Source organism: Callospermophilus lateralis, chromosome 6, assembly GCF_048772815.1.
Source record: "Callospermophilus lateralis isolate mCalLat2 chromosome 6, mCalLat2.hap1, whole genome shotgun sequence".
Lineage (NCBI taxonomy): Eukaryota > Metazoa > Chordata > Mammalia > Rodentia > Sciuridae > Callospermophilus > Callospermophilus lateralis.
Window position 1 is genome coordinate 120,811,383 of NC_135310.1, and position 72,089 is coordinate 120,883,471.

At 40.9% G+C, this 72,089-nt stretch overlaps 2 protein-coding genes across 2 annotated transcripts; one reads left to right on the forward strand and one right to left on the reverse strand.

Moving 5' to 3' along the window:
* Positions 1–23,405: 23,405 nt before the first annotated feature.
* On the reverse strand, positions 23,406–34,209 carry LOC143641801 (HLA class II histocompatibility antigen, DP beta 1 chain-like). Its single transcript, XM_077109604.1, has 6 exons — positions 34,038–34,209; positions 28,266–28,529; positions 24,773–25,054; positions 24,235–24,345; positions 23,925–23,948; positions 23,406–23,635 (listed from the first exon to the last, which is right to left on the reverse strand). Exons 1-5 carry the CDS (start codon positions 34,132–34,134, stop codon positions 23,932–23,934), a joined length of 771 nt encoding a protein of 256 aa, XP_076965719.1. The 5' UTR covers positions 34,135–34,209; the 3' UTR covers positions 23,406–23,635; positions 23,925–23,931.
* A 2,389-nt stretch (positions 34,210–36,598) lies between these two features.
* LOC143400716 (HLA class II histocompatibility antigen, DP alpha 1 chain) lies at positions 36,599–45,219 on the forward strand. The gene is made up of 5 exons (XM_076857722.1): positions 36,599–36,784; positions 41,694–41,939; positions 42,270–42,551; positions 42,743–42,893; positions 44,875–45,219. Exons 1-5 carry the CDS (start codon positions 36,685–36,687, stop codon positions 44,876–44,878), a joined length of 783 nt encoding a protein of 260 aa, XP_076713837.1. The 5' UTR covers positions 36,599–36,684; the 3' UTR covers positions 44,879–45,219.
* Positions 45,220–72,089: the final 26,870 nt, after the last annotated feature.

A 72,089-nucleotide genomic window follows, 5' to 3' on the forward strand; every position in this document is an offset into this window, starting at 1 on the left:
CCTTCATAAATTCTGATGTTGGGGCCAGCAAAAAGGTAAACTAGCCTTTGTGTTATGCTCCTCAGAGTTTTGTTATCTGTAACCCCTCTTTGTGAAAACTTCTGGGCTATAAAGCTGAGCTGCAAGAAAGCTGTGGTGCTATCTTGTTCCCTTGGTTTTTGTTGGGAGAGGAAGCCCGGCCGGTTGAAATAATAAGCTTGCTTTAATTTGACTTTAATTGGAGTCAGTGGTCTTTTCTTTACGTCCTGGTCTAACAATACTTTCCTATTGAAAATTATTAAATGATGGATATTCTGTGAACAGTTTCTATGTAAATGAAATTATTAACTGTATAAAACTTTTATCAAAGAAAAAAATGACATTCATAGACTATGAGGCCAGCTAGGCATGTTAAACAAAAAAGCAAGGTTTTCAGAGAAAAAAAGATGTTTCTATTTATTTATTTATTTTACAGTAGAATGCATTTGACACAACTTCTCATAGCTCTGCTATACATGGTGCAGTCACTCCAGTAGTGTAATGACACATGTACATAGGGTAATAATGTCTGTCTGATTCTACCATCCTTCCCACCCCCCCTGCCCCGCTCCTCTCTCTCATTCCCCTCTACACAAACCAAAGTTCCTTCATTCTTCCTTATCCCCTCCACTGTACTGTGGATCAGCATTCACTTATCAGAGAAAACATTCAGCTTTTGTTTTTTGGGGGTTGGCTTATTTCACTTAGTGTGTTATTCTCTAGTTCCACCCATTTACCTGAAAATGCCATAAATTAATTTTTCTTTAAGGCTGAGTAATATTCCATTGTGAATATGTACAACATTTTCTTTATCCATTCATCTGTTGAAGGGCATAAGATTGGTTCCATAGTTAAGCTATTGTGAATTGAGCTGTTGTAAACTAATGTGGCTGTGTCTCTGTATATGCTGATTTTAAGTTCTATGGGTATAAACTCAGAAGTGGGATAACTGGGTCAAAAGGTGGATCCATTCCAAGTTTTTTGAAGTATTTCCATACTGCTTTCCATAGTGGTTGCACCAATTCACCGTCCCACCAGCAATGTATGAGTGTGCGTTTTCTCCCATATCCTCTCCAACACTTATTGTTTGTATTCTTGATGATTGCCATTCTGACTAGAGTAAGATGAAATCTTAGAGTAGTTTTGATTTGCATTTCTCTAATTGCTAGAGATGATGACATTTTTTCTTATATTTGTTGATTGATTGTATTCAGAGAAAAAAATGTTTCTAACAAAACAATTAGGGGCAAGTATTGGAACATCTAGATGGATGAACTCAGTACACATCCTCAGGTGAAGTTGGAGTCTGGACTGTCGCATTCCTCATGACAAAAACACTCAGGGTCACTCCAGGGGAACTGGGCTGTGTGAAATAACCACACCAGAGACAGAGATACCTTTTTCTTTGGGGTCCTGGAACTGCTCCTCTGATCTTAAGAGTCCACAAAGAGAGCTATAGAGCACGTGCTGAACCCTTTTATTGAGGAGAACCTTTCAAATGAGGCAAGGGGTCAGGTTTTGGGGGCTGAGTCTAGCTTCTGATGTCTGCTGTCAGCAGGTTGACTGGCATCTAGGAAGCCCACACCCAAAGGCAGAGCAAGAGAAGGGGACACACAAAGTGTTTCCATGGAACATTCTATCCCAAACAGGGCAAAGGGATAGGATTACAAAGGAATAAGTGAGTGTAGCTCAATCCATGGGGCTACACGCCTACACCTGAAGATGTGTCCTCAACCTCTGGGACCGAGGCAATGTCCAGGTCACTACGAGATGTAATGATGGTCAAAGCCTCTCCACTCTACGAAGGAGAATGTGAGAATCATTCAGATTGGCTGCCCACAGTAGACTAGAGTTTTCTGGGATGTAATGGCTGATACCAAGAGTAAGAGCAAGATCTGAAGGAGAAAGATGAGCAGAGGAATGATAATCACCCCATGCATATGTCTCCACTTAAAGATGATAAAAAGAGAAGAACAAAAGGACAATACGTTTTTCCTGCCTTGGCATTTGGTAGTAAGTAAGATAAAAAAGAAAAGGGTATGGAGCAAAAGGACCTTGTATCTATGGGTTGCCTATCAGTTGGCTAAGAACCAGTAGTTTAAGTGCTTGCCAAAGAACATATTAACATAAGCAATAGATCCACAATAAGGAAGGTCCTGTGTATCTCCTCCCATACCCTGCTTTGTCCCTAGCTGAAGTCTTACATATTCAGACACAGATTTTTAAGAAAACTTTATACCACCTGGACAGTGACGTAAAGGAAAAATGGAAAACAATAGTAAAAATAATTCAAATGCTTGTCATTTGGGAACCTGTTATAGGCAGAGGAATAAATCTATGGTTTGACACTCGCTTCATGGTGTAGTTAAGTTACTGCTAGAGACATTTCATGGGCTTACTGGCACAGATAGATTTTTTTCTTTCTAGTACTGGGAATGAACCCATGGGCCCTTTGCCACTGAGCTATATAACCCAAGTCCTTTTTATGTTTTTGAGGTAGAGTCTCACTAAGTTGCTGAGGCTGATATCGAACTTGTGAGCCTCCTGCCTTGGCCTCTTGATTCACTAGGGTTATAGGCATGTGCTATTGTGCCTGGCGTGACATAGAGATGTAAATTTTGCCTGATTCTAGTACTAATGATCTTAGGACTCTCAATAGTGTCTTTCTTTTACTTATTGATAACCACTAGGCCTTGATGCCTCAACTTAAAGTCATTACAATCTATTATTATTACTGCCTTTATTAGACCAAATACTTGCTCGTTCTTTCTTCTCAACTTGAAATGGACCTGCTGAAGCACATCTACACAGGTTATTATTAATTTCTTACTTCAAATACTAACTTTGGTATTCCTAATTCACCACTACAATAGTGACATCAATGATAAACCAGTTAATGAATTTTCATTAATTCCAAGAATATCTAAGATTAATGACTATAATATAGTAATCAAAGAGAAATAAGATAATTCTTCTTCAGTCCCAGGTACATGGGCACATAACCTATAATTAACTATCTGTATGCTCCCACCAATGAGTAGCTGTGTTTTGCAGTTCAGAGTAGAGTGGGAGACATGACAGTCAGAACATATCCTCTGCTTATGTCCCCAGACCCTTGGAAGGGAGTGTAATACAAGCATTCTGCTCCTGGAATTGGTCTTGAAGAATTTCAGGTATTGACACTCAGACCTGAAATAAGAGATAATGAAGAAGGGATTAGTAGAAAAAACTGAGGTTCCAACTCAATGCCAAGTTATAAATCAAAACCAATACTATAGATTGACTTCCACTATGGAATAGTTTGAAAAAGATTACTGCTCCTTCCAAAGACTATAAGTAAAGACAGAGAAAGACAGCAAACACGTGATCGAGGGAGTCAGAGAACTCTCCAGGTAACCACAGCTCCAGGAGACAAGACCATGGTGAATTCTGATCCATTCTTTGTCCGTCCATGCCACAATGCTGTCTGTCTGCTAGAACCATCAGCATCTTGTTCTGTCCCAAAATGAAAAATTCCTTTAGCTCTTGCTCTCTTCCTTGCATAATCTTCTCTTGCTCTCTTCCTTGCATAATCCTGTCTCCTCAAGACACAAGACTGATTCATTCTCTCTTTCTCCCTCTCTCCCTTCCTCTCCAGTAGTATTTTAAGCACACATAGACCCAAAACTTCATCTCAGGTTATAATTATATTCTAGGCACCTAAAGAGAGTGTGCAATAATGATGTTTCATTAAACAACCTGTCAAAATTTGTTCATACTAGGAAAAATTTTCCTTGAGGTTCACAAAAAAATTTTAATTTCTTTTAAAATTATGAGAAAATTAACATAATACAGCCTTGATTATATTCTTCTTTATTCCAGTGTCATTATAAAACATTTTTTTGGGGTACTGGGGATTTAACCCAGGGCCTTGTTGTGCATATTAAGCATGTGCTCTACCACCAAGCTACAGCTTTCAACCCTGAAATACAATTTTTATTTTTACTTTTATAGAGGAGAAAATCCACAAAAGAAAGGTGCCTACAACATACAGTCACAATGTGGCTCTGGTCATTTGAGGTTTAATTTTTATATGGCAAAATCTAAACACTCATCTATTGGAGACTCTAGAATGTTTTTTAGTTATCTACTCCAAATGATTATATATTCTATTTCAAGTGTGGGACTTAAGCATAACATTTAATTGCTTTATATTTCCACTTCCCCTACTGAACAGTCAGATGGTTGACAGAAATAAGTTTGCCATATTTATTGCAGAAGCCTCAGATTTTGCAGTTATGTAACTACAGTGCACGTTTTAAAAGTGCAAGAGTTGGGTTATAGTATGGTAGGAGTGTACTACAGTAGGAATTTGTATGTTAACTGCTAGGAGAACACAGAAATGCATTGGTTATGAGTGTAGGGAAAAGTTTCTGAGAACAGGCAAAACTGAATTAATCCTTGAGCATGAGGAAAGAGTTGTAACCAGCATTCCACTGACTGTGCAAATGAACAGAGGAATTCTGCCTACCAAATGCAGGATCCAAGGGTGAGCTAGACTTGGTTCTTAGTCAGAAATTCATTCAGTGGTGGATATTCTGGAGGAAATCGCTAAGTATTTAATTGAAGTTAGTAGAAGATTAAAAAATGATGAGAAAGAGGAAATATAGAATACTTGAATCAGATAGCAGAGAGTCTAGCTAACCATCATTAACTTGGGGGAGTTGTTCTTCAGTACAAGAATAAAATAACAGGAGCTTGGTGAGTTTGAGCTAGCCACGAGCATGCTCCTGCTGGTCAGTGGGGATGAGACCAGGAGGGAGTGCTGGGCTGAGGTTTGGAGGTGGCCAGTGTAGATGTGAAGGAAGCCAAGGCCTGTCTCGGTTTTCCAGAGCAGTGGAAGAGAACAGAGGCTGATGACTTAGCCATAGGTGTGAACTTTAGGGCTTATGAAGGGGACAGATTTTAGTTCCTGCTGTGATATTTGGGCATAAGGGCGGGTTCGAAGGCCTGAGGGAGGTCAAATCCCCCTTCCACACTCTGTCCTTGGTCCTCCTCACTTCAGAGACTCTAGCCATCATGATTTTCTTCTCTCATGGGACAGATGGAAGGGGATAGGGGCAGAAGGAGGGAGGGATAATATCAAGGGAAAGAATGAGTAGAGGTTTGAAGAAGCTCCGTTCCTGTGAGGTTCTGGTAGACATTTCTCTCTATCCAATCAGATGTGGGTGAAAGGCAGCATCACTGTTCCCGGCAGACTAAGGCTCTGAGAAGGCCCATCTGCTAGGCTGTGTGTGAAGAGGTTGTGTTCAGGGTGCTTGGGATCTGCGCTTGAGTGTGAGGACAAGAGGAACCAGAGAGTTTCACAGCGTCAAGTGCAGAGGTGGGGCATGGGGAAATCCAGGCACAGACCCAGTGTTTCTCTGTGCATACCTGGGAAGTCCCTGGCTGGCTCCAAGGGGTCGAGTATGGCTAGACTCTAGAATCTGTTGACAGATGATGAGAATTGACAAGGAAGCTCATCTTAAGGCTTTTTTGTCAGTTTTTGTTAGTTATGAGATGGTGGAGGGTTAAAGAAACCACAGGAAGAGGAAGCAATTCTAAGCCTAACCTCTTTATAACTCCATCTCCCTCTAAATTTCCAGGTGGAGAGAGGGGAATGTTATGCATCTCCATAGTCATTGTTTTTTTTTTTTTTTTTTAATGCTGGAGATTGAACCCAGCATGTTGGGCGTAGTTCTTTGAATCACAGTCTCTGACTGTCCTGAGCCAGGAGCATGCCTGACCTGGGAACTTTCTGTACAAAGGTGCCACTTAAGACTGCCCAGTTGCTATGGTGCTGCCCTGCTTGAAGGAGGTTCTGTACTAGGCATGGCATTATAAGTCTTGATCCTGAGTTTAGGCACCAACTTCAGGACGTAGAGAATTATGAGCACCAAATGATAATTATAACTGGGCATCGTCCATCTGCCTGCTTGCTTTGAAGAAACTTTCTCACCAAAAGCCCTTTGGTGATGAAATCTATATAATAGACATGCTGAGCTGGCTCTGGGTCATTATACCTCCATCACAGGATAATGCCCCACCTGGCCTCAGCTTTCTTTCTATGTGTGTCTGTTTGTCTTTTCAAATCCCCCATCACCCCTCACCAGTTCTGATCCTTTGTCAGACATGGCAGACCAGAGAAGACTTTCATGGATCCCAGTTTGCACTCTTTCCCCAGAAACAGACAAATAACAGATATCTTTGAATAGAAGTATTCAAACAGTATGAAGCCACTAAATTTTACACCTAAAAAATCTTGTTCAAAACGATACACAATACTGCCAAATATCATTTTGGAATCAGAATCTATTTAGTCAATAACTCTCCTTTGATGTGTCTGTCAGGTATCCTTATTTTTTTTAAAGAGAGAGAGAGAGAGAGAGAGAGAGAGAGAGAGAGAGAGAAATTTTTTAATATTTATTTTTTAGTTCTCGGCGGACACAACATCTTTGTTTGTATGTGGTGCTGAGGATCAAACCCGGGCCGCACGCATGCCAGGCGAGTGCGCTACCTCTTGAGCCACATCCCCAGCACCAAGTATCCTTATTTTTAAAAAGGAAGAAAAGAAGTAGCTTGGCAAATTATTCTTGGAAACTGTGTGTCCCCTGTCCTTCTCTCCCAAGCAACAAAAACAAGTTTATTGCATAATCTACAAGACAAACACTTTTAGTTCGTCCCTGTTGGGTTAGCAGGGAGCTTGGCCCCTTTCCAGCCTGGTATAACTTCACAAGCACCTTGAGGCTCCTTAGGGTCAGGGCTTCTTCCCTCCTCTGCTGCCCCAGTCCACCCCTTCAGCGACTTCTCTCTCCCAACCACATGCTCACCTCTGTGCTTCAGGGTGGGACCTTTGTCCAGCTCATATCTGTGACTACACATGGTGTCCACAGTGCTCTGTATCAATTGCAGGAATCCTTTTGGATGTTCCGGTCCTGGGATGTGATCCATCCCAGCCCAGTTACAGCCTAAAACGACCCTCCAGTGCTGTCAAACTGGATGAACTCCTCTCTGTGTAAATATATTGCTCCAAGAAGTGAGGCGTCCCTTTTAGCACTAGCAATCGATCCCCCATTGTGGACAGTGAGGGGCTTTGGGCCTGAGCAGAGCCACCTGCCAGATGCCGGGTGGGCTGGATACTCCACATCAGCTGCATCCATTCTTTTCCCATCCTTTCCCCTTATTTTCTCCCCAGTCTCCATCCTCCTCCCAATAGTGTCCAATTATGCATTCAAAGTACCACTCAGCTTCTGTCCAGGGAGGGCTGTCCCACATGCCACTGTTGTGGGCCAAAACAAAACGCTGCTCACTCTGCTCTCTGGGTTGTGTCTGTCTTTATCTGTTCACCTCATGACTAGTCTCTTTGTGGCTCTCAATGAAAGAGCAAATCAACAGAATATTGTTAATAACTGTTGATGGATTTTGCTAACCTGCTCTTAAACCTTCCCTTTCCAAGATTTCAATATAAAATATGGATTATCCTTATGCTCAGACTGCCTGGAGGCTGGTGGGGGACCACCAGGGTCAGTTGCAGGAGTCTTTAAATTGCAAGTTTCTCAGGTGGCCTGGTGGCCCACTCCTGTAATCTCTGTGACTCAGGAGACTGAGGCAGGAAGGTGGCACATTTAAGGCCAGCCTCAGCAACATAGTGAGCCTCTGTTTCAAAAGAAAAAAGAAAAAGGGCCAGGGATATAGCCCAGTGGTTATGTAACCCTGGGTTCAACACCCTGTACATAAATAAATAAATAAAATTCCAGGTTTCTTCACACAACTTAAAATGTATTCTAAGAGAAAACAGCAGATGGAGTCTCTCACACAACCTCCCAGACCCCCGTGAAGTGCTGTGCCCAGTTCTGCAGGAGGAAGTCTCCTTAGACCTGACTTCAGCTTGTGGCAGCTTCTGCACAGGGTGAGCACGGAGCCTGAAGTCCTGGTGAAGCTCCTCTACCTGCTGCTCAGGAGCCTTCCTGGGTGAGAGCTGAGAGTCAAGGGGGCTCAAGGATCCTGCAGCAGAAGGGGAGGCTGCCAGGAGTCATCCATGACTCATATGTAAACTGAGTGATGTTGAAGCCATTAGGCAGGGAAGCCTGGTTTCAGGAACTCCCAGTTGGAATCCACTGGTGTGAAAATGCCCTAACCATGTGGTGCTCTGTCCTAGCTCTTGGCTCAAATTCAAGCTCAGGCTTCCAGAAATGGGTGTGTGTGGGAGACCAACCTTACACGTGACTGGGTTACACTCCCTGGCTGGGTGCTGAGGCGCTCAGTGGTAGAAATGTGGCAGAGCTTTCCCCACCCTTCTTGGGTTCAAGGGTCGGTGACTCGTGCATGGGTGTGTTTTGCTACAGCCCCAGGGTGAAGCTATGCTCACCTGTTCCTTTGTAATATTACCCCTTGCCCTGTTTAGGATAGAATTTTCCATGGAAGTGCCTTGTGTGTGTCCCCTTCTCTTACTGTGCCCTTGGGTGTGGCCTACCCAGGTGTCAGTCAACCTGCTGACAGTGGACATCATGAAGATACTCAGCCCCCTGAAACCTGATCCCTTGCCTCATTTAAATAGCTTCTCCTCAATAAAAGGGGTCAGCATGTGTGGTCTCTCTCTCTCTCTTTCTGTGGACCCTTAAGGTAGGAGGAGCTGTCACAGCGAACCCAAAAGAAAAAGGTATTTGTGTCTCTTGTGTGGTTATTTCGTGCAGCCCAGTTAGCCCAGTTTAACTGGAGTGACCCCTGAGCGTTTTAGTCGAGAGAACAGAAAACCGGCAGGCATGGTTTGCCAAAATGCCAGTCAACCTGTTTACTGCAAGTCGCCTGCCACACTGAGAAGCAAGCACCAAACAAGACTCCTGCCACAAAAACCTTATCCTTGCCTGGGATGTACTCCCCCTTAAATAAAGACTTTTTCAGTTTTTCAATTCCAGCTCTCATCAGGACTGGAAGACCCATCAGATGCTACACTTTTTACATCTAATCTCTGGTTCTGTCTTTATTTCTTACTAATTATTTCAGATTTTTTTTTTTTTTATTTTCCCAGGCAGCTTACACCTCCTGAGCAGGAACCTATCTTGTCTGGGTTCGGCTACCCTGTTAGGAGGCCATGGTGGGCTCTGGCCATTGCCCCTGCCCAGCAAAGATGGCCAGAGTTGATCTGGGAGATCTGGTCAGTTTCTTCATCCTTCTTTGATGCCCCAACTAGAAGCTCACAGCTGGTAGCCAAGGAGCTGGAGGGAGTGGAACTGGCCTTGGGAGCCACCCCCTCAGCCTCTGGGAACATCCTTTTCAGCTCCCACTTGTTATTTTGCCCTGTGCCCTAATTTTTCAACAGGTTGTCTGTCAAAGCACTACAAATCTGTTGTGTTAATGTCTGTTGGATGTTTCTTATTTCTGTTCTGTCCTTTGTGGTGCTAGGGATGGAATCTAGTTTGCATGCGAGGCAAGCCTTCTATCACTGAGCTACCCCCAGCCTGGATGTTTCCTTTAGCTGCAGTTTGCTCTGTGATTCAGCAGTCACCAAAGTTTTCTTGACAATTTTAGCTTCAGCCAGGCCCCTTGAAGCCAGCCCTCCTTTGCTCCTTTCCATTTTTGCTTTGTGGCAAGTTGAGGAAACCCCTGAGGAGTTGGAGGTGCAATGATGTGGCGTGTGTCAACCCATCTGATCCAAGTTGTCTGGCTCCATTTTTTGAGCAACAGTGAGCTCCTGGGCATCAACCCTGTGCAGAGAGTTCTGCCCCTGCTTCTCCCTCCCCACCAGTCTTCCTCACACACACTCAGTGCACTCTTCTTACTAATCTGAACCCGCCCCTTCTCCACCTCGCTTCCATCCTTTCTACTTCGTCCCATCACTCTGCCCATAATCACTCCACAGAGCCCTGAACCCTGATTCCCAGTGTGTTCATGTCAACTTCCACCACTGCCCCTTGCTCCCCACGAGTCTCCCATGCTCATCCTGCACCTCCTCTCCTCTCACACCCTCAGACTGGGCCCCATCCCACCAGCTGCTTCCCCAGTCCCCTCCTGTCTTCTGAGGCTCAGCTGGAGGTAGCACAGAGGGAAGAAAGTGGGGTTGGCTGTATGCGGGGAGACAGGGAGCATGGGGAGCTTAAAATGTATGTCACCATTCTATTTCATGAGTCTCAGGATGAACTGAAACTAGAAATTAGGAGGTGTTGTGAGGACTTGATACAGGAAGTAACAATATTAAAAGGGCCACAAGGGGGCCCCGTGAGGAAGCCATTTCCTGTTTCTCACTTCCTCTTTGGCCCTATCCTTCTCTGCTCTGAACAGGTTCTGGAAAGGAGGGACTATCTGTGAAAGGCTTTGTTGGCCTGTAATTACAGCTTGTCCTCATTGCCCCCTTTGCTCCTCTGGCCATCAGTTCATGGGATGAGGGTCCCTGCTGGTTCTGTAGATGTGGCCTCTACCTGGAGGGCTGACTCTGTGGTCTTGGGATCCTGAACGTCCTCACACTAACATAATTTCTTGTTTCAAATCTTTGTTGTTGAAACACAATCATCTTGATGACCTCTCTGAGAACCTTGTCCCTCCAGACCAGTGGGTACCATTGACCCAACAGATATCCACAGTGAATTCTCCCTGGGATTAGAGGGCCATGGATGGTGTTGGATCCCAAAGCCTTCCTCAGGGGCAGGCCAACACAGGAACACTCCATAGGCCATTCCTGTGAAGTGCGGGTTTCAAGAGCAGCATCTTTGTCCTTACCTGGGGTGTCTCTGCCCTGAGCCAAAGGGAGCTCAGAGTCACCAGCTCAGAGTGGCCATCAGGTGACTCCAGTTTATCATCCTTCTAGATCCTGAGAAGGTCCAACAGTATAGATCCAGTGTAGAACCTTCTAGATGCTGGGGAAGAACAGAGAGTGGAGGAAATGCAGAGTAGCTCCACTCAATAGCTCCACTCAATGTGAGGACAGGAGCTAGGAGAGTCTCTTATATTCTCTGGGTATGTCCAGATTTTGAAAAAGGAATGAAAAGCTGGTATCATCACCCACAAAGGAGAGAGTTGGTATGAGGCATGTGATACTTCAGGGTAAGATTCATCGGAGACCATATGAGGAAAGGCATCCTCATTTTGAGCTACTAGTCATGAGGCTTGTTTACTTCATGTTTCCCTTGCCCTGGAATAGGTCTTGAGGAATCTCATGCCCCCTTCAAGGTGATGGTCATTCCCTTTGCATAGACATGTTCTGGGATAGAGCAAGTCTTACCCAGTGTGTAACTGTCTAGGGGATTGCCCTCCCTACTCCAGAGCTATACGAGTTCATGGAAGTGCCTCTGCAGAGGTGCTGTAAGACCTTAGCATCTAAATGGACATGAAGTAAGTGTTCCTGGGATTAAACATCAGAAATGATATGGACCTCAGTATACAACCAGGAAAAAATGATTTGTTTTACTTGCTCTTTCTGGGCCACAGAGGTGCTGGGGATTGAGCCCAGGGTCTCACATGTGCTAGGCAAATGCTCTACCAGCGAGGTAACCTGCAGTTCATGTTTCTCTTAGTAACTCTGAGGGTGAAATGAGAGTCTGCTTATAAAAATGCCATAGAACCTCAGAGACACGAGAGTTTTTATTGTTAGGCCAATAATGTTATCAAAGATCATCCCTTTTGTGAATTCTTTGTGTTTTTGGAGTAACTTAAATAATAGCAAGTAATTCTCAACATATGAGTTTACAGGTGGTTCTAGAAATGAGGTAAATATTCTCCTCCCAGATCATAAAAACTAAGAGAAGAAATGACAAATCAAATGTAATTTCTAACAAAATTAAATTTCCAACTAATGTATTAAGTACTTAAAAACTTGATAACTTGAGTAAAAGTGTATAAATTACCTGACTTCGGTTTCTGTTAGGAACACGGATGCAGTATAGTAAAGAGGTCAGAACAGAGGTGTGGAGGGAGATCTCCTGTCTGGGAAGCTGCTTTTGGCTGCTTCTTGGCTTCCCAACTGTGGACAAGTTATTTCACCAGCTGCATCTTGGTTTCCTCTCCTGTAGAATAAAAGTTTTCATGCTGTGTATGTTGCAGGTTTGTTAGAAAAACTAATTGAGGTAATACTCAGTTTTTGTAAATCTCTGAAAGCAGAATCTTGCTCACAGGACCATCAGGAAATGTTAATTATTATAATGGAAGAATAGTTCAGAACACAAAAAAATCTCTTTATACAATGAAACACACCATCTAATTCCGTAATACAAGTTCTGTCATTTTAACATTAAATAGCAGAGAAGCTTACTACAGCTCCTCATCCCTTTGTACTAAAACAGAGTTATAAAAAAAAAAAAAAGATGTACCATTACATTTAATGTGAAATGATTGGAGAGAATGTTCTTAAATATAGGACCTTCTTTGTGTCACTGCCTTCTTGTATAAAGAAGAAAGAAAAAAAGACAAACAAAAATATAATAACTAAAAGTTTTCATCCCATTTATGTGTCTAGAAATAATCAAAATTTTTCTCCAAAATTATCAAAGGGGTGAAAGGGTAAACCATCAAATGAATTCTTATATGAAATTAGGAAGAAGCATTATCCATTTACACAAGTGAAAAATAGTCATTTATACAAATGAAAAGTAGCCAGGGACCCCCCCACGCCCTAGTTCCAAACAGCCCTGGGAGGGGGAGCTCCTGACGTCTCTGTTGTAGCTTCTTCCCTCATCCTAGACCCCACAGTAGGTCGGGGCTTTCTGGGCCATGTCAGGCCCGTGGTGGACACTGGGGGCAGCCCTCCACCTCCTCTCCCAGGGGTGCTAGAGCCTTCCTCAGCCAGCCACAGAGGCGCCCCCTGACTGTTCTGGTTGGTCATCTCGTCCCCTCCCTCTCCACAGGGGAAGGGGAACAAGCCCTGGCTCAGAAGCCCCCGCCCTGCGCCACCTCAGTTCTCCTCATTGTCTGGCTTACAGTGGCCACTGAGGTGCTCCTTGAACACTGAGGGAGCCAGAGCAGGGCCGGGACCCTGGGAGCCCATGCCACCCTCGTTAGCCCCAGTGGAACTGGTGCCACCAGCGCTGAGTGCTCAGGTGGGCGAGAGGGGTGGGGTGGGGCTCGGGGACAGTAGGGTCTGCAGGTGCTGTTCTCTCCTGTTTTCCTTTTCTTATTCCTTTTTGTGACTTTCTTTTTGATTTTCTCCCCTTATTTCTCCTCCTCCTCCTCTATCTGCCTCCTTTTCTCTCCCTCCAATTCTTTTCTTCTTCTTCTTTTTTTTTTGGGGGGGGGGACTATGGATTGGGCCCCTTAACCACTGAGCCACATCCAGCCCTTTTTCATATGTATTTAGAGACGGTGTCACTAAGTTGCTGAGGCTGGCTTTGAACCCTCCATCCTCCTGCCTCAGCCTCCTGAGCCCTGGGATCACAGGCTTCCTCTTATTCTAACAGCAGCGATATTTGTTTGGTACTGAACACCGCTGAGCACCAACTCTCACACCACTCTTCACATCACTTTTTTCAGGAAGGCATTTATGATCTCACTTTAGAAATGAAAAGAGATTCTGAGATTCCTAAGTGCCTCCTTCTCCCAATGTCGGGGTGCTGAGGGGAGGAGTCAGGGCCTCGTCCTCTGAGGAGCTCCTCTTTCTCACTGTTTAAAGCTAAATCTCTTGGAGCAGGAGTCACTTTCCCCATTTGACTGCCCAATGGGCTCCCCCTTTGTCTCCCCACATCCCTGCTGCTGCTCTCCTGTGGAGATCAGTGACCTTTGTCCAGCACCACCTCTAGGTGTCTTGTGTGCCACTGGTGATATTTGAGACGTGACCACTACTCTTTGCTGGAATTATCCTCCTTTCTTCCTCCTTTCCTCCCATTTGTTGATCCTTTACTTTCAGCTCTTGTTGAAGGTCCACCTTTCCCAGCATCCAGACCACACACTGGGACCATCCTCCTCTGACTTTGTACACTTTTCTTGGGGACCTAGTCTAAAATCACAACCTTGCTCACCCATGAAAACTCCTAGTCTACATCCCTAACAGTGTAACTTGAAACCCATCTACTTATTTCAACGTCCCCTAAAACCTCCTCTGTCCCTCAGAAATCCCACTCCAAGCAGAACATCCTATTTTTCTCTCAATCACTTACTTCCCAACCTTCATCGCCTTTTCAGCCACTGATGCCGCAACCCTCCTCCTGCGTTCCCCTTGTCCTTTACCAATGCCTGCAGATTTCCAGCTCAACCTGCCATTCCAACCCCCTGCTCTCTCCTTTCAGGGATTATGCTCCAGCCCCCACCTCAGCCCTCACCACTTCTCACCTCCTGGTCTTGCTTTCAACCCAGCCTTCCTGCTGCTGCACCACCCCACCAAAATCTGATCAACTGTCCTGCTTAAGGTCCTTCAGCAGTGTCCTGAGTCCTGTGGCATAAAATGCAGACACCTGCAATTAGCGCACAGAGCAGGTTACAGGGCAGCCCCCACCTCCCCTCAGCCCCAGCCCTGCTGAGGAGCTCCCTGTTCTCCTGCGATTTCACCCCTCTCCCTTCCTGAGCCCATTTCTGCTGCTGGAAATGCCCCTCTCTCTGCTTTGCCAGCCACAGGTAAAGGCCATCCCTGGGAAACCTCCCCCAAATCTTGTTGTGATTTTAATGCCCTCTTTTTGCTCCCTCGGGGCATCTTCTGTAAACCCAGAAGTGATCAAAGCTTAGACTAGTGATTTTTGTCTTTCTCATTATTGGAATTTCAAATAGTTTGAGGGACAACCTTAGTGCCTGGAGTGTGAAATTTCATTATATATATTTTAATTTTAATATTAATTTATTTTTTGCACCAGGATTGAACCCAGAGGGTATAACCACTGAGTCACATCCCCAGTCCCCTTTTTAGACAGCATTTCCTTAAATTGCTAAAGCTGGTCTTCAACTTGCAATCCTCCTGCCTCAGCCTCCCTAGACACATGGATTATAGACATGTGCTGCTGCACCAGGTCCCTTCCCCAGTGAATGAGTATTAACATTTAAATAGTACACTTCACTTAAAAAATGCTCAGACCTTTGTCAATTTATCAATATGCAGAAAATGAAATATTCTGAGGCAAATAAACTATACCTGTGTAGATCAATCAGAACTCCATGCTTTCTTCCTCTTTTCTGCAGGTGACTAATTCTCTATGGCCACTGAACTCAGGGCAGGACCCCTAAGCATTACTGTCACTAGTGTGTCTAAGGAGAGGGCTGCTCTCCATGGGCTGGGACTCAGAGGGGGAGTCCTTGGTAGAGACCGTGAACCCCACGGTGTTGTTTCACTGTAGTTTCTCTAAACACTGTCAACACCAAACCCCATCTTGTTATTGTTTTACTATAATAACAGTAGATTTTTCTTAACTTTTTGCTGCTCCTAATATATTAGCTAAAACTAAGATACTATCTTACAGGAGTTTCAAAGGCAATAAAAAATTATTTTTTGGTACCAGGGATTTAACTCAGGGACACCTAACCACTGAGCCACGTCCTGAGACCTTTTTAAAATTTTGTATTTTAGAGACAGGATCTCACTAAGTTTCTTATAGCCTCAGTAAATTGCTGAGGCAGATCTTGAACTTACAATCCCCTTTTCTGAGCCTCCTGAGTCGCTGGGATTATAGGCGGGCTCCACCGTACCTGGCTTCAAATGCAATAATTTTTATTTCCAATTGAAACTACACTTAAAAACAAATTAATCAAACTGATTTTGTTTATTATATTATTTTAAATTTACTATGTCTAAAATGAAAGTCTTGTGGATAAAATTATATAACTTACTGCTTTTATTTTAAAACTAAGAAAGTAAACCAAGTATGGTGGCACATGCCTGTAAGCCCAGCAACTTGGGAGACTGAGGCAGGAGGATTGCAGGTTCAAGGCCAGCCTGGGCAATTTAGGGAAACCCTCAGCAGTTTAGTGAGACCTGTCTCAAATTTAAAAGAGAGAGAGAGAGAGAGAGAGAGAGAGAGAGAGAGAGAGAGAGAGAGAGAGAGAATATGTCTATAGAGGTAGCTCAGTGATAAAAGTGCCCCTGCCTTCAATCACCAGTAGAAAATGAAATAAAACAAAGAAACAAACAAAAAAACTCTAAGAATGTAACTTGAGTAGTGCTAAGGGTTTGGAGATATTTTCATTCCTTTATTATTAAATACTTTTTTTCTGATTTCTATTCCATGCCTACAACCCCAGCCTGTGAAGTTGAGGCAGCCCAACATCCTCATCAACCACAGTGACAGGTTCTTCCTGGCTGCAGACACAGGAGAGGTAAAAGAATCTGTCCAAGGTCACACGAGTTCAAGGTGCAGAGCTTGGATTTGAACCAGGCACTGTGGCTCCAGAGATTGGGGTCTTACCCACATGTGGGTCATGTCACCTGCAGCCATTCTCTGTGTCCCTCACATTCTATGCAGCCTTGATTTTCTTCCATTCTCATATTGAGGTCCAGAATCTCTGTTCTGTGTTAAACATTTGCAGTAATAAAGGGCGAACCTATCTTTTTCATAATCTCTAAGGGGATATGTCTACTTTCCTTGTATATTTTTGGTTTATTATCTTAATCATAGGGTGAAAAAAACCAGTCACTTCTGTTAATTTATTGAGTTGAATTCAGCTGAAATGAATATGAATTTTCTTCTTTGGTTCACTGACAGGCTAATCACATTATGGATTTTCTGATGGTAAATCATCACTATTTTTAGAATAAACCTTATTTGATCAAAATGACTTGTTTTGAGCCTGGCACGGTGGCACACACCTGTAATCCCAGTGGCTTGGGAAGCTGAAGCAGGAGGAATGAGAGTTCAAAACCAGCCTCAGCAATTTACCAAGGCTCTAAGCAACTCAGAATAAATATACATAAATAAAATACAAATAAAATAAAATACAAAATAGAGCTGGGGATGTGGCTTGATAGTCCAGTCCCCCTGAGTTCAATTCCTGGTACCCCAAAACAAACCAAAACCAAAATCAAAACACACAAAAAAAAAACCTCCTTATTTTTGTAGTATCTGACAGATTCGGTGAGATGCATGAAACTATTCCATCAATTCTGTCTCTTGTAGTACTCTTAGTTGGCCCTGGAAATAAGGATGCACATGACCTGACATCCTTAACAAGACTCCTAAAGCACAAGAAGTAAAATGAAGAATCAACAAATAGGATGGATTAAAATTAAAAAGCTTCTTCTCAGCAAAGGAAACAATCAATAATGTGATGAGAGAGCCTACAGAATGGAAGAAAATCTTTCCCACACCATCTCAGAGCACTAATCTCCAGGATACGTAAAGAACTCAAAAAACTTAACACCAAAAAACCCAAATAACCCAATTAATAAATGGGCTAAGGAACTGAACAGACACTTCACAGAAGAAGAAATACAACTGATCAATAAATATACAAAAAATGTTCATCATCTCTAGAAATTAGAGAAATTCAAACCAAAACTAAGAAGAGCCAGGCACGGTGGCGCATGCCTGTAATCCTAGCTTGGGAGGCTGAAGCAGGAGGATCATGAGTTCAAAGCCAGCCTCAGCAATTTACCAAGGCCCTAAGCAACTCAGTGAGACCCTGTCTCTAAATAAAATACAAAATAGGGCTGGGGATGTGGCTCAGTGTTTGAGTGTCCCTGAGTTCAATCCCTGGTGCAAAAAATAAAAAGCCCCCCAAACCAAAAATAAACAAACAAAAAAAAAACTACTCTAGGATTTCATCTCACTCCAATCAGAATGGTAATTATCAAGAATACAAGCAATAAGAAGTGTTGACAAGAATGTGGGAAAAAATGTACACTCATACGGTGCTGATGGGGCTGCAAACTGGTGCAATCACTATGGAAAACAGTATGGAGATTCCTCAGAAAACTTGGAATGGATCCACCATTTGACCCAGTTATCCCACTTCTGAGCTTATACCCAAAGGACTTAAAATAGTACAGTGATGTAACCACATCAATGTTTACAGCAGCTCAATTCACAATAGCTAAACTATGGAACTAACCTAGATGCCCTTCAACAGATGAATGGATAAAGAAAATGTGGTACATTTTCACAATGGAATATTACTCAGCCTTAAAGAAGAATGAAATTATGGCATTTACAGGTGAATGGATGAAACTAGAAAATATCATGCTAAGTGAAATAAGCCAATCCCAAAACACCAAAGGCCAAATATGTTTTCTGATAAGTGGATACTGATCCATAGTGGGGTAGGGAGAAATGAAGGAACTTTGGATTGTGCAGAGGGGAGTGAGGGAAGGGGTGGGGCAGTGGGGATGGGAAGGACAGTAGAATGAGACAGACATTATTACCCTATGTACATGTATGATTACACTACTGCTGTGACTCAGCACCATGGTCTGCCAGCAGAATGAGAATTATGCTCCTTTTGTATACAGTGTGTCAAAATATATTCCACCATCATGTATGACTAATTAGAACACATTTTTAAAATTTAGGGAAAAAAAGAAATAAGGATGCATATGCTTTCTAATATGATCTGGAAGCTTTAGTCTTTTTTGTGTGTGTTTCAGGCTGCATGGGTAGGAGAGGCATGCTCTCTTCCTCAATGTGGTAGGACCCACCCACCTGGGATGTTATCAGGACAGGCGCCCAGGGCAAGGGGTGACACTGGGAAAAAGCACTTCAGTTTCTTTGATGTTTCTATTTAGTTTTCCATTTCTTCCTGTTGTTTTCATATTTATGTATTTCTAGAAATGTATCACTCTTTTTTTAACCATACGATTTATTTTTATTTTTATTTTTTAGTCTTACATGACAGCAGAATGTATTTTGACATATAATACATACATGGAATGTGCGAGAAATGTATCACTCTTAATTTTCAAATTTATAGGCATAAAGTTGGTCATAAATATTTTCATTTAAAGTATCTATATGTATAACCATTTTCCTTTTTTATTTTGGATCCCCTACATTTTCCACAGTAGGCTTTCTTGAAATCTGTTGACCTCATTAAACTTTGAATTGACTCAGAATTAGATTTTGTTTATCCTCTTGTTTTTCTATTTCATTGAATTTTGCTTTCCTCTTTATTAGTTGCATAACAAAGGGACACTTTTTAAAAACGTTTTAATCATTTAGGTCATTTGTTTTCACACTTTCCTAATAATTTTTTTTAAAAGATCATCTATTTGTAGTTCTATGTGCTATTTTCAACTAAATTATTTCATTTTTTTTCTCTTTATTTATTTAATAGTACTGGGGATTGAACCCAGGCACACTTAACCACTGAGCCATACTCCCAGGTGTCTTTTATATTTTATTTAGAGACAGGATCTTGCTACGTTGCTTAGGGCCTTGCTAAGTGGCTGAGGCTGGCCTCAGACTTGCAATCCTCCTGCCTCAGCCTCCTGAGCCAGTGGGATTACAGGAATGTGCCACTGTGCTCAGCTTGCTTATCTTTCTTTAAAGCTTAGAATTTCATTTTTTTTTTTTTTTTTTGGTGATTTTCTCTCTACCTATGTTTCTCTTACTTTCCAGATGTTTAATTACCAAGATGTCAGAATCTTTGTTTCTATCTTTCATGTCTCTTTTCTATTTTCTATTATGTAATCTTTCATACTACTCTAGGGTAAGTTCCTCAGTGTGATTTTTTATGTATTGTTTTTCAGTTGCAAAAGTCCCAGTTATTTCATCTATTATGTTCTTTATTCCAGCTATTATTTTGTTTTAATTAATTATACATGGCAGTAGAATGCAGTTTGATACACCATGTAATGGAGTATAATTTCTCATTCTTCTGGATATACATGATGGAGAATCCCACCAGCTATATAGTTATATATGTACATAGGGTAATAATGTCTGATTCATTCTACTATCTACTGCCACATCCCCTCCCCTCCCTTTACTTCACTCCCCTCTACATAATATAAAGTAACTCTATTGTACCTTAGTGTCCCCCCACCCCACACATTGTGAATTAGCATACACATATCAGAGAAAACATTCAGCCTTTGGCTTTTTGGAATTGGCTTATTTCATTTAGCATGATATTCTCCAGCTCTATCTATTTACCGACAAATGCCATAATTTCATTCTTATTTAAGGCTGAGTTATATTCCATCCTATGTATATATACCACATCTTTTTTTGCCATTCATCTGTTGAAGAACACCTAGTTAGTTAGGTATTCTGAGTTGAGCTGCTATAAACATTGAGGTGGCTCCGTCACTGTAATATGCTGATGTTAAGTCCTTTGGGTATCAACGGAGAAGTGGGATAGCTGGGTCAAACAGTGGTTCCATTCCAAGTTTTCTGAGGAATCTCCATTCCACTTTAAAATCCAGTTTTTCTGCTAGATTCATTGACTTTTGTTTTTGCTTCAAATTATCAATATCTTGCTTTACCTGTTTTTTTAACCCTTTTATTGTGAACTAGAGGACATTTTCATGAAACACATAAAACAATACAATGTACAGCCAATGGTTATAAAGGCAGACAGCCATGTAACTAGTACCTGTGACAGAAAATAGAGCATTGTTAGCATCTCTGAGCCCCTCAGGGCAGCAGGTAGTTTATAATCTTTTTAGGAACATAGGTTCCCTTTATCCATAAAGCCCAACAGAGCTCCTACTACATGGTAGGTCCTCCTGTAATGCGGGGAGCCACCCGTGAATTACTTGAGGATCTTCTCTTGGTATCGAGCCATGGAGATTTAGGCTTAACCTTGGGAACTGTCCCGGCTCCCCACGCACATTAGACTGCCCAAGACACATGACCTCTATCTCTGCTCCACTAGGAAGACCCCTCTCCTGGCTCCAGATTTGGGCGTAACCCACTGGGAACTGGACAGCCCACCTCCTACCTTATTTGGCAAAGGACATTCCATGGAAAACCTTTGATGTTCCCCGATGTAAATAAAGCAAGCATGGGCTCCATTCCATTTTGCTCTCTTTTAGTGTGGAAGCTACATCTATATGATCGGCCAGGGTATCCTGCCCCTGCTTTCTAAAAATATTTCCTGTGTCCTGTGGTTTTTCCGATGCTCTGTCTTTCTTAGCTTTTATTCTGCAGCATCCCATTCCACCAAGAGGCACTCCATTCCCACCACCTGTGCAAGACGTGGGTGGGAATGGAATATAGGTGGCAGGTCCTCACATGTATTATTTATGTAATATGCAGTTACTGAGTAATCGCTACTTTCAAGGATACCAACTCATTTGCAGCTGGATGTAGCCATGTGATAGGGGAACCCAGGAGGAGAAATGACATCTCCTTAGGGTATCCCTAACTCTCTGTGACCATCACCTGGGGCAGCAACATATGTCAGGCTAAGAAGACTACCTTCTTGTAAGGAGGGGCAGAACATGAGAGGTCAGGTGTTAGGTGTAAAGGGACAGAGGTATGACACTAACCTGGGAAACCTAACCCTGTCGTGTCTTTTGTGACAGAACAGGACATTGGCACTTCACCAGCATCAGCTCTGCTTTAAAACTCCAGTCCCCACTTTCTCTTGAATCTCTGTGTCCCTCAAAGCAGTCATGGGACTGATGTACCCAAGACCTGTCCTATTCCTGCCTATTTTTGATCCTACTCAGACTTAGCACCTAGCAAAGAGCCTGACACATACACTATATCCAGTAAATGTTGTTGGAATTTTGATAAAAGGTGGCCCCCACACTGGGTGGTCTTCACACCTGTCTCCTTGGGACTTCTCCCTACTCTGCGTCCTTCCACAGAAATCCCAGAGACCAACACATACCTGGTATGGACCTACCTGATGCCTGTTTTATGTAGCTGCAGAGCCTTCCCCATTTCCTGTATTCCAGTCCCCTAGAGGCACTTCTCCTGGACCTCTAACGAGCATGCAGAAACCACAGTGGGTCCACCCTGGTCCTGCCGTGGCCTGTGGCATGTGGTGCAGTGGATGAGGAATGGTTGGGGAAGATTCCAGTTGGGTATTTTGTAATATTCAGTGCCTGAAGGCTCCGCGGAGGAATCTACACATTCTGTGTCTAGGGATTTAATAGTGATCTTGATTTTAAGACTTCTCAAATTCTCATGGCCTGTTTCTGTGTTTGAATGGCAGGGTTATAATTATATTATTTTTTGCTACATAGACTTCTCATGTGGTGGCTCTGAATCTAGAAAGGAAAATGAAGAGATAGAGGGTCCTCATTTGTCTGCTGAACACTGTCCTCGTCCTCTCATTATGTGACAGCTGAAATTACTACACAACCCAAGGCAGCAGTTACTCCTGTATTAGTGATGCCCTAGTCCCCACCTTCAGCCCCAACCTCTCCTGGAAATGGGGGAGTCTGATCCCCAGATTCAGAGCACAGTGAGAGGAGACTGAGAGAAGATCTCTGTAGCTTGTAGGAACTGACCAGGGACAGGTGTCAAGAAGAATATGAACCCAGAAACTGCTTCTATGAAGCCAGGGACAGGGAGGTGACCACTTTGTGTGTCAAGAGCTGTAGAGCACTCAAGATGTGCATAGATGGGCTTGTGGCACACGCATGTAATCCCAGCAGCTTGGGAGGCTGAGGCAGGAGGATTGAAATTTGAGGCCAACCTCAGCAACTTATTGAGAGACCCTAAGCAACTCAGTGAGACCCTGTCTCAGAATAAAAAATAAAAAGGGCTAGGATGTAGCTCAGTGGTAAAGTGACGCTGGGTTCAACGCCTAGTACCCCATCCTCCTGCCCCACTCCCCAAAAAAGGAGTTTAGTTCAAACATGTCCTCCATCTAGACTTAAAGAGAACCTAATGTGAAATATGAAACTAAGAATAATTTTGTATTGTAAAAAGAAGTCCTGTGTCTGAAAAAGTGCTACATGTACTGATTTGTCTTTTAACAACTGGGATGTATTTCCCACTGTACAAATTATTAGGATTAGAGGTCTGGGTAGGTTGAGGAATACAAATTTCAAGGATAAGTCTGTATCTTCTACTTTTTGTACTCAAAATGTGAGCCATACTTGCTTAACCAGTATTTATTATGCATGCAATAAAAATGTTTAAAGTTTATTAATTATACTTATAATCCTTAATTTTTATTTTTATCTTATTTCTTAGCTGATAATGGTGAAACATGCACTTAATAAGATATATGTTGAATCGGTGACTATAGGTCACATAACCATATTCATGTTCAGAGTCACTGTCTGCTCACCAAAGAATAATTAGGAATCATGGTTCCAGACCTACGTAGATGAAAGGGGCAACACAATTATGGGGCAGCCCATAATATAAATATAGTAAATTCAAAAGAAGTCCATGTCCAGTCGGCTACCTTATGCAACAGTTAGTATATCCCTATTTTTATGTTTTCCTTTTTGCCTGTGTGTACATGACAATGAACTTCTCCATTATCTCTGTTCACCAAAACCTACACACAAACGCAATGGCAGAGATGACTCACTGCATATTCTTAAAAGAAAACAAACAACCATGTTGGATTTTGATTATTTATGGAGTTCAGGAGGAGGGAACTTGGTTGAAGCCTCAGGAAACTGCATTGAGTCAAAGAGCAGAACTATAGACTCTGGTTTCAGAGCAATTACTTGACAGCAACATCCTTTGGGAGGCTGGGAGTCTGCCCCAGAATCAGCCTCAGGGACTGAAGAAATGCAGAAAAATCCTTGTTCCAAGGTACAGAGAGTCTTCTGGTAAGATCAGGAGCCCTGTGGGGTGGAGAAAAAGTCATCCCAGGTTGGTGAGCCCTCTTCCTCTGAGCCCCAGGACAGAGAAGCTATGGCCTTATAAGATTGAGTCTTAGCCTGATAAAAACCCGTTTTCCTGAGCTTCCATCCCCAGTGGAGTAAAGGAAGGCCCTTTGCCCACGCTCACTCAAGGGCTGAGGCTGAGAGGGAAGTTCAGGCCTGCGACCTCTTCCCTGTGGTCAGTCACAATGCAAGGACAACACCTAATCCTTCTGCAACCCAGTCCCTCAAGAAAACAGAGGAGTGTTACCTGTTTGTCAAGGTCCTCGTTGAGCTGGAATGAAAGGAGGAAAGGGGATGCATTCAGCCATTAAAACCACCTCAGAATGAGAGAAACCCTTATCCCACCTTCCAGTGCCCTCACTACAGGGACCCCACATGAGCTTGAGCACCAGACCTTGTCATCTGGGCTTTCCTCCCTCCCTACAGGCCATCTTTGCTTTGATGATCTGATTTCAGTGGCTTCTAGAACTCTCCAGCACTGCTCTCCTGCTCAGTCCCTCATCATGCAGATGAGGAAGCCAGGAAGGCAAGCCTCGGTCTCCTCCTGGCTTTCTTACCTTTCTTGCTTCTCTTGTGCATGAAGACGCCCACTACAAGGAAGATGAGCCCCAGCACGAAGCCCCCGACCCCAGTCAGGGTCTTGTTCCGGGCAGAGTCAGACTGTGCCTCTGGAAGAACAGAATCCAGGATTAGTTTCAGGGCCTCCAGCTGCATCCCTTCCTGGGTCTTGTCTGAGATCCTGGAGGTGGAGCAGGAGGTCAGCAGGAGGACAGTGAGAGGGTCCACTGAGGAGGAGGAGGAGTACATTCAGAAAGAACACCCTCGTTCTGGACTTAGGGTGGTGAATTCAACAGGAGGACAGATGCTGTTTCTGGCAGCCGCCTTTCAACATAACAGAGACCAGGGTAAAAGGTTAAGCAAGGAGATCTTGACCCCAGGGACAGGTTAGTCTCCACTGCCTCTAGCTTATAACTACAAGTAGATGGAAATGTCCCAGTGTACACACACATAAGACAAGATGAGTGGACCCTGGAGCCAATTTGTTCCCTGCATCTCAGAATGTGGGGTCTAGAAGGTCACTTGAGGGTAACTCACTCCACTCCACAGTGACTGGGCTGTTCAGGCTGGGGTGCTCCACGTGGCAGGTGTAGACATCTCCCTGTTTGGGGGTCATCTCCAGCATCACCATGATCTGGAAGGTCCAGTCTCCATTTCGTATCAGTTCGGTGGCCACAACCCCAGCTGTTTCCTCCTGCCCATTCAGGAACCATCGGACTTTAATGTTGCCTGGGTAGAAATCTGTCACGTGGCAGACAAGCATGTTGTGATGCTGCAGGGTCCCCTTCTTGGTGGGAGACACATGAACTTTAGGCTGGACTAGGAGAAATAAAAGGAATGATATTTGAGATTATTATTTTTTAGATGTTTTCATTAGGGAAGTGGTTTTTATATATTTAAGATACAAATGTCATAATTGGGTTAGTGGATACCTGCTATATTAAAAAGATGGAGATAGGCCTTCAAAGGGAATATACATAATTATTAGTTATATGATAAAGAAAGATTGGCAAGGTTGGGGCAACACAAAAGCAGCACTTTGTGGCAATTTTAGTAGAAATTTAAATTATGAGTGATTGATTAAGTCTTTTGATAAACAATCCTTCTTCAGCTATGAAACTACCTGTCTTTTCAATGTTGTATCTTGATGAAATGGATGCAAAATTTAGTCAAATAACTTCATGAAGATATATAGGCAATGACATTCTCTCGGTCTGCCAATCTAAGTTTATATCCCAAACATTAAAAGTACAAGAAACAAATTTGACAATGACTTGTTTTTCAAATAGCCTATATATTTGATGCTCTCCCTTACCTACAAAACCTCAAGATCTTCAAATCTACAGTCTTATTTTCAAATGCAACATTCTGAGCCCCATCTATTTGGTTAGTAGGAATTTCAGTCTGTTCCCTAGTTTCTCTTCTGCAAAGTCTTTCTGGGTTGCCTGATGGAGCCCTCAAGTGCAGATGTCTATACCTCTGTATCTCTCTGATGTACCTTCCTCTCCTTGTTCTTCCCTCATCCATCTTTCTGCTGCTCCTGTGTCCATTTCCATACTGCTGTCTACTTCCTGTCACCTCCTGACACCTCCTGATAGTTACGACTCCTCAACATCTACCACCTTCAGAAGACTTCCTGCTCTCCAGAGGCCAGACAAGATCCATGTGCCTCTAGAGAAAGCCTGTTCAGGGAAATTTCCCACATCATAGCTTCTAGGTCCTAGTAACTTACTTCTTCTTTTTTTTTTTTTCCTAATTTCTACTCCAAGAAAAACAAATATGCTGAGGTGGAACAGGGTCAGGTAACAGCATGTTCTTGAGGTATCCCCAAACCTATTGTCTCCTTAAACAACTTGACTTCCTGTTTGGACTTCTCCAATACGGCCAGTCTTCTCCCTCATAGATGCTTTCTTCTCAGGGACATCTTTTATTTTGACCACTTTTATAAACTCATAGTTATCAGATGTTCGGCTCCTGTCTCAGTTGCAGTTTGTGAATTTGGTTAAATTTCTCTCCCTTAAGACTCTTGGGGCCTCATGCAAGTCAGTGGCTCTATCTGCATGACTATTTTAAGGCCCAGATCATTCCATAAAGAACTGAGCCTAGAATATACAACTGACATTTGGGGGCACTGAAGCAAGGTCTGTAAACCAATGGTCTTATTTCTTCTCCAGCTCAAAATACCTTTCATAAAGGCAAGATATTCCCATGTAGTCTAAGGCTGCTTTTTTCAATGCCCACAAAACACCTGTTTAGTTACTTCTAGAATTTTTGTTAGACGTTCACACTGCAAATTCCCAAACACTCATTCTCCCTTTCCTCTCTTTTTCTCTCCTTATAATTCATGCTCTATTACTTTTTTCCTAGACAATAACAATGTTTTCTTATTCTATCTTTCTGACTTCAGGAACTCCTCTTTCCAACCCATTGAACACTCTCTGAAAACGGAACTCTGGCCTTGACATTTCCTACCTGAGAAACAAACCAAAATCCTGAAGTTTAGGGTCTGACAACACTTACCTGGTTACATGAGAATTACTGGGGATCAATTAAAAATATAGTTTTCCTGATCTCATCACCTACAAAATGTGATTCTCTGGGCAGAGATTCTAGTGCCTTAAAGATCTGTGCTTTAAAGATCTTCAGGAGACTCTGCTGAGCAGAGCTAGTTAGGGACCCAGTGATCTAGGTGACTAAACCAAACTCCTCAGACTGACACCAGGGCTCTCTGTGAACTGACAATGAATTATGCCACAAAGAAGGTTGTGTCCCTACACACTAATGGTCAGGCCCTGTAATTATTGCCAATCCTATTTCTTGCCTCTGGACATTTTCTTACCTAATTACTTTGGCAACTTTTCTAAAGTCATGTCACTCTCATAATTCTTATCAATTGGTTCACATCCTTACTCTTGGCAGATAACATTGATTTCCACTTTCCAAAAAAGAGAGAGAGAGAGAGAGAGAGAGAGAGAGAGAGTTCAAAGGTGAGAGAGAGAGAGAGAGAGAGTTCAAAGGTGAGCCCTCCCACAGTCTCTCCCTTCTCCTACCCTTCATCCTTTCCCTCTTCTATATGACAAGTGTCCCTGTTTCTGTTGAAGGCTCACCCCTCACCCCTTCATGCTATTCCACAAGCCCCCGGCTCTTGAAAAGTCCTCAAAAAAGTTTTGGCTCCAGACACACCTCACCTGTCTTCTCACCTGTACACTCAGGTTTCCTGAAGGATCAGCACATTCAACGCAAACACTACTCAGTAACAGCCCTGGGAATCCTAGACAAATACCATCGCAGCCCCAAGGAGCTTCTGCTCCACGCTCAGCCTCACCCGGTCCTCTTACTTAGCCCACCTGGTTCAGTTCCTGCTCCCAAGCTGCAGACAATCTGCACTCCCTGGTTTCCAAGCCCGCCTTTCAACCTCTATCTACTTATCTTCTGAAGTCGTTGGTGTCACTGTTGACTGCTGTCACCCCCTCTACCTCAGCTTCTGTGGCATTTCTCTGCCTTGGTTCTTCTAACCCCACTCTTTACTTCTTGTTCTGCTTGTTTTTTTTCTCTGAGGCAACATCTCAAATGTCTGTGTTCCTGGGATCAGCCCTTTACTCTCTTCCCACTGGATTCTGCCTCCTTAGATGATCTCAAAAAAGCCCAGATCTCCCTTCCCAGCTGCAGACCCTCCTGTTCCTGTCCAGAGGAAATCCAGCGGCGGGCGGGCGTCCCTCAGCTCTCAATCCGCGGTCTCCCAGGGTGTCTCCCGGAGGTGGCCTCTCGGTTTCCATTTCCCACTTCCCGCGACAAGTTATCCTGTCGCCTCACTGCCCAGCTAGTGAGTGGCTCCGCCTGATGATCTCGGGGTTGGCTTCCCTCCATTCCACCTTCCTCGCTTCCCGTCCAGCATTTTGGGTCCTCGCCCTCGGGATTGGCCCTCCCGCACTCCCCCAGCCCCGCAGTCCCCTTCCCGCCCTGGGACCGCCCTGGCGGCGGCGGTGGCTGCTCTGGGCCCCGCGGCGCCCGACCCCGCCCTTGGTCTCACCTCGGCGCTGCACCGTGTAGCGCTCGATGACCTCGTAGTTGTGTCTGCAGAACGTGTCCACCGCGGCCCGCTTCTGCTCCAGGACGTCCTTCTGGCTGTTCAAGTTCTCGGCTTGCTGCCGCCCCAGCTCGGTCACCGCGCGGTACTCCCCCACGTCGCTGTCGAAGCGCAGGTACTCCCCCAGGTTGTAGACGTATCTCTCCACGTAGCGCTGCGTCCCGTGGGAGGCGTAGCAGTCCATCCGTCCCTGATGCAGATAATTCTCTGCCAGGAGCAGGACGGCGCTGAGTCCGGGCGCTGCGACTCCCACGGCCCCACGGCCCCACGGCCCAAGCGACCCCCTCTCTTGTCCCCGACCCGCCCTTCCGGACCGAGCACAGCAGCCGCCATGCTCCGCGACCCCCGCCCGCCGGCCCCTCGGCTTCGGGTCAGTCCTGACGCCAGGACCCTCGGGCCGCCCGCCAGGCCCCAGGGCCCAGAGCCGCCCGGAGACGCGGCGACCTTGTTCCTGGAGCCCCCGCTCCCGCTCTTCATGGCCACTGGTGCACGCGGGGTCAATATTTACCCACCAGGGTTGGGTTTTAAATACCATCTTTTTGTTTGTTTGTTTTTTCAATAACGAGCCCTGGATTTTAGGTCACGGAACGGATCCAGGCCCCCCTTTCCTCACTGTAACATGAGAGGATCTACTGAGTAACGGTGACCCTCTGCTGAGGGTGACCCAGTGACCTTTAGGAAGGAGAGGGCACTTTGGGAAGTCGTCAATTTTGCAGAGGCCGGGGGAGGGCGATATTTCACTTGGGGTCACAGGAGGAGCAGAATTTCACTACAGCACAAAGTCCCCTAGACAGAGAAACTGCAGGGGCAAGAGGAGCTGGAAAGAGAGTGGTGCTGCTGTCCCTATCCAGGCTTTGAGCCTGACCCTGCCATCCTGTAGAAAAACTTAGTTCAATGTCACCTCCTCCAGGAAGCCCTTCCTTCTTTCCTTCTCTTTTCTTCAGCGATGTGTTCTTTCCTCTGTGCCAGTATCTTGAATATAACTCAGTTTACTCTTGTTCTGCATGCTGGGAATGTAGATAGAAATTTCCTAAAATTTTCTTAAAGCTCAGGATAAAGAAAGCCCATCTATCCTAAAAACTTTTCATTTTTCAAAGATGACTATAGAAAGAGTGTTCTCACAGATGTGGAATGGATTTTAATCAATGAAAACCACAACACCCAGAGACCTTGAGGGTGGGCTCTATTGTTCCTGGACTCATAGATGATTTGTTTGTTTGTTTGTTTTTTGTATCAGAGATTGAACCCAGCAGTGCTTAACCACCACTGAGCCACATCCCCAGGCCTCTCTCTTTTTTGAGACAGGGACTTGCTAAGTTGCTGAGGCTGCTTTTGAACTTGTAATGCTCCTTTCTCTGCTCCAACTTGCTGGGATTACCAACATGAGCCACCACAGCCAGCTGATGATACAGTTTTTATGTAAAGAAACATGGTAGCCTTCCTCACACTGGACTTCTTAGAGAGCTACCTACATCGTTTGGTAAATGCAGTCTCCACAGAAGTAACAGTGATCTTTCATGTTTTCTTTTATTTATTTATTTATTTATTTAATTTTTTTCTGTTTGTCTCTTTGGGCCTGTTCTCATTGGCGGAAACAAGGTGGTGTGATTGTTTTGCATGTCTTTCCCATTCTGTATAGATTAACATCTCAAGGCAAATACTTACTGTTTTCTTTTTATATATCCTACATCTAACCTAGCTCTCAGTACATTTTTCCTTATCAGTAAATGTTTGAACCAACAAATGAAATGAATGATATGTCGGGGCCACAAGAGGGAGCTCTAAACCAGTATATTATGTATGTTTTAATGGGAGCAGCCTGTTACTTCATTAGAAAGGACATCAGAAGTTAAAATGCCAGATCCAATCAATCACACAGCTTCTGAGGCCAAATGTGGTGGGACTACAAAACCATTTTGAAATAGGATGCTCAGCTGTTTTTCACCTTGTCAGGGGGAGACTGAGAGGAACTGGGAGAGGTTAAAGTCAAAGACAGGAGCCCAAAGCCCTAGATGAATCTGTGCTGCCTGCTCTAGCCCCAGACACTGGGGAGGCTTCCTGAAGAAGAAAATAGGCCTGGAGTTTCCAGGAGCAAGATGGAGGTGATTGAGGGGCGATCTGATCATTCCTCCTGTCACACAGTGATGGCCAGAATGACTTTGGTCTTCTAGAGAATTCTGTCTTACCTCCACCTCAGAAACTACAGAGTTAAGGAAGAGAACAGAAAAGGGATAGGTGGGGTCTCAAGGGCCACCAATAGGCCATTAGTCCACAGTGGCTAAGGCAAGAGCCATGCTTGGCTTAGATATCCTGGCTAGCTCCTTCCTGGTCCCTTTTGTCTCATCTTCTGAGTCCCCTGGCCATTGCTCCTAATCCCCTCTAGTCCAGATTCTTTCTCCCTCTTCTAACCACTTGCCTGTCCCTATTCAGTTGCCCAGCTCTGAATGTGTATCTTGTAATTTTAATCTGTTTGTCCTTTTCCTCTCCTCATTTATCAACATGGGAATTTTTTCAGTCTAGAAAAAATAATTTAAAAACTTTTCTCTAGCAAAATTTAATGTCTCCCTTCCTTCTTTCCTTCCTATACTGGACATTGAACCCAGGGGAACTTTATCTTTGAGCTACATCCTCAGCTCTTTTTACTTTTTATTTTGAGACAGGGTCTCAATAAGTTGTTTAGGGCCTTGCTAAGTTGCTGAGGCTGGCCTTGAACTTGTGTCCTGCCTCAGCCTCCAGAGTTGCTGGGATTACAAGCATATGCCACCATGCCCAGCTCAGGCATTTAACTTTTAAAAAAATACAGTTATTCCTGCAAAGAAGACATAAGCGATGTAAGGGTTTTTAAATGGAATTTGAAAACTTCATTGTTTATGAGAAGCCATACACCATAGGTAGAATGCTTGTCAATTTAGTTACCCAGAGCACATTTTGAAAAAGCACTGACATAAATGAATTAATGACTTTTCCAGAACAGAATATACTAAAAAAAATATATATAATTGCAGGAGGATATAGTGGAGGCAATACAGTCAAAGAAAAAGAACACAATACAGGCATGAAAGATTTAAGTCCCTGTATTACTGTGTGATCTTGGGCAAGAAACAACCTTCTAAGTCTTCATTTATTTTCTTTCTTTTTCTTGTCTCTTTCTTTCATTACCTTCCCTCTTTTTCTTTATTTATTTTCTTGTTTCTGTTTTTATTTTTGTTTGCAATGCTGGGGATCAAACTCAGGGCACTGCACATGCTATAGGCAGATGCCCTACCACTGTGATACACCCCCAGCTCTAAATCTCCATTTTTTGAAATGTGAAATATACTAATAACATTACTTACTGTGAAGAATTGTTGTGCGAATGAAATAAGTTAACACATGAAAACCATGTAGCTTTGTGCTGGCACTGATCAATACATGTGCGTTCCTTTCCTTTACAATGGTGTTCTGCTTTAATCTAGTAAAATACTAAAGAAACCCACAGGAAGGAGGAACCAAGTAGCTCACTGGCTACTTGAAAGCCTCCAGGGGAGTTGCCTTGTGGACCAGACCTTCAAGTTGAAAAGGTTTTGTTGTTTAGTTGCTGACTGTTTTTTCTACCTCTCTTTTATCTTAGTGAGTTTTTTTTTTTTCTTTATACTGAGACACCATCAGGCTCTGTTGCTCAGGCTGCTCTCAAGTTCCCGATCTCCAATAATCCTCCCTCCTCATCCTCTCAAGTAGCTGGGACTGCAGGTGTGTGTCACTCTGCCTGACTTATCCTAGTGATTTTACTTGGAGGGGAAATGAAATAAAAATAAGTTTACAAAGACTTAAATCATAATAAGCTTCTGGGAAGGCCCAGCTGGTGGGACAGGGACTTGGGAGTGTGGCCCTGAAGCCCTGGGGTGTGGCCCTGAAGCCCTGGGGTGGTGGGTGTGCTGATGAGGAAGCCAACTGTGGAAAGCACATATTAAAGATCTGTCAGAGCCAAAAGTTTGTTGCCGACTGAGTCTGGTTCCTTAGAGCCCATCTGCTGTATCGGCTCTTGCTCATCATGGTGGTCTTGACCAGCCTTTTCTTCCCCCAGCCCCCTTAGCCAAAGCCTGCTCTCTCGTGCCTTTCTCTTCTGCCCTGTTTGAGGTGAAAGGTAAGGGGGATCATAGTTTGCCCTTCCCCTCTGCTTACACTCCCTCCAGGTTCTTGAAGTTATTATTATTATTTTTTAAAATATTTATTTTTGGTCAGACACAATATCTTTATTTATTTATTTATTTTTTAGTGGTGCTGAGGATGGAATCCAGGGCCTCGCATGGGCTAGGCGAGCGCTCTACCACTGAGCCAAAACCCTGGCCCTTTGCAGTTATTATTGATCATTTGTTTTGGGCAGGCTACTCTGGTAACCAACCCTCAATCTATTCCGCACATTTGTACATTCTCATCCAATCCTTCTACAAACATCGGTCCACTTTTCTCCTCTCTCCTCCTCCTCACACCATCACACTCACCGTCCACCCCACCTCTGTCATTCCTTTCACTCCTCCCCACTGTCCATCATCCCTCAGAACAACTCTTCCTATGAAGGCCAGCATAGTCTCCCTCACCTCCTGCCATCAATCAGTGTCGTCCTGACACACCTCCAGGCTCCTCTTTCCCCTCTTCCTTCCCAGGACTTTGAAGGCATGGTTGCCACAGCTGAGCTGTCTCGCTGTTGGCCCCAGCAACTCTCTGTGACTAACAAGGACACATTCTCCCTCCCTTGTCAGCAAGTGGACCTGGTGTGATAGGAGAGGGGCCCTGGGGACTGGACTCAGGACATTCAAATTGTTACCCCAGGAACATGAGGAAGTGAAATGAGGACAGTACATCCTAGGACAGGAGTGGAGGGGTCTGAAAGAAGGTGGCTTGGAGAAGGAAAGGTAGAAGTTAGTAGAAAACTGACAGCTATTTTATAGATCTTCCAGTTGTGGTGTTGGGTATGAATTGGGGCCACAGAGTTAAGAAGCATTCTGAGAGAATCAGTGGTTCTCAGAAGCCATAATACACTTTAGCCAGGGGAGCAGCATGAGAAGTCTCCCCTTGGCCTCTCCTTCCCTGGCTGTCTGGTAATCTACACTCAGCCCCTTTCTACAGACCTACACACCCTCCTCTCACTCTTCCTACAAATCTCAATTCTCTCTAATACTATAACCAAGCTCTGGGAAGATTGAAAGGATCACCTTTGACAAGAGTGCTGCTGGGGTAGAACCATCACCTGCCCTGTCCCCTTCCTCTCCATGTGGTCATCGCCGTCCAGGGGCCTGGGCTCCTGTCCCACTCTGGGAAGTGGAAGGGACTCTTCCTGAGCATGAAATTGTCAGGGTGACCTGAGTCCCCTCAAACCATGATAAAGATATGAGGAAATTAGGAGGTGGGCTTTGCTGACCATCTCTCTGGAAACATTGTCACCTAAAGTCATTCTGAACCTCTTGGCCCACTGTCCACAAGACACAAGCATACCACCACCTTGGCACCTTTCTCCTGTTCACTGTCCCTATGTCCCTGGAAGAGAGAACATGTTGGCTAGACAGTTACAAGGAGGTAACCAGCATTCTGTAGCTGGGAAGAAAGGACATGAGGATGTGGTAGTGCCCTATCCCTGCTGCCATATTTTTTTTTCCCCAAAGTCTGATTCCCTAGGGGAAAGGCCTCAGGAGTTGTTCCCTGAGCCAGGCCCTCCAGGAACAGCTGCTCTGCTCTTACCTGGAGTGGCCATACCCTGGACCACAGGGTTGAACAGCACCATCAGAGACACCATCAGAGCTGTTGCCCAGGAAGCCTCAGAGACCTGCAGGACCATCACGGAGCTAGAAAAGGCTGGTGAGCTGAAGAAAGTAGCAGTCAGGGAAAGAAGGACGGACCTGCTGAATGGAGCTCCTGGGTGAAATATCAGAAACCATGAACCAAAGTAGTCTCCTACGACCCTGGGATTGGACGGATTCTGAGAAAAGAACCAATGAGCAAGAAGCTTTGTGTGAGTCATCACTCACTAGGCAGATGGTTAGTGGAAATGGCCTGTAAGATGCACTTAAGATGATGGAGAAAGGAGAGTGATACTCACTTTAACCGAGTCATGAGGTTTGGGGAGATTATGTGTTTTCTTTGCTCTGAAGGCAACCTCAGATATTCTGTTGGCCCATTTATGGGGTTATCATTCCCCAACCCTGCCATCTCTTTCACATTCATAGGACAGAAGATGGAGTGAGTGTTTTCTTAGTGGCATGATTTATGGAGTAGTTAGAGTGCCCACCCTAGAACTCAAAATGTGCTGCTGAGTCCATCTGCATTGTCTGCTCAATAGGATGTTTAGGGTTACCATTGTCCATATTTTCTTTCTTCTTTTAGTTTGGAGAGGTACAGATGCTTCCACTGGAATGTCATCAGGGTCAGCAGGGCTCAGTCTCGAGCCCATACCCTGGGAGCATGTGCATAGCTGAGTTTCTACCAAGCAAGTATGAAACCTGAAGGACATTGCCTTTTTTGGACTTCAATTCTTTGTCTTCTTTGAGGAGATGATACAACCTGCCTTTATAGCAATGCTCTTAGGTTCAAGTGGTATGAATAGAGCTGACATTGCTTTGGAAAGCTAAAGTCTCTAGTGAATATAAATAGACCAGTAGATGAAGAATACAATGGAAAAAAATTTTCACAAACCCTACCTGCTCCAAAATATCAGATTCTCTTGTGTTTATTGTGAATAATTTTACAATCTTCAAAGATCATTACTCCCTACTTTACAAACTTATGAAGTGATTCTGTTGAACCCAGCCTCTAATAAAATGTCAAACTGATATTATTTTAAAATACAGATATTAATATATATATGTATATATATAAATGCTAGCATGTAAAATGCAAGAGAAGTAGATATAATATTATAATTATAAATAATATTTACATAAATTGCTATAAATAATTTAATTATTATGTCATATAATTATTAAGGAGTTTTTTTAGAAGGAGGATTCAGTATAGACTTGTGGAATAAAAAGTTCATATATTTTAATAAAAGTGTCTTGGTTGACCCCCTATTTGTCACTTATCTGCTTAGATGATTAGACAAATACTTAAATCCTCAATATTTCAGATAATTTATTTTTGGAATGAACACAAATAATGCAAGTTTGATGTGAGGATTAAATAAGATAGCTGTAAAAGACTAAAAATATTGTCTCCCTGTAATAAATCTGCTAATAGCTATTACTTATGCAAGGCAAGGATAACATAAAACAAGAAAAATATTGATATAATATGCTTCATTTTTCATTAAATATTAACTGTTTTGTAATTTTACCTAAAAATACCAAATAAATAAAATCTCTAAAATAAGACTAGGAAAGCAATTTCTTAAATATGGTAAAGAAAATATAAAACAAAAAATGAACAATACCTATAATAGGAAAGCATTAGAGAAATCCCTCTTAAAAACAAGATCAGCCTGTCATCCTATATACTTGGAAGGCTGAGGCAGGAGGGTTGCTTGGGCCCAGGAGTTAAGACAGGCTGGGCAACATGGCAGGCTCCTCCTGAAAGAAAAACAGAAATAAGGAAAAAAGCAAAGAAGATCAAAATAAGGATGCCCATTGTTGCCATGTGTAATGTTGGTTGGATATTCTTATAGGAAAAGGAAATAAAAATAGTAATTTAAAGATAAAAAAAGCATTTCAGGCTGTTTACACATCAGGAAAAAAAATAAAAGAAACATGGGTAATAATAGAAATATTAAAGATCAACTTCATTTGCATCAATCAAGACTTATAAATAGAAACTATAAAACTTCTACATAAAAATTAGAAGGAAAAATATCTCAGACAGATGAGTCTTTACAGAGTATGTTTACTGGATAATGTATTTATCCCCAAGGAACAGGAAAACATTTTTGTAAGCTTGATTGAAATAGCTTTAAAATCATTTAGGAAAAAAGTGAACAAAACATCTAAAGATAATCTGAATGTCTAGTGTGGGGTTTGGGTAGGAGAATGCAGGGAGACTAATCTTATTATACAACAACATAATATAAAACATTTGCCACTAGAAGAATGTATGACTTATTTTTTCAAGCCTAACTCTGACAACTCTGACTTGGCGGGCTCCCTTGGCCCTGCTGGCTCCTGGAAGTCCTCCACCTCCTCCTGAGCCCCTTGCAGTCTCTCTTTACCTGGCAACAGGGAGAGTCAATGATTGGTTAAGTCTCTGATTGGTTAAGCCCAGTCATGCTCATCCCTCTCCACCCTTTGGGGCTGTTTTCAGTCTATAGAAGCCCACAGTTTCAGAGATCTTGTCTGTCCTCTTCTGCCTCAGTTCCTCAGCACTTTCCTGTGCTCATTCTTGTCACCTGGGACCCCACAAGATGTGCTCTGAAAAGAAAATGTTCCAGACCCAAACCGTGATCCTGAGAGCCCTCTCACTGGCTTTCCTGCTGAGTCTTCAAGGAGCTGGGGCCATAGAGGGTGAGTGCTCAGGGGGACCCAAAAGGGTGCATGTGTGGGAGGGGGATGTCAGTACGAGAGGGAGACAGGCAGCCAGCTAATGGCTTTAGGAATTAGAGATTTTAGGGACTTATTGCCTATTTTCCTCTATGTCCCTTTTCTGTCTTTTCCTCCTCATGTGAAATTTGTCTTCATTCCCTCTTGCTCCAATTATCACAATAGCAATAGCACCACAACTTACTAGACACCTAGGTGATTTCTTTCTCCTTCTTTACATCTCACAAGAACCTTTGATGAAGATATTATTTTCTCCATTTTGGAGATGAAAAAAAGTGAAGCTCCAAAAGATTAATACATTTTCCAATGTTATGTACACCAAGACAAAGAACTGAGGTTTAAATCCAGATCCGATTCTGATGACTATACTCTGCATTTCTCAGACTTTGGCACACTGTGACTTTTTAACCACTGCACTCCTCTTGTCTATTCTGAATCCTCAATTTCTGCTTTGTGTGTCCCAGAGTTATGGACTCTGTGTATTGGAACTTGGGAGATAAATTGCTTAGAGTATTCCTGTGTTCGTCCCTCTTTCTCAGCATCTTAGGACTCTTCCAAGATCTTTGAGAGTATTCTGCCTTCTTCCAGGACAAGTGGTTCATGTTTTTATTAACTTTGTGATTCAAGTCCCGAGTGACCTGAGGACTGTTGCTACATTGAGAGGTCTAGGTCTTGGATGGCTGACCTTGGAGGACCTTGCCAGGGATAATAACTTAAGATGGTCTTCTTCCTACTGCTGACACCAGGGAGCATCAAGCTTGTGCATAAAATTGTCATCCAAAAATTTAGTGATGTGGATTCAAATTCACCTAAAAGATGCGCCCCAGCCCTCAGGCAGTTTAATTTTGGGGCAAAGGGGTCCAGAGGTGGATAGAAGTGAAGAGGAGGTGAGACTGCAGAAACAGAAGTATCTGTTGCCCTGTTGGTGGTCACTTGGGTTATTTTCAGTGTTGTGTTATAGAAAGTGCCATGATATATCTTCACACAGATATGAAGACATTTTAGGCTTCTTGATGGAAATAACTAATTAACTTAGCTCTGTCTTTATTGCTTCCCTCCCACTGATTCCTTTTCTCTCAACATGTACATTTGTTCTTTACTTTAGAAACACAAATATGAACCAACAAATAAAAAACAACCTTGCCTTCACTCAGTACTCTACCTAGAGACACTCTGTGTCCTCACCTAGCTGAGCTTTTGACTTGTTTCCAATACATCCTGAGGATGCTCTCAACTGTCAGTAACCTCTATGTAAGTCCAAATCCAGAGGATAATTTTTAATGTCTCTCTGACTTGAGTTCTTGATAACATTTCACTGCAATCCACTTTTTTTTTTATTTGTTACTGGAACTTTTCTTTAGATCCTGCTTTAACATATTCCATCTTAATTTTTCTCCTATTTCTCTGGATCTTCCTTTTCCTCCTTGAAAGAGCTTCTTTTTTTTTATTTCTTAAATACATGACAATAGTGGAATGCATTACAATCATAATTATCCATTCACAATACCATTTTTCGTAACTCTGTATATAAGGTATGTTCACACCAAATTATGCCATTATACATGAGCTCTCTTATTATTAATTTTTTTGCATTACAATTCTTAATATACCTTTATACCACAATTTATCATGTCTCTGATTGTATATAAGGTAGGTTGACACCAAATTCACATCTTCATTCATGTATTTTGTATAATGATGAGGGTCTCCTTCCACCATCCATGCTATTCCCCTTCTCCCTCCCTTTCCCTCCCACCCCTATTCCCTATCTAGAGATATCTTTCTCCTTTGCTCTCCCTCTCAATCCCATTTTGAGTCACCTCCCTTATATCAGAGAAGACATTTGCCATTTGTTTTTTGGGGGATTGGCTAATTTCACTTAGCATAATCTTCTCTAATGCCATCCATTTCCCTGCAAATGCCATGATCTTATTCTTTTTTATTGATGAGTAATATTCCAATGTGTATAAATGCCACATTTTTTTATCCATTCATCCACTGAAGGACATCTATGTTGGCTCCACAGTTTAGCTATTGTGAACTGTGCTGCTATAAACATTGATGTGGCTGTGTCCCTGTAGTATGCTGTTTTTAGGTCCTTAGGGTATAGTCTAAGAAGAGGAATAGCTGGGTCAAATGGTGGTTCGATTCCCAGCTTTCCAAGGAATATCCATACTGATTTCCAAATTGGCTGCACCAATTTGCAGTCCCACCAGCAATGTATGAGTAAACATTTTTCCCTGCATCCTCTCCAGCACTTGTTGTTGTCTTCATAATGGCTGCCACTCTTACTGGAGTGAGATGGTATCTTAGAGTAGTTTTAATTTGCATTTCTCTGATTGCTAGAGATGATGAGCATTTTTTGGTGTATTTTTTGGTTGATTGTATATCCTCTTCTGAGAAGTGTCTGTTCAGGTCCTTGGCCCATTTATTGATTGATCATTTGTGTTTTTTTTTTTTTTTTTTGGTGCTTATCTTGTTGAGCCCTTTATAGACCCTAGAGATTAGAGCTCTATCTGATGTGTGAGGGGTAAAAATTTGTTCCCAGGATGTAGGCTTCCTGATATTATTTCACATATTATTTATTTTGCTGAGAAAAAACTTTTTAGTTTTAATCCATCCCATTTGTTGATTCTTGGTTTTAATTCTTTTGCTATAGGCGTCTTATTAAGGAAATTGGGACCTAGTTCCACGTGATGAAGATTAGGGCCTACTTTTTCTTCTATTAGACTCAGAGTCTCTGTTTAATCCCTAGATCCTTGATCCATTTTGAGTTAACTTTTGTGCTTTGTGAGAGATAGGGATTCAATTGAAAGAGCTTCTTAACTATCATGTTACCAAATCCGTTCCCTTAGATCTCGGCAATTTTCATTTTATGCACTTTGCCTGGAAAATCTCATCTAACCCTTTAATTCTCTGGCCCAAACCTGTCCCCTGAAGTCAGCCATCATGTATGACTGCCCATGTATCATTTCTACTTAGATGACGTTTAGATATTCTAAATGCAGTGTACCCCACACTGGACTCAAAGTCTTCTCCCACTTCAAAAGTCTTCCTTTATTATCTTTTAAACTGGTGGATTTAAGATTGCACTAGATTTGGCATGTGTTCGTCAGAGGACACAAAATTTTAGTTTTAGAGAAGGAATTAGTCTAAGAGATCTACAGGATAGTAACTGGAATTGATAACAATGCATTGTTTAGCAATTTTATGCCAAGAGAGTGGATTTTAAGTGCTCTCATACATAAACAAGAGGACAAGCATATGAGGTAACATTTATGCTAATTAGCTTTGTCTGTTCGGTCCACAATGATATGTTTCAAAACAACAATGTTGTACACAACATAGACAATTTTTATTTGTTAGTTGAAAATAATAAACCTAAGAATAAGAGAGTTATTTGGGAACTTTCTACTTCCCATCTCACTTACCAATTCTTGTAGAATATAATCTCTTAATGGTCATCACAGTTATCAATTTAATGTTTCTTTATCATCACACTGTTTTGTTTGTTTGTTTATTTTTCCCTCCAGAGGGGATTGAACCAGGGCCTCAAACACACCACACACCAGGCAAACTCTATTGAGCCCAGCCCCAGCTCCCCCATCTCTTCTTTATCTTGGAGGGTTACATGTCCCCCCCCCCCTTCTTTTCTGATGATGATTCTTCTCAACTGAGAAGGAACCTAACAATGCTTGTGAAACAGTGCTCTTTCTGTAAGTGTCTAAGCACAAACAGATCACAGATCCCTGGGATCCCGGAGCTGCGCGTTGGGATTGCAAACTCAGAGAAATCTGTGAGTTAGGAGGTTGGATCAGCTAAGCCCTGAAGGCCCTTTTCACTCTTGCTCTGACATTTGAAGCCCATAAATGCAGATATTCATTTCTTTATTTAATGATGATAGTTTCTTGTCTTTTGCTATTTCTTACAAACTAATAAAGACTAAGAAACAAACAAAAAATAAATTCCACTGTACTATCAAACTTAGCAATACTTGTAGGCCCGTTGAAAACAAAAATTAAAAAAGAAAGTTTGAACCTCATGCCAGAAAAACTGCACTAAATCTTTGGATTTAATATGCCTAAAATGAAAAATATTATGAACAAATTTGAAAGACTGAAGAAGAGTGGCTTATGTTAGAAATAGATTAAATGGATTCATAAGGGAAAATATTATGAACAAAGCTATACAATGCTATTTATGATCATGAAACACGTTTGAACAAGTTAAAAACAGAAATTTAAAGACCGTAAAGAGCAATAAAATATGAGAGATACTTTCTTCTCTCTCAATTTTCTGCTATTTCTCTGTGTTCTGTAATGAGACAAATAGTATTCCTACTCGTCCACCTCCATGACTCTAAAAACACTTTTACATCTGGTCCTAGAAGAATTGAGAACTTATTGGGAAGAATCTTTCTACTAATTACACGTAGCTGTGTGACCTTAAGTTACTTAACCTTAGCCTTTCCTCATTTGTAAAGTATACTTTGTATATTTGATTCATAGGGTCCTTGTGACAAACAGTAAAATAAGTATTTAGAACAATGTCTGGCACTTAGTAAGTGCTCATTAAATGTTACTTGTCATTGTTATTGCAGATATTTCTGTATGGCCATGATGCTCAGACTTTCAATGGACCAGGAGGCACCTTGATTTCTCATTGATCCTCTCCTAATTTTGTTCCTCTCTCAGATCCTTTTGTAACTGCTCTGCATCATCGCCTTTTTAATGTTATTGCTTCTTTCCCTGTGTATCTTTCCTCTGACCTCCTTCTTTATCTTTATATTAAGAAATCTTTTTACTCTTGCTTGTCCACCACTCACATATTCATTCTTGCTTTTGTCATGTTTTTCTCTATTTTCTTTTTACAGTGGACCATGTAACAAGCTTTGCCTTGTTTGCCCAGACCAATGCACCATCTGGGGAGTTTATGTTTGAGTTTGATGAGGATGAGATGTTCTACGTGGATCGGGACAAGAAGGAGACCATCTGGCAACTGTCTGAATTTGGCCGAGGCCTTTCCTATGATTTTCAGGGCGGGCTGACTAATCTTGCTATAGAAAAGTCAAACCTGGATGCCATGACAGAGAACTCCAATCACACCCAGGCCGCCAGCGGTACTGCCTGTCTTTGTTTCTTCACCCACTGGGAAGGGGTGGGAGGCCCCTCTGCCACACAGAATGGGAGACCCAGATGCCCACTGCTGAATGACCCACTTCCCCGTGGCTGTGGGCTCATTCCAGGGAAGTCGAGGGCTGCCTCACCCCTTCCCACTGCACAGGAAGGTCAGCTGAGTGAGGCTGGCCAGTGGGATGAGACTCCTGGCTCGGATTCAGGAGCCCAGAGATTTCACAAAGTCTGAGCCTGAGGTAGATGACACTTCCCTGGGGAATACCTTTGTTATCCACACAAAAACCGGGCACTCACCAGGTTCTGTGTCCTCCCAGAGCCTCCCGAGGTGACCGTGTTTCCCAAGGAGCCTGTGGAGCTGGGCCAGCCCAACACCCTCATCTGCCACCTGGACAGATTCTTCCCTCCAGTGCTCAATGTCACGTGGCTGCGCAATGGGCAGCCTGTCACCGAGGGTGTTTCTGAGAGCGTCTTTCTGCCCAGAACAGATTACAGGTTCCACAAGTTCCACTACCTGACCTTCGTGCCCTCAGCTGAGGACATCTATGACTGCAAGGTGGAGCACTGGGGCCTGGAGGAGCCGAGCCTCAACCACTGGGGTATGGAGCCTCTTTCCCCTCCTCACCCTCCATGCACCCTCTCCCCCAGGACCTGGTGCTCTCTGCTCCAGCTTCCCCAGTCTCCTATCCCAGCATTCCATCTAATGGTCTGTAACCTTCAGTCTCCGCACACCCCAGGCCAGCCCTAAACTTCACCACACCTTCTGACTTATCTCTTCATTTTCTCCCAGAGGCCCAGGAGCCGGTCCAGGTGACAGAGGCAACGGAGACTGTGGTCTGCGCCCTGGGCCTGGTGGTGGGCCTGGTGGGCATCATCACAGGCACGGTGCTCATCACGAGGGCTCTGCGTTCCAGTCGTGACCCCCGGGCCAGGGGACCCCTGTGAGTGACTGTGGTGGTGGGGACTCTTAGGATACAGTCAGAGAAAAGAGGAAGGACCCCAGTACTTGTTGTATATAAAGAAAAAAGGAATAGTTCAATATGATTAAATGTACATTTATCTTCTAAGGGTTTAAAAACACAGAGCTGCATAATTGTGACAACACTGATTATTGAGTATTTAATATGCTCAGGCATTATTCTGAGCATTTATTTCTTAGCTCACTTTATCCTCACAAATATTCTGAGTTAGGCACTATTATTGTTATCATTTTATACATGAGACATACTTGTATCTTCTAATGTACACAACTTGACCAAGGTTATTAAGCTAGGAATTAGTGAATTTGACATTAAAATCCAGGAAGTCTGGATTCAAAACTGTTTGCTTAATCGCTGTCTTATAGTCCTTATTTTATGAAGAGAAAGACTGAATCTCCAAAAATCCATAGTCTAATATTAGAACCAGACCCATATTTCTATGCATAATTACAATGTGGTATGACAGGTTCCCAATAAACTATTTGCTCTGTTTGGACTCACCAAATGGCAAAGCTCACACAAAAATTCTCCTTCTGGGATTATATGGTTTTCTTTCTTCCTTCCTTCCTTCCTTCCTTCCTTCCTTCCTTCCTTTCAACTTGCCATGTTTCGTATATTTGATTTTGTGATTCTTTTCCCATTAGATAGTGATCTTTCCATGATAATTACCATATCCAATTTATCACCATTATCATTATTAGTATTATTCATGCTGGACCTCAGGTGCAAAGAGTTAAATCAATCACACTACTCAGTTCATGCATACTATCATCATGGATACCTCCAAGTTCTGTCCCTTGGTTTATTTATTCCCTTCCATCTTCAGTCCTTACTCCCATATCTAACCTCTTTTTCCTCCACATAGATAAATATTCTACTGGATTTCATGAGGTTTATTCTATTATATATATCTGGATATAGTAGTATTGGTGTACACACATTTTGAAGTTTCTTTTCTTTTGCCTCCCCCTCCCTCCCTCCCTCCTTCCCTCCCTCCTTCCTTCCTTCCTTCCTTCCTTCCTTCCTTTCCTCCTTCCTTCCTTCCTTCCTTCCTTCCTTCCTTCCTTCCTTCCTTCCTTCCTTCCTTCCTTCCTTTCTTTCTTTCTTTCTTTCTTTCTTTCTTTCTTTCTTTCTTTCTTTCTTTCTTTCTTCTTTCTTTTACTAGAGATTTAACCCAGGAGTGCTTAATCACTGAGCCACATCCCCACCCCTTTTTCTTTTTTATTTTGAGACAGGGTCTCAGTAAGTTGCTGAGAGCTTTGCTGAGTTGTGGAGGCTGTCCTTGAACTTGCCATCCTCCTGTCTCAGCTTCCCAGGCACTGGGATTACAGGCATGTGCCACCACATCTGGCTTGAAATGTGTATTCTTATTTTAATGAAATACCTTAAAAATAAAAATCAGTGTAAAAATGCATGATTTACAAAATATCAAAAGAAAAATATTTGAAGAAAAAATGGAGGCAGAAGAATGAAGAGAAGGTTATCAATGAAGTAAAGAATTTCAGGAGAAGGAAATATAGAGTAGTTTCAGATGTTCCACAGGGTCATATGGGCAAATGTACTTTGGTTTTGAAATCCTTACAAAAAGCAGTTTTACACACTGTGAGCAATGATCCTTCCTTCATTGCCATTATTTCAGAGTTGAGCTTCTCTGGCCCTTCTCCTTCTTGGGATATTTTGGTGACTTGAAGCACTTAGGATGCCACCAAACTCAGCTGGGGCTTAGGGATGAAATTCAGTCACCTGAGAGTACGCCTTGACTCCTAACTGCTGCTCACCTGGAGGACCAGGGCATGTTCAGGGATGATCACCTTCTCCCTGGGACCTGAACAGGACAGAGAAATAGGGTGGGGGGATTAGGTGGAAAGGGAATAGGGAAGTGGGGATTGAGCTTAGAGTCCTAAATCCAAGGATGCCAGTAACTGTGTGTGTCTTGCTGTAGGTGACAAAATTCCTGAAAGAAGAGGACTCAGGAGAGATATGAATTCCATCTGCTCTATAGATGCTAGTTGCAGCTTTCCTTCTCAATTCCTGTGCTCACTACACCACTGACTAACTTTCTTGCTGACCCTTCAAGTCCTTATTTGCAACCTTAAAGTTCTCAGCCCTTGGTAAAGTTCCCAGCAAATGAAATATAATGAATAAATATTGATATTTTTGTAGCACTGACATGGAGATTATTCCTTCACTGGGCTTCATGTCTTCTGGTCTCCTTTGAAAAACCCTTCACTGTCTGCTTCCTAAGAACACCCTAAGACCAATAAATTTTTCAATATTTCAGAACTGAGATACTTTGAGTTCTTCTTCTTGGAATCCTTGGACCAGGTCTCATATGACTAATATTTTATGAAGGTGTGGTTTCAAGTCCATGTAGTAGTTATTGAAGGTCTAACCCCACCTGGGCAGAAGGGTCTGAGAGTATTTATTTAGCCCTGGGTTATTCCCTAACTACAGGAGAGGGTGGGGTGGAGAAAGTGGATTGGGGGAAATTTTACTTAGATGAAGATTTGTTTCGATATAGTTTGAAAATTGCAGGTTCCAAAGGAAGAGATTTAGTCAGTCTGGATCAGGATTTCTGGGTTTTATCCACACAATTCCTGAGCTTCTTTTCCATGGCTAGATCATAACTATAGTGATTTCCCATGGAAAAGGGTTTTTTTTTGTATGATAAATCAAGAAACAAGAAATAAAATAAGAAAGTGCCCTTATTCATTCCAATTTCCACCTGCTGTAGTTTCTCCATGAAAGAGAGCTTCTATTATAATGAGAGTTTGCAATCAAAGATTTGAGAAGAATAGTGATGATCATGATGAAAAGTATCTGATGTGAGCAGAGATTTTGTTTCTTTAGAGAATGATTTCTAGAGGTTGATGGGAAAGAGAATGAGATGGTAAAAACTCAGATAAATATAAAATTTGTTTTCTTTTTTCTTACTTTAAAAAATTTGAAAAATAAAGTAAAAATTACTATAATGCATTTTGGAGTTTATAACATACATGGAAGTAAAATGTATGACAACAATAGCACAAAGAATAAGGGTGCAATGGAAGGACAGTGTTGTAAGGATATTGAGTATGTAAAGTGGTACACCATTATTTTAAAGTAGAATGTATTGTTAAAGATGAATATTTTAATATCACAGCAACTACTAAAAAAAGAGGTCTGATTAATAAGTCAATGGAGAAAATGAATAGCATTTATTCCAAAATAAGTAAAAGGGAAAACATATGACAGAGAGAAATTGTAAAACAGTACAATTAAATATAACCATAGTCTTAATTAAATTAAATGTGCAAAATCTAAACACTCTAATTAAAAGACAAAGATGGTCAGAATGGACACACACAAAAAATAAGTCAACTATGTGCTTATTTACCTGTCAACTTTAAATATGAAGACAAAGATAGATAAAAAGTAAATAATGTGAAAATAATGCTATCTATGAGAATGTTGGTGGCTATATTAATGTCAGAAATATGGCACTTCAGAATAGGGTATATCACCATGAGTAAAGATGGACAGTTCATGATGATAAAAGAATAAATTCATCCAGAACACATAATAATTCTAAATTTGTATATTCCTAATAAAAAAGCTTCAAAGCTTATGACACATAAATGATACAAATGAAAGCAGAGGTAAAAAAAAATCCACAGCTATATTTTAATGTTCTAGCATTATTCTCTCAATAAATAATGGAAAAGTTAAGCAAAATGGGTAAGGATATGAAAGTTTTTTTTTTTTTTTTTTTTTTTGTACTGTGGATTGAACTCAGAGGTGCTTTATCACTGAGCCACATTCCTCCCCTTACCCTTTTAAAAAAAATTTTGGAGACAGCATCTCACTAAGGTGCTTAGAGCCTAGCTAAGTTGCTGAGGTTGGCCTTGATCTTGCAATCCTCCTGCCTCAATTTCCCAAGCTGCTAGGATTATAGGCATGCACCCCCTCACCTGATAGGATATGGAAGATTTGAACACTATCAACCCACCAATGTGTTTTAATTGACATCTATAGATTATTCCACCCAATAGCAGCAGAATACATTTTATTTTCAAGTTACATAGAACATTCTACATCATAGGCCATATACTGAATCATAGAAAAGTCAGTAAGTCTAAAATCCAAGCAACTCGGGAGGAGAGAGGCAGGAAGATCACAAGTTTGAGGTCAGTCTGGTTAAATTAAAGAGAACCTTAGCAATTTAGCAAAACATGACCTCAAGATAAAAAAGATAAAAAGGGATGGCGATATAGCTCAGTGGTAAAGAGCCCCTGGGCTCAATCTTCGTACAAAAAAAAAAGTCAATAAACAAGAAATGTTGAAGTCATAGAATACATTATCTGACCACAATAGAGTTAAATTAGAAACCAATAACAGAAAAATATCTGGAAAATCCTAAAGGTTGGGGAATTTAAAAGGCACACATTCAAATGATATCTATGTTAAAGAGTCAGGAGGAAAATTAAAAAATATTTTAAACTGAATGGATATGAAAACACACTGTGTGATAAGTTATAGCTTTATGCAATTAGAAAAGGGGATAATACTAAACATCAATAATCTAGGTTCCATTCTTAAGAAGTTAGAAAAAGAGGAAATCAAACTTATGTATTTGACTGTTTTCTGTTGCTATAACAAAATACCTGAGGCTGGATGTTTTACAAAGAGTAAAACATTTTACAAAGAGTAAAACATCTTTAGTTCTTAGTACTGGAGACTGAAAGTTTAAGGTCATCAATTCATCTGTTCTTTCTCTAGTGAGAGCCCCCTTAGCTATATCAAAACACAGTGGAGAAATGGAAAGGGAATTTACTTTGTGTAGAGGGATGACATAGGGAGACATAGTAAGCCAGAGACAGTGGAAGGGCCAGTCTTGCTTTTTTTTTTTTTTTTAATAACAACTCACCTTCACAAGAACTTACTCCATGAGAGCAGCAACAATTCCTCCAAAAGGCAATGGTCTCAATGAAATCACCACTTTATACTAGGCCAAAACTCTTAAGGGTTCCATCACCTCTTTTTTTGTTTGTTTGTTTTATTTAACAATTTAAATTTAAATTTAATTTGAGTTAATTTAACTAAATTTTAAAAATGTTAATATACAGAAAAGGGCATTTTCTCATTCATGATAAAAAATAATCTGATAAAACTGGTACAAAAAAGAAGGTTTGTAGAGAAAAAAAAATGTTCCTAACAAAACAACTAGGGGCAAGTGTTGGAACATGTAGATGGATGAACTCAGCACTTGAGCTGAGGTGAAGATGGAGTCTGTAAGACTGAAGTTTTCTGAGGCATAATGGCTGATATCAAGAGTATGAGTAAGATCTGAAGAGGAAGATGACCAGAGGAATGATTATTAGGCTCTACATATGTCTCCACTAATAGATGGGAAAAAGAGGAGAAGAAAAAGGAGAGTACATGTTTTGTTGCTTTGGATTTGGGATTAGGTAAGGTAAAAAAGAAAAGGACATGGGAAGAAAACAACCTTTTAACTATGGGTTTGCCTATCAATTAAATGAGAGCCAGTAGTTTAAGTGCTTGCCAAAGAACATATTAATATAAGAATGAGTCTACAGTAAGGAAGGTGGTAGGTCTCCTCCCATATCCTGCTTGGTCCCTAGCCAAAATCTTACATATTCAGAGACGGATTTTTAAGAAAACTGCATACCACCTGGACAGTGATATAAAGTAAAATAAAAAACAAGAGTAAAAGTAATTCAAATGTTTATCACTTGGGAACCTGTGATAGTTTGGATCTTGAGTGTCCCCCAAAGGCCTATGTGTTAAAAACTTGGTCCCCAGGGAGATGCTACAGGGAGGTCATGGAACCTCTAGGAGGTGGGTCTTGTTGGAGGTCTTTAGGTCACTGGGGATATGCCATTGAAACTCCAGCCCCTTCCTATTCCTCTTTTACTTCCAGGCCATGAGGTGAGTAGTTTTGCTCCAAAATGTGCTCCCACCATGAGATGCTGCCTCACTGTGGGTCTAGAACAATAGGACCAATCACTCATGAATCAAAACTTCCAAAACAGTGAGCTAAAATAAAACTTTTCTCTTATTAAGTTGCTTATTATCTCAGACATTTTGTTATAGTAACAGAAAGCTGACTAACACAGAGCCATTAAAGTACCTGCACAGGTTTAGCCTGGAGAAAAGAAAAAGAGAGAACTGAGGCTGGTTTTATGATCTCTGATCCAAATAGCTGTACCTCAACTATGGAGGTCCTTGGAAGATAGGCAGGGGCATTTTGCTTTATGAGAAAAGTGAACTTACATATCCTTCAGTATATGATACATTATTGAATGTATTTTTAAAAAATATATTTTTAGTTGTAGATGGACACAACACCCTTATTTTATTTATTTTTATGTGGTGTTTAGGATCAAACCCAGTGCCTCCCAGGTGCTAGGCAAGCTCTCTACCACTGAGGTACAACCCCAGCCCTTGATTGTATTTTTAAATAGGATTATCTGCTACTAATAAAGTATAGATGGGGTATATATAAGGCCTAATCACTTGTGTATGAGAGAGGAGGAGAAGGTTCTTTATAAGGGTGAGAGAGCTTCAAGCAAGAAAATCCTTCTAACCCACTCCCCATTTTTCTTGTCTTTCTGTGTTTTCTGCTGTGATAAAAAGCTTTTTATGATACTGAAGCTGAATAGCTCTCATTATGGGACAATCAGAAGTAGCATATGAGCCCTGTCAAAATTGTCTGCTTCTTTTCTTCACTTCCTCTCTGGAAAAGAAGCATTGCAGCTTCCCCTCACCCCTTTTCCTGTATTTTTTTTCTCTCTCTCATCCAGGGGCTCCATTTCTCAAGTTATCAAACACAGTCAACTGAAAAATCTATCCTAAGAGGGGCCATTGGACACTGAACTGTCCATGTAATTATTGAAGCAGGACTCAGAGTGACAGAGTAAGCCTGATAGAAAGGCTTGGGGAAAGCTGTGACTATAAGGATTGTTATTATTTCTGTGTACTGACTTTGCCTCCAGCCAATGAGAAGGGGGTCTGAGGCATTGTCCTGAGGTGCTGTGATTGCTCTGAGCTGAGCTGTAGAGAAAGGGGTGTCAAAACAGAGAAACTATGAATTCTGATAACAGAAGTAGCCTGGTGTTGAGGTTGTGGTTCAGCATTAGAATGCTCGCCTAGCACGTGCGAGGCACTGGGTTCGATCCTCAGCACCACATAAAAATAAAACAAATAAAAATAAAGGTATTGTGTCCAACTACAACTAAAAAAAATTTAAAAAAAAAAAAAGAAGTGGCATGGTATCACGAGAGTTCCATTTGGAAATAGAATCAGAGATGTGTGGACAGAAGGGTGAGAGAACTGAGGACCTGGGTGGGTTCTTGGGGGAGAGGTGTTGAGAAGATTGAAGTGGCTGCCAACAAGGGTGAGAATTGTGGTTTCACAGTGGGAGAAGGCAGTACAGCCACAGTTACAGCTGCCTGCTGGAATTCTTTCAGTATTGAAGGATTGATAAACAGGTTTGCATCAGAAATGAGAAAAATTATGAAAGGGAAAACTAAGGCAGAAAAATGGAAATAGTTCATGGAAAAGCAGCCAGAAAAGAAGAAAGCAGCTTTTAAGTACAAAGTCCAATGAAGTTCCTCCTAATGTCATTTCATTCTGACTAAAATGGGAAAGTAAGATCGTCTTCACTTTATCTTCTGGAGTCCAGTGTCCCAAATCAAATCCATCTCAAGTACTGACAGCAGGTTACTTTTACTGAATTGCTGTTCTATGTCACTTCTCTGCTCATAAACTTTCACTGACTCCAAAGTGCTACTGAATAAAATCCAAAATTCCCAACCTGGCCCTAGTATCCATCTAATTCAATCCAGATTTCCAGCCTGCTCTCCTTCTACATCCACGCACAAACACAGCAATCCCACCCTTTGTGTTTCTTTCTATCATCCTGAAACTTCTTCATGTCACTTACCCTACAGAGCATGCTTCTCTAAAATACCCTGGACCCCACAGTTCTCAGGTTTGGGATAGGAAAAGAGAAACCAGTGATTATATTATCCTCAACTTTCTACCTTCCTTGACTGTGGCCCATAAACTTTTCCTTTCAAAATGTTTAGAGTTAGTGGCACATTCTCATCATCTCTTATAATGGTCTTAAACTTCATGGGAATGAGTACCCAACCCCAAGTGTGGTCAGTCTAACTGCTGATACAACTTTGGTAGGTAGCCTCTATGATGGAGCCCAGTAATCCCCACATCCTGTTGTTCTGCAGTCCCCTCTCACACTGTAGCAGCATAGGTCTGTGTGGCCGACAGAATACATCAGAAATGAAAGCGCACCACCACCAAGGTCAGATTATAAATGATGCTGCAGCTTCTGTCTTGGTTGCTCTTTGTCTTGGATCCCTTGCTCTGGTGGAAATGAGCTTCTGTGTTATGAGTCCCCTATACAGGACCTAAATAGGATTTGAAGATGACCTCTAACCATGTGAGTGAACTCAGAAACAGATTCACTAGCCCCCCCAGTCAAGCCTTCAGATGACTTTAAAGACACAAAGCCTAATGGAATCTTCACTTATGTATTTTAAATATTCATATCTGAGAATATAGAATTTTATTAATAAATAAATTTATCAAATTATTAAATATTCTCCATTTCTTAAGTACAACCATTATGCAAATAGTGGGAGAGGTGTGTAGAAAGAATGATAAGAAAGGGAATTTTGGAAAGGATAAAGGCCAGAGAGAGAGGGGGGAATTTTTTTTAAAGGAGAGAGAGTACATAGAGGGAGTGCCTTCAATTTTTCTCCATTTAGAATGATGTTGGTCTGGGGCTTAGCATAGATAGCCTTTACAGTGTTGAGATATGTTCCTGTTATCCCTAGTTTTTCTAGTGTTTTGATCATGAAGGGGTGCTGTATTTTGTCAATTGCTTTTTCTGCATCTGTTGAGATGATCATATGATTCTTATCTTTGAGTCTATTGATGTGATGAATTACATATGCCCTCTTTCACCTCTTCTATTTAACATAGTTCTTGAAACAGTGGCTAGAGCTATTAGATAAAATAAATTAAAGGGATACACATAGGAAAAGAAGAACTTAAATTAGCACTATTTGCAGATGATATGATTCTACACCTAGAAAACCCAAAAAGTCCCACCAGAAAACTTTTAGAATTAGTAAATGAATTCAGCAAAGTAGCAGGATATAAAATCAACACCTATAAATCAAAGGCATTTTTGTATATCAGTAAAAATCCTCTGAAAGGGAAATGAGGAAAACTAGCCCATTTACAATAGCCTCAAAAAAAAAAACTTGGTAATCAACTTAACAAAAGAGGTGAAAGATTTAATAATGAAAACTACAGAACCCTAAAGAAAGAAATCAAAGAAGACCTTAGAAGATGGAAAGATCTACCTTGCTCTTGGATAGGCAGAATTAATATTATCAAAATGACCATAATACCAAAAGCACTATACAGATTTAATGCAATTCTGATCAAAATTCCAATGGCATTCCTCATAGAAATAGAAAAAGCAATCATGAAATTCATCTGGAAAAATAAGAGACCCAGAATAGCTAAAGCAATCCTTAGAAGGAAGAGTGACTCAGGTGCCATCACTGTACCAGACCTTAAACTACACTACAGAACAATAGTAACAAAAAACAGCATGGTATTGGAAACCAAAACAGACTGGTAGACCAATGGTAAAGAAGAGAGGACACAGAGATTAACCCACAAAACTACAATTATCTTATATTAGACAAAGGTGTCAAAAACATGCACTGGAGAAAAGATAGCCTCTTCAACAAATGGTTCTGGGAAAACTGGAAATCCATATGTAACAAAATGAAATTAAACCCCTATTTCTCACCATGCACAAAACTCAACTCAAACTGGATCAAGGACTAGGAATTAAACCAGAGACCCTGTGTCTAATAGAAGAAAAAGTAGGCCCTAATCTTCATCATTTCGGATTAAGCCCTAATTTCCTTAATAAGACTCCTATAGCATAATAATTAAGATCAAGAATCATTAAATGGGATAGATTCAAACTAAAAAGTTTCTTTGCAGCAAAAGAAACAAGCTGGTAGGTAAATAGAGAACCTACATCTTGGGAGCAAATTTTTACCCCTCACACATCAAATAGAGCACAAATCTCTAGGGTATATAAAGAACTCAAAAATCTAAACACCAAAAACCCCAAATAACCCAATCAATAAATGGGCCAAGAACCTGAACAGACACTTCTCAGAAGAGGATATACAATCAATCAACAAATATATGAAAGAATGTTCATCATCTTTAGCAATCAGAGAAATGCAAATCAAAACTACTCAAAGACTTCATCTGACTCCAGTCAGAATGGCAGCTATTAAGAATATAAACAACAATAAGCGTTGGAGAGGATGTGGGAGAAAAGGCACACTCATACATTGCTGGTGTGACCGCAAATTGGTGCAACCAATATGGAAAGCAGTATGGAGATTCCTTGGAAAACTGGTAATGGAACCACCATTTGACCCAGCTATCCCTCTTCTCAGTCTATACCCAAAGGACTTAAAAACAGCAAACTACAAGAACACAGCCACAACAATGTTTATAGCAGTACAATTCACAATAGCTAAATTGTGGAACCAACCTAGATGAATGGATAAAAAAAAATGTGGCATATATACACAATGGAAAATCACTCAGCCATACAAGAGAATAAAATCATGGCATTTGCAGGTAAATGAATGCAATTAGAGAAGATAAAGCTAAGTGAATTTAACCAATCCCCAAAAAATCAAATGCTGAATGTTTTCTCTGATATAAGGAGGCTGATTCATAGTGGAGTAGGGGCGGGGAGCACGAGAGCAATAGATGAACTCTAGATAGGACAGAGGGGTGGGAGGGTAAGAGGGGGGCATGAGGTTAGAAATGATGGTGGAAAGTGATGGGCATCATTATTCAAAGTAAATGTATGATGACATGAATTGGTGTGAATATACTTTATATACAACCAGAGATATGAAAAAATGTGCTCTGTATGTGTAATAAGAATTGTAATACATTCCACTGTCATATATAAAAAAATCAATTAAAAATTTTTTTAAAAAGGAGAGAGTATATAGATGAAAGGATCTTGATGCAGCGGCTGACCCACCATTAAGCTAAACAAACTTAAAATTTAGGGCCCTACTTGAAGGAGCCCTTCTACCTGATCATATATGTCATAAAGCAAAAAATATGATCATTGAATTGCAGATAGGTATGGCTGCCTCCTCTCTCTGCTCTGAATTCCTCCCCCCTATGTGGTTATGTGGTGATGAAGCCATGAACATATTGGGGAACCAGACAAGGGGAATTTGAGTTAGGGATCCATATGAGATAAAGGAATATATTTATGGTTTGACACTCAACGTGTAGTTATTGCTAGAGACATCTCATGGAGCTGGTCAGTGGCAGATAGATTTTTCCTTTTTGTACTGGGGATTGAATCCAGGGGTGCTTTGCCACTGAGCTTCTTCCCCAGTCCTTTTTATTTTTTTTATTTTGAGATGGGGCTTGCTAAGGTACTTGTTTCTCTAAGTTGCTGAGGCTTACCTTAAACTTGTGATCCTCCTGCCTGAGTCTCCTGAGTTGCAAGTGCCACTGGGCCTGGTATCACACAGAGAGATTTAAAATTTACCTGATTCCAGTACTAATGATCTTAGGACTCTCAATAATGTGTTTTATGTACTTATTGCTAACCACTGGCCCTTGATGACTCAACTTAAAGTCATTACAATCTATCATTACCTGCCATGGGTAGATAGTATGCACCACTTTCCTCTTTCATTTCATCTCACTTTTTTCTAGTCATTTACTCTGTCACTCTATTGTATATTGGACCATAATCATATTTAACTTCTTACCTTTATTAGGTCAAATACTTGCTCTTTTTTTTTTTTTTTGCCAACCTGAAATGGACCTGCCCAAGCGCAGCTACAGAGGTTATTATTAATTCTTACTTGAAATACTGACATTGGTGACAGTGGCCCCTTATTCCTAATTTGCCACTATAATAGTGAATTTTCATTAATTCTAAGATTATCTATGAATAATGACTACAATATAGTAACTAAAGATAAATAAAATAATTCTACCCCAGTCCCAGGCACATGGGCACATAACCTATGATTGACTGACTGTATCATCCCACCAAGGAGTACCTGTGCTTTGCTTTTCAGAGTAGAGTGGGAGATATGACAATCATAACATATCCTTTTATTATCTCCCTGGACGTTGGAAAGGAATGTGATACATGCATTATGTTCTTGGAATTGATCTTGAAGATTTCAGATATTGACACCTAGACCTGAAATAAGAGATAATGAAGAAGCAAAGAATAGAAAAGCCAGAGGTTCCAACTCAGTACCAAGTTGTAAATCAAAAGCAATAATATAGACTGACTTCCATTACAGAATAGTTTGAAAAAGATTAATACTCCTTCCAAGGACAACAAGTAAAACCAGGGAAAGACCAAAAACATGCTCGAGAGAGTCAGAGAATTCTCCAGGCAACCACAGCTTGAGGAGACAAGATCATGGTGAGTTCTGATCCATTCTTTGTCTGTCCGTGCCTATCATACATCTGTCTGCTAGGACTATCAGCCTCTTGCTCTGTCCTAAAAGTGAAACAATTTCTTTAGTATTAAAGCAACAGTAAAATGTTGGCTCTCTACTCTTGGCCTTTTCTTTGCATGATCCTGTCTCCTCAAGATACGAGACGGATTCATTCTCTCTTTCCCTGTCTCTCTCCCTCCCTCTTCAGGATGATTCTGAGCACAAGCAGCCTCAAAGCTTCACCTCTGGTTGTAATTATATTCCAGGAATCTAAAGAGAGGGTGAAACTGTGATGTTTCATGAAACAACCCGTCAAAATTTGTTCATGTTGTGAAAAATTTTTCTTTGGGGTCCGCAAAAAATGTCTGAATTTTTTTTAAATAATAAGAAAAATTAACACATTCCATCCTGGACTAGATTCTTCTTTCTTTCAAAATGTTCTTTAACAGACAGCTTGATTCAAATCAAGGATCATTTCCCATGACAAAGGGAAATGATCCTTGTCATGGGAAATGATCACACCCATTCTGATGTCTAAAAAGAGTCTTGTATTTTATGATGGAAGGCAGAAATGACAGGAAAAATATTTTAAAAATTCTTATGTGCACTTGCAATTGTATGCAGAAAATAAATAATCCCTGAAATATGGTTGGAATATATTATAGTATGCATTTATATATAAGCTGTTAGGAGCACACAGAGAATAGGAAGAATCAAATTTAAGAGGAAAAACACAGCCCAGGAAAACATATTTGCAGAAAACACTATTGCAGAAGGTAAGAGCACAAACTGGTACTCAGCTGAGGTGGTTTATGCCGAGAGCATCATGGACCTTGGGATCAACTGCAAAGTTATTAAAGGAGGCTGAAAATCTGGAACGCCAGGTGGGCCAGTTCTTGCTCTTCCCCACATTTGTCCCAGCAAGTGGGCAGCAGCTCTTGGGAAGTGTGTTTCCAGTCTAGAGCATAGAGTGTGGCTATGAAGGAAAGGGTACCCTCAGGATCAGAAGACTAAGGACCAGGGTACTCTGCCAAGTGGCCATGAAATCCCTTCTCCAGAAGGATAGCATCTTCAACAAATGGTGCTGGGAAAACTGGAAATCCATATGCAACAAAATGAAACTGAATCCCTTTCTCTCGCCATGCACAAAAGTTAACTCAAAATGGATCAAGGAGCTTGATATCAAATCAGAGACACGGCGTCTGATAGAAGAAAAAGTTGGCTACGATCTACATACTATGGGGTTGGGCTCCAAATTCCTCAATAGGACACCCATAGCACAACAGTTAATAACTAGAATCAACAAATGGGACTTACTCAAACTAAAAAGTTTTTTCTCAGCAAAAGAAACAATAAGAGAGATAAATAGGGAGCCTACATCCTGGGAACAAATCTTTACTCCTCACACTTCAGATAGAGCCCTAATATCCAAAGAACTATACAAAGAACTTTGTATACAAATATACAAAGAACCCTATATCCAAAGCTATATACAAAGCCCTAATATCCAAAGAACTATACAAAGAACTTTGTATACAAATATACAAAGAACTCAAAAAATTAGACAACAATATAACAAATAACCCAATCAACAAATGGGCCAAGGACCTGAACAGACACTTCTCAGAAGAGGACATACAATCAATCAACAAGTACATGAAAAAATGCTCACCATCTCTAGCAGTCAGAGAAATGCAAATCAAAACCACCCTAAGATACCATCTCACTCCAGTAAGATTGGCAGCCATTATGAAGTCAAACAACAACAAATGCTGGCGAGGATGTGGGGAAAAGGGTACACTTGTTCATTGTTGGTGGGACTGCAAATTGGTGCAGCCAATCTGGAAAGCAGTATGGAGATTTCTTGGAAAGCTGGGAATGGAACCACCATTTGACCCAGCTATTCCCCTTCTCGCTCTATTCCCTAAAGACCTAAAAAGAGCATGCTACAGGGACACTGCTACATCGATGTTCATAGCAGCACAATTCACAATAGCAAGACTGTGGAACCAACCTAGATGCCCTTCAATAGACGAATGGATAAAAAAAATGTGGCATTTATACACAATGGAGTATTACTCTGCATTAAAAAATGACAAAATCATAGAATTTGGAGGGAAATGGATGGCATTAGAGCAGATTATGCTAAGTGAAGCCAGCCAATCCCTAAAAAACAAATGCCAAATGTCTTCTTTGATATAAGGAGAGTAACTAAGAACAGAGTAGGGACGAAGAGCATGAGAAGAAGATTAACATTAAACAGGGATGAGAGGTGGGAGGGAAAGGGAGGGAGAAGGGAAATTGCATGGAAATAGAAGGAGACCCTCAGGGGTATACAAAATTACATACAAGAGGAAGTGAGGGGAAAGGGAAAAATAATACAAGGGGGAGATATGAACTGCAGTAGAGGGGGTAGAGAGAGAAGAGGGGAGGGGAGGGGAGGGGAGGGGGGATAGTAAAGGATAAGAAAGGCAGCAGAATACAACAGACACTAGTATGGCAATATGTAAATCAATGGAAGTGTAACTGATGTGATTCTGCAATCTGTATATGGGGTAAAAATGGGAGTTCATAACCCACTTGAATCAAAGTGTGAAATATGATATATCAAGAACTATGTAATGTTTTGAACAACCAACAATAAAAAAAAAAGAAAAGAAAGAAATCCCTTCTCCACTTTCACTGAAAACAGGCTGGAGTACAAATGCCCACCAGTCCCCCTCCTGTCCCCTAAGTGAACTGTGCACACAGGTACAGCAGACCTGTGTGCACACAGGGGATTCCAGCTAAATGGACAAACCTGCCGTCAACAATCACAAGCAACAGAAAAATCCAACCCCATGAAACACAACAAATTCAGTAAATAATAGAAGTTAGATGCTCCTTTGTTTGATTATCCAGTGATCAATTTATCATTAACAAGAAGCAAAGTATTCAGGATTTGTGATGCTTTCAGAGGCCCACAAAAGCATGTGAATTTCTTTTTAAGTTATAAGAACAATCAATCCAGCATGGATTACATTCTTCTTTATTTCAGTGCAATTATAAAACATTTGGTTTGTCTGTTTTGTTTTTGGTGCTGAGGATTGAACCTAGGGCCTTGTGTATGCTAAGCATGTGCTCTGCCACTGAGCCACAATTCCAGCCCTGAAATGCAATTTTTATATTTACTTTTATAAAGGAAAAAGTCCATATGAGCAAAGGTACCTACAGCTTGCAGTTGTAATGTGGCTCTGGTCATTCTTAGTTTAATTTTTATAAGGCAAAAACTAAACAGTCATCTACGGAGACTCTAGAGTATTTATTTGATATCTACCCCAAGTGCTTATATATTCTCTTTCAAGTGGGGGAATTAAGCATAACATTTAATCACTTTATATTTCCACCTCCCCACTGAACTGTCAGATTGTTGATGGAAATAAGTTTGCCATATTCATTGAAGAAGCCTCCAATTTTGCAGTCATGTATTAAGAATGCAAGTTTTAAAAGTGCAAGAGTTGGATTATAATATGGTTGAAATATATTATAGTATGCATTTATATATAAGCTGTTAGGAGCACACAGAGAAATACATTGGATATGAGTGTAGGGAAAAGCTTCTGAGAACCGACAAAACTGAATTAATCCTTGAGTGTGAGGAAGGACTTGTAACGAGCATTCCAATGAACAGAGGAACACCTCCTACCAAATTCACTGACACTGTGAGCTAGACTTGTGAGGAAGATTCCTTAGTTGGAAATTCATTCAGTGGTGGATATTCAGGAGACAACTGCTAAGCATCTAATGTAACCGAAGTTAGTAGGACATAAAAAAAAAAAAAAAAAAAAAAGACGAGAAAGTGGAAATATTTAGTACTTAAACCAGGCAGCAGAGACACCAGCTCTGTCAAGGTGGGGAAGATGTTCTCTAGAACAATAATAAAATAATAGGAGTTCGGGTGATGTTGAGCTAGCCACGTGCATGCTCCTGCTGGCCAGTGGGAAGGAGACCAGGAGGGAGTGCTGGGCTGAGGTTTGGAGGTGGCCAGTGTAGATGTGGAGGAAGCCACTGGCCTGAATCAGTTTTCCAGAGCAGAGAAAGAGAAGAGCATAAGGCTGGTGACTTAGCCATAGGTGTGAACTTTGGGACTTAAGAAGGGGACAGATTTTAATTCCTGCTGTGATAATTAGGTGCATGGGCGGGTCTGAAGGCCTGAGGGAGGTCAAGTCCCCCTTCCGCAGCTCTGTCTTAGGTCCCCCCCACTTCAGAGACTGCAGCCATTGTGACATTCTTCTCTGATGGGAAATATGGAAGAGGACTTCAGGGTTCTGCTTGAGGTTGGGGGCAGAATGAGGGAGGGAAAATATCAAGGGGAAAGATGTATTTCAATGCATGTGGAGGTTTGAAGAAGCTCCGTTCCTGTGAGATTCTGATAGACATTTCTCTCTATCCAATCAGATGTGGGTGAAAGGCAGCATCACTTGTTTGCGGCAGACTAAGGCTCTGAGAAGGCCCATCTGCTAGGCTGTGTATGAAGAGGTTGTGTTCAGGGTGCTTGGGATCTGCGCTTGAGTGTGAGGACAAGAGGAACCAGAGAGTTTCACAGCATCAAGTGCAGAGGTGGCGCATGGGGAAATCCAGGCACAGACCCAGCGTTTCTCTGTGCATACCTGGGAAGTCCCTGGCTGGCTCCAAGGGGTCGAGTATGGCTAGACTCTAGAATCTGTTGACAGATGATGAGAATCTACAAGGAAGCTCATCTTAAGGCTTTTTATTAGTTAGGAGATGGTGGAGGGTTAAAGAAACCACAGGAAGAGGAAGAGTTTCTACGCCCAACCTCTTTATAACTCCATCCTCTTCTGATTTTTCAGATGGGGGAAGGGGAGTGTTATACATCTCCATATTCACTGCTTTTTTTTTTTTTTTTTTGACACTGAAGATGGAACCCAGGGCCTGTGCAATCTGAGCAGCTGCTCTACACTGAGCTACACCTGCAATGCCTGCATTCATTCTTGATTGATTGTGATGGGATATATATATATATATATGATGTATTTTATATTATACATATTCACTTATGCTTCCATATCCACTGAATTGCAATAGCCTTGACTGTTCTTAAATCTCCTATCCTTGGTGTCCAGAGGACAGACACCTGCCTCAGAGCGGATAGAAATGTTACCAGGGTAGGATTTGGTGGAGAGAGGATCCCGTGTTACCCTTTGTATTGGAGAGAGACTCTAAAGAATAAAAGGATTAGGAGAAGGAACAGAAACATTATTCTTATTGCTGTGGATCAATATTATATATAAATATATACAACATGTTTATATTTATATATGCTATTTATAAGTTTTATATATATAATATGACATGCATTAATATGACATACAGATATGGGGGAGGAGAGAGAATAAATTAATTAGTCTGTAGAGGCCTGGTTGGCCATTTTTTGGATTATTTCACCCTGAAACTGTGAGTGGTGTTGGGCGGCTCTGGACCAGGAGTGGACTTCAGGAACTAGACACGTGCATAGCCTGGCAGGTCCACGTTTCATTGCCTCTTCTAGGAACAAGCCTGTACTGCTCTTTCCTCCCTCTCATTGCCATTGTCCTCACTACAACAAAAAGAAAGATTGTGAGAAGTTCTTAAGAAAAAAGGGAAATTCATTGTCTACATCTTAAATTCCTCTACTCACTTTTGCTCCTGTATCAGTTGAATTGCAACAGCCCTTGACTATTCTTAAACCCCTTACCCTTGGCCTCAGGAGGATAAACAACTGCTTCAGAGCAGACAGAAATGCTACCAGGAGAGTGTTTGGTGGAGAGAGGACCCATGTTACCCTTCCTATTGGAGCAAGGCTCTATATAAGGAATAGAAGGTCTAGGAGAAGGAACAGGAACATTATTCTCCTTATTTCTATGGATCAATGGCATAATCTGGGTAATAACTGGCTGCTTTGAAGGAAGGGCCAGGGTTTTTATGAAGTAGACCTTATCAATGACGAATTTGAGTGTGTGTGTGAGTGGCAATGGAAAGAGAGTGAGGTCAGAAGCCTTGACGAATCTATGCTCAGTGTAAGGAAAGAGGAAGGGAGAGACGAGGTCGGTGAAGGTACAATGCCCGGTGGATGTAGGAAGCCAACAGCAGAGCACAGGATATTACTGACACCTCCCTGTTGGCCTGGTGACAGCCTTTGTGGTCAGGGAGATGAGAAGTGAAAGGGAAACCCACGCTCAGAGGGATCACATTTCCTAAAAATAATAGAAGGAATAAAGCATGCCAGACAGTCTTAGCGAAAAAGTCATCACATGATTTGAGGACAATGGAAAGTCCCTGCGTTTTTTAACCACTTGCATCCTATAATTGTGTTCCAGAGCACTTCATCAGAAAGTCACTCCTTGGGATGAATGTCATTTGCTGATTGTAATTTTCTTTCTTTCTTCTTCTTCTTCTTTTTTTTTTTTTTTTTGGTACTGGGGATTGAACTCAGGGGCATTCAACCACTGAGCCACATCCCCAGCTCTATTTTGTATTTTATTTAGAGACAGAGCCTCACTGAGTTGCTTAGTACCTCGCTTTTGCTGAGGCTGGCTTTGAACACATGATCCTCCTGCCTCAGCCTCCCAAGCGGCTGGGATTATAGGCATGTGCCACCATCCCCAGCCTGTTTATTGTTATTTTCTATCTTGAAGTACAATATCTCTTCTCTAGATTCAAGGCACACAGACTTGAGTCTCATGTAAATACAGGACACTACAGGCACAGAAATGAACAACCATGTGAAGAGTTATAGGAGCTAAGATGAAGTATGAATTATTGAAAATTGGAAGGTTTTCAGTCCTCCAGAGGGATCTCCACTTCCCATTCTGGCACTAACTACTCCATTAAGTCTAGTTAAATTGGCAAATGAATGGACAGAAGGAGTGAATGAATAAGTATGGGTTTTGTCTTAAAAGATAGAAAGTAATTCCTAAGTCAGGTTATGGGATATAAGAAAGGCTTTTTCTAAGACTGTACCCCAAATACTCCTACCCTCTTGTTTTTTTTTTTTCTTTCAGAACCCAGTGTTTCTGTCTGTTGCACTTAATTATATAATAAGTGTTAATTGATAAATATAAAGTCCCCCATGCAATAGAATGGGCATCAGAGACACAGAGTTGAGAGAGCAGCTGAACTTTGACCTCTCTCTCCCTTCTACTTACTGCAATGTATAAATCATATCCAGGTATCTTCCTCCTGAACTCAGGTTGAAATGAGTCATATTCAGTTTCTTCTTTTCTTTCCCCATTTTAGGCAAACACACACTTCTTGTAAGATTTTAAAAGGTGTTATGTCTCATGACTTTGGGTGGAGAGATAGGGGAATTATCAAAAGAAAATATGGAAGTTTCAGAAATAGGAAAACTATCCTAAAACTTCATGTGGAATTTCAAGGAACCCTAAGTAGCAAAAGAAAAAAATGTTTAATAACTCCCACTTCTTCATTTCAATTACAAATTAATCAAAACTGTGGTACTGGAATAAAAACATTTAAATAGACCAGTGGAACAGAATAGAGGACCCAGAAATAAACCCTTAATTATGTGGCTAGGAATACCCAATGGGGAAAGGACAATTTCTTCAACAGACAGTGCTGGGAAAGCTAGATATCCAAGTGCAAAATAATGAAGTGGAGTTCTCACCTCACACCACGTACAAAACATTAACTTAAATGGAAGAGCTCAATGTAAGACCTAAAAGTATAAAACTCCTAGAAGAAAACTGGAGAAAAGCTTTATAACATCGAATTTCTTGGATACAACACCAAGAACCCAAGTGACAAATGAAAACATAGAAAAATTCAACTTCATAAAAATTAAATGCTTGTGTTTATCAATGAAAAAAATTTTCATTCTACTGAATGAAAGATAGCCTGTAGCATGGGAGAAAATACTTGCAAATGATCTTTTCAAGTAAGAGGTTAATATCCAGAATAATAGAAGCAGTTTACAACTGAACAACAAAACAAATAATTTGAACAAAATTTTCAACAAAATACCAGTGAGCTGAATTCAATAGCACATTGATGATTCAACATATCCGAATCTATAAATGTGACACACCATATTAGCAGAATGTAAGACCAGAACCACAAGATCATCTCAGTAGAATCAGAGACAACATTTCACACAATTAAACATCCTTTCTTGATGAAAAAACTCTCGATAAATGGGATGTAGAAGGCAGGTAGTGCAACGTGATAAAAGTCATATATGACAAACCCACAGCTAAAGTCATACTCAGTGGTGAAAACTTGTTCCTTTAAGATTAGGAACAAGGCAAGGATTCCCACTCAGCACTTCTATTCAACCTGGTAATGGGAGTTCTAGCCACAGCTCTTAGGCAAGAGAAAAAAATGGAAGGCATTGAAGTTGGAAAAAAAGAAGATAAGTTGTCCTTGCTTGCAGATAATATGATCATACAGAAAACTCTAAAGATTCCATGAAAAAAATTGTAAACTAATAAAGTAATTTAATAACTTTGCAGGATACAAAATCATAATAAAAAAATCAATAGTGTCAGGTGTGGTGGTGCATGCGTGTAATCCCAGCAACTCAGAGGGCTGAGGCAGGAGGATTGCAAGTTCAAAGCCAGCCTCAGAAATTTGGCGATTTAACAGTTTATCTTAGGAGCCACTTAGTGAGTCTCAAAATAAAAAAAATAATAATAAAAAATAAAAATAAAAGAGGGCTAGGATATAGTTCAGTGGCTAAGCCTCCTGGGTTCAATGCCCAGCATATACACACACAAAATAAATAAATAAATAAATAAATAAATAAATAAAATCAGCAGCATTTCTATACACTGTATTCATAATAATGAATTAACTTTGAAAAAGAAAGCAAATTATTGAGGTGTAGTTCAGTGGTAGTGTCAAGAGCTCTGGATTTCTCACCAGCACCACCAAAAAAAAAAAAAAAGAAAGAAAAGAAAAAAAAAATCAGAAAACAATCCCACTTACAGTTGTTCAAAATAAATAAATAAACTTAGTAGGAATAAACTTAAATAGTGAGAGATGTGCACATTGAAAACTATAAAATATTAAACTTCAGACTGAAACTGTAAAACTACTGGAAGAAAATGCAAGGTAAAAGCACCATGACATTGGTTTGGGCAATAACTTTTTGGATATGATGCCCAAAGCACAGGCAACAAAAACAAAAATAGACGAATGAGATCACATCAAACTAAAATCTTCTGTACAACCAAGGAAACAATCAACAGAGTGAAGAGACAATCTATGTAATGGGAAAAATATTTGCAAACCATACATCTGAGAAGGGGTTAATATAAAAAATATACAAGGAACTTAAGCAAACAAGCAGCAAGGAAACAGCCTGATTTTAACATTGGCAAAGAACATTTCTCAAAAGAGAAAATAGACATTTCTATTTTCTCAAAAGAGAAAATAGAAATGGCCAAACAGGTATATGAAAGAATCCTCCACATCACTAATCATCAGAGAAATGCAAATTTAAAGTATAATGAGATATCACTTCACACCTGTTAAGATGGCTACTTATAAAAAAGACAGCAAGTGTCACCAAGAGTGTGAAGTGTTGCAAGTCTCCCTGGCTCCAAAGACTGACTTCCCCATTCCCTGAGAAGAGCTGTCCAATGGTGAGCCCTGCTGGCTCACATGATTCTTACCCACCAATCAGACTACCCTGCTTGTTCACATGATCCTTACCCACCAATCAGACTAGCCCTGCTGGCTCACATGATCCTTACCCACCAATCAGAAAGCACCCATGCCAACTGTCAAACCCTTCAACCGTTAAACTGTCATAACTGTCAAACCACCCCTGCTCTATAAATATGCAGAACTGTTCCTCAATAAATGGACATTTTCTCCAAGGAGGAGCCTTGTTTGTTCTTTCATGAAGGAAAGGAAACTGTCGTACACTGTTGGTACACCAATTGCCATAGCATTATGGAGAACAGTATAAAGTTTCCTTGAAGTATTAAAAATAGAACTACCATTTGATCAAGTGGTACTACTTCTTAAAGAAAATGTGGTGTATACCAATGGAATACTATCCAGCCTTGAAAAAGGAGATCTTGTCATTTACAGCAACATGGTTGAACCCAGAGGAGACATTAAGTAAAGAAGACACAGTAAGACAAATACCACATAATTTCACTTATATTTGTATAGAATTTAAAATTTTTTTTTGAATTCACAAAAACAAATAGTAAAATGGTGGTAACTATGTGCTGGGTGTTGGGGATTGAAGAGATGTTGGTCAACAAATACAAAGTTCCATCAAGATAAAGAATAGGTTCAAGGGGCTGGAGTTGTGACTCAGTGGTAGCATGTTTGCCTTGAACATGTGGTACACTGGGTTGGATCCTTGGCCCCCACCTAAATAAGTAAAAAATAACAATAAAATAAAGATATTGTATTCATCTACAACTAGAAAAAAATTTTAAAAAGAATACATTCAAGAGATCTATTGTACACTGTAATGTCTATAATCAAGGACAATGCATTGTACTTTGAAAATTGCACAGACAGTAGATTTTGAGTGCTCTCACTACAAAAAAAAATGATGAATATGTGAGGTAATGCATGTTAATTAACTTAACTCTTAGACATTCCACAAGGTACACAAAAGTCAAATCATAATGTTGTGCAAAATAGGAGTGTTTTTGTCAGTTGAAAAAAAATCAAACTATTTTTGTTAATTACAAAATCAAATTAAACTGGCTAAAAAAATAGATGAAGAACTTGAATAGACAATTCCTCAAAGAAGATACACTGAGGGGGAGATGGGGGATAGTAGAGGATAGGAAAGGCAGCAGAATACAACAGACACTAGTATGGCAATATGTAAATCAATGGATGTGCAACTGATATGATTCTGCAATCTGTATACGGGGTAAAAATGGGAGTTCATATCCCACTTGAATCAAAGTGTGAAATATGATATATCAAGAACTATGTAATGTTTTGAACAACGAACAATAAAAATTAATTTAAAAAAAGAAGATACACAAATTGTCATCAAGCATATGCAAAGATGTTCATTATTAGACAAATGTAAATCCAAACCAAAATGAATTGTCATCTCACACCTACCAGGAAGACCACTACAAAACAAAACAAAATAATCCCCCACCCTCCAAGTAGCAAGTTTGGTGAAGATGAGGAGAAATTGGAACACTGGCACACTATTGGTTGCAATGCAAAATGGTGCAGCCACTATGGAAAACAGCTGGATGTGCCAAAAAAAGAAAAAAAAAGAAAGAAAGAAAACTGCCATATGATATAGCAATCCCATTATTTCTGGGGCAGGGTCAAGTTCCAGAGAGAAGAAAAATATGTTAAAATAAAACAGCATCAACAAAAAAGGAGTTCTTTTTGGTGCAGTGGCACATGGCTCTAGTTCTAGTTTCTCAGGTGGTTGAGGCAGGAAGATTACTTGAGCCAAGAAGTTCAAAGATATCCTGGGCAATATAGTGAGACCTTGTCTAAAAGGAGAAAGGAAGGAAAGATGGAAAGAAGGAGGGAAGGAAGGAAGAAAAATTCTGAAAATTAGTATAGCAGTGCTTTAGTTATTGCTGAATGCCAAAGAGTATATGCACTGGGTAAATTCTATGAATCTAGGCAAAAACTGACCAGGGAGAGGTAAAAAAGAACAATTCCCCAAACTTACACACAGGCTATGAGGCATTTGAGTACTGATCAGCTAAAGTAAAAAGTTCTAACTGACCATTTAGGAATAAAATATTCCATAGTGAACTCTAGTTCACTCTAAACTATTTCTGACAAAGTCCAACCAACACTCTTTAATGGAAGATAACAGAATCCAGGCATTCAACATATATATAAGAAAACATTATTTAGCCATGTTACAACACAATTTTTTTTTCTTTTTCCCCCCATAGCTTTATTGAGGTAAAATTGAAAGTACAATAAAATACACATATTTAAAGTATGAAATTTTATCAGTTTTGACACATATGTAACCAATACAATCAATATAAGAAGTATTTCCATTACTTTATTTTTAATTTGAAATCATGCAGACTCTTTCCTACATGATTTATTATATTAGAAATCAATCACCTTAAGATATGTAGAACCCCACTCCCACATGTCAACTACTTCAAAATAAAATGGCACAAGGAAGAAAGCACAAGAAAAGTAAATAAAAAGTGCTTTGAACTAAGTGATAATAAAAGCTTAAAATATCAGGATCTCTGGGATGAAATAGTACTCAGATGAACATTTATAACTTAAAGAACTTGTATCAGAAAGAAGCTATATTAATAATCAAATTATTTTCAAAGTAGGTAGTAGAAAGGAAAAATAAGAGTAAGAGCAGATATATATGAGATAGAGAAGAAATAATACAGCTAAAAATTGATAAAAATCAAACAAGTCTAATCAAGAATAAAGCAAGAACACAAAAATTAATATCAATGGGAAGGGAACTATCAAAATAACCCTATAGATGCTAAAAATATATTAAAGTAATATTACAATTGCATGCCAACATATGTGATAGCTTACATAACATGGTCTGTATTAGAGAAGTATCCATGTGCTGCTGAGAAGAAAGTGTATTGAGTCATTGATGGATGGAATATTCTATATATGTCTATAAAGTCTAAATTATCAATTGTGTTTTTCAGTTCTATAGCTTCTTTATTTAGCTTTTGGTTGGAGGATCTATCCAGTGGTGACATAGGCATGTTAAATTTATCCAGTATTATTGTAGAACATAGAATCTTAAAAACACCATGTTAAATGAAAGAAGTCAGTCACAAAATAACACATATTATATTATTCCACTCATATGAAATATTCAGAGTAGGGAATTATATAGAGACAGAAAACAGATTAGTGATTGCTTAGGAGTGGTGAGGATGGGAGGATAAGGGGGTGATAATGGGGGCTTTGGGGTGACAAAAATGTTCTAAAACTGGGCTGGGAATGTGGCTCAAGTGGTAGTGTGCTCACCTGGCATGTGTGAGGCACTGGGTTCGATTCTCAGCACCACGTAAAAATAAAGACATTGTGTCCTCCTAAAAAACTAAAAAAAAAAAAAAAAAAAAAAAGTTCTAAAATTGAGTAAGGGATGATTGCGTATATCTGTGAATATATTAAAAATAAGTGGATTCTATGCTTGAAATGGATAAATTGTATGGTGTGTGAATTATATCTCAATGAAGCTTTAAAAAAAATTAGCAAATGTAAAGTTGCAAAGTTATAGAAACTTCAAAATTCTTACCCAGGGATTTCTGGAGTTTACTGTGACATAAATAGAGGAATATTTTATTTATTTTATTCCTCTCTCACCCTTTACCTGCCTCTTTTAAAATTTCTGGCACATACATTCATCTGATCCTTGACAAAGGTGCCAAAAACATACCTTGGAGAGAAGACAGCCTTTTAAACAAATGGTGGTGGGAAAGCTGGCCATCCCTATATTGAAGAATGAAACTAGACCCTTATCTCTCACCCTGCAGGAATCAACTCAAAATGGATCAAAGACCCAGGAATTAGACCAGAATCTATGCAACTCCTAAAAGAAAATGTAGTGTCAACACTCCAGCCTAGAGACAAAGGCAACTTTCTCAATAAGACCCCTACGGCTCAGGAAACAATGTCAAGAGCTAATTAATGGGATGGTATCAAATGAAAAGGCTTCTGCACAGCAAAGGAAGCAATTAAGAATGTGAAGAGAGAACTACAGAATGGGAGAAAGTCTTTGCTAGTCATTCTTCTGACAGAGGATTAATATCTAGAATACATAAAGAATCCAAAAACTCAACATCAAAACCCAAATAACTCAATTAATAAATGGGCAAATTAATTAAGTAGATACTTCTCAAAAGAAATACAAATAACCACCAAATATATAAAAAAAATGCTAAACATCATTAAGAACTAGGGGAAAGCAAATCAAAACTATGCTGAGATTTCATATTGCACCAGTCACAATGGCCGTCATCCAGAATACAAACAATAAGTGCCAGAGAAGATATGGAGAAAAAGGAACATTTCACATGGTCAGTGGGTTTATAAATTAGCACAATCACTATGGACATCAGTACGAAGTTTCCTCAAAACATGAGATATGTCAGAGAAATGCAAATCAAAACCACCCTAAGATACCATCTCACTCCAGTAAGATTGGCAGCCATTAGGAAGTCAAACAACAACAAGTGCTGGTGAGGATGTGGGGAAAAGGGTTCACTTGTACATTGCTGGTGGGACTGCAAATTGGTGCGGCCAATTTGGAAAGCAGTATGGAGATTTCTTGGAAAGCTCGGAATGGAACCACCATTTGACCCAGCTATTCCCCTACTCGGTGCATTCCCTAAAGACCTAAAAAAAGCACACTATAGGGACACTGCTACATCCATGTGCATAGCAGCACAATTCACAATAGCAAGACTGTGGAACCAACCTAGATGCCCTTCAATAGACGAATGGATAAAAAAAAATGTGACATTTATACACAATGGAGTATTACTCTGCATTAAAAAATGACAAAATCATAGAATTTGCAGGGAAATGGGTGACATTAGAGCAGATTATGCTAAGTGAAGCTAGCCAATCCCTTAAAAACAAATGCCAAATGTCTTCTTTGATATAAGGAGAGTAATTAAGAACAGAGTAGGGACGAAGAGCATGAGAAGAAGATTAACATTAAACAGGGATGAGAGGTGGGAGGGAAAGGGAGAGAGAAGGGAAATTGCATGGAAATGGAAGGAGACCCTCAGGAGTATACAAAATTACATACAAGAGGAAGTGAGGGGAAAGGGGGAAAAATATAAGGGGGAGAAATGAATTACAGTAGAGGGGGTAGAGAGAGAAGAGGGGAGGGGAGGGGGGAGGGGGATAGCAGAGGATAGGAAAGGCAGCAGAATACAACAGACACTAGTATGGCAATATGTAAATCAATGGATGTGCAACTGATGTGATTCTGCAATCTGTATATGGGGTAAAAATGGGAGCTCATATCCCACTTGAATCAAAGTGTGAAATATGATATATCAAGAACTATGTAATGTTTTGAACAACCAACAATAAAAATTAATTAAAAAAAAACAACATGAGATATGACCCAGCTATACCAGCCCTTGGTATTCATCCTAAAGAATTAAAGTCCTAGTGTAGTGATACATGTGTGCCCATGTTTATAGCATGTCTATGGCCGCATAATTCACAATAGCCAAACTACAGAACCAGTTTAGGTGCCCATCAATGGATGAATGGATAAGAAAACGTCTCTCTCTCTCTCTCTCTCTCTCTCTCTCTCTCTCTCTCTCTCTCACACACACACACACACACACACACACACACACACACACACACAATGGAGGCTTATTCAGCCATAAGGAAAAATTAAATTAGGCCATTTGCAGGAAAACGAATGAGAACATTATGTTAAGTGAAATAAGCTAAACTCGGAAGGTCAAGTGTCTTATGTTTTCTCTCATTTGTGGAAGCTAGAAAAGTAAAAGAAAAAGAAATATAGGGGAAATTTCATGAAAAATGAAGGGAAATTAGTAGAATAGAGGAAAGGGACTTGGGGAGGGAGGAGGGAAGGAAAAGGGGAAATACTGGGAATGATATTGGTCAAATTATATTGTTATATTGTGTGCATGCATGAATACTGGTAACAACAAATCCCTTTATGTGCAACCATAATGCACAAAAAATATATATACATACACATACATATATATATACATACACATACACACACACACACATATATATATGTGTGTGTGTGTATGCCAGGTGTTATGGCACACACCTGTAATCCCAGCAACTCAGGAGGCTGAAGCAGGAGGATCAGGAGTTCAAAGCCAGCCTCAAAAACTTAGCAAGACCTTACTAAGGTAACTTAATGAGACCCTGTCTCAAAATAAAAAATAAAAAGGGCTGGGGATGTAGTTTAGCGGTAAAGCACCCGGAGATCAATTCCCAGTCTGCAAAATATTAAAAATAATAAAATAATAAAAATTCTAATTGAATCATGTCTTGCTCACCTAGCTCTCAGCCTAATGTAATGCTGCCGTCCAGGTTGCATTTACTGGAGTCAGAGCTCAACCCCTCCTGTGACAGGCAGTAAAGCTGGCACTAGGGAAGTGTGGGTATTTGTTTTCTTCAACCTCTCTACTAGCCTCACAATGTCTTATCTGGCTCCAATTCCCCCAGTTTTTCCCTCTGGGTTCCTTCCTTCAAGATAAGGTCATGCAGCCAACAGACAGCCCTGTTCCTGGGGAACGTGGTTGAACAGACCAGAAAAGACAGGACTTGAGAGTGGGAAGGGTAAAGGCGGAGGAGAGGTTGGGAAGACCCTTGTTTCCCTCTTTAGACAGCTTTCCCTTCAGCCAATGGGGAGTTAGTCAGAGCAGCGTCACTGGTTTCCAGCAGATAGACATTCTGTACCTAGACGGTTGTGGCCCTGGGCTTGGTAAGCAGAAGAGAGAGAAGGAATGCAAGAGTAAGCCAAACCCTGGTTCTTCTTCTTTTTTTTATGTTAACTTTGTATTTTTCTTCCATCCATCCATATTTATTTATTTTCTGAACCATTTGCATGTAA

What these genes read in the sequence shown, in the direction of transcription:
- LOC143641801 (XM_077109604.1), bottom strand. Translation starts at nt 34,134, where the DNA reads ATGGTCCTGCAGGTCTCTGAGGCTTCCTGGGCAACAGCTCTGATGGTG. An exon ending in CCAGGGTATGGCCACTCCAG is followed by an intron (nt 28,530 to 34,037) that starts GTAAGAGCAGAG and finishes TGCTCCTGGCAG; the next exon opens with AGAATTATCTGCATCAGGGA. An exon ending in CTACACGGTGCAGCGCCGAG is followed by an intron (nt 25,055 to 28,265) that starts GTGAGACCAAGG and finishes TATTTCTCCTAG; the next exon opens with TCCAGCCTAAAGTTCATGTG.
- LOC143400716 (XM_076857722.1), top strand. Translation starts at nt 36,685, where the DNA reads ATGTGCTCTGAAAAGAAAATGTTCCAGACCCAAACCGTGATCCTGAGA. An exon ending in AGGAGCTGGGGCCATAGAGG is followed by an intron (nt 36,785 to 41,693) that starts GTGAGTGCTCAG and finishes TTCTTTTTACAG; the next exon opens with TGGACCATGTAACAAGCTTT. An exon ending in GCCGAGCCTCAACCACTGGG is followed by an intron (nt 42,552 to 42,742) that starts GTATGGAGCCTC and finishes ATTTTCTCCCAG; the next exon opens with AGGCCCAGGAGCCGGTCCAG.